General features: G+C 46.9%; 1 non-coding gene across 1 annotated transcript; it reads left to right on the forward strand.

The window, feature by feature from the left end:
- The first annotated feature begins 47,677 nt into the window (after positions 1 to 47,677).
- Positions 47,678 to 47,749, forward strand: TRNAD-GUC (transfer RNA aspartic acid (anticodon GUC)). Its single transcript has one exon. It is a non-coding gene; the product is annotated as a tRNA-Asp (tRNA).
- Positions 47,750 to 71,856: the final 24,107 nt, after the last annotated feature.

The raw sequence follows: 71,856 nt of genomic DNA on the forward strand, positions 1-71,856 counted from the left end.
ACATCAATATATATATACTGAAATACATGGGCAGAACCTTTCAAGCATTTGAAGCTCCCTGCAAATAAAAAAAAATATATGCTAATATTAAAGCAGGTATACGAGAATTACCACCATCACTACTTTCCCTTAAACTACAGCTGTTCATAACGGAGAAGTTTACTACAATGTCATATTTCTTGAATCAAGGTAAAGGAAAAACCCAATGTATGCGTGTGTGTTAAAAAATAAATAATCCGAATGAACCCAGCAGGCCTAAATAACATTACATACATCACCTTTAGAAAAGGGTGTTGGTTACCTCCGAAAATTTGATTTTTAATTAATACACATATTAGGGTCTTTCATCCGCCTTTACTATTAATAACGTTAGTGCTGAAACTTCTATCATGATGCTACTGCTGTTGCTACTGCTGTTGCTACTGCTGTTGCTACTGCTGTTGCTACTGCTGTTGCTACTGCTGTTGCTACTGAGGGTTTAGTACTACTACTACTGTTGTACTGCACGTACTACTGCTTTATTATCGACGACCACAGCGGTCGCTGTTTCAGCTGTCTTTTTTTCTGATTTTAATGTTCCTTTTTCTATCATTTTTTTTTTGCTGCTGTTACACCAGCTGTTGCTACTGTTGTTGCTGCTACTTTTACTATTCTTGCTACTGCTACTTTTAATATTGCTACTGCCTCATTCTCTTACCTTTTTCCCTCCCACCTTAATCTCTCCTTCCCACATTTCCTGTCCCTCTATTCCTCTCTCTCTCCCTCCCTCCCTCCCCTCACTCGCTCCCAATTAATCATTACCTTTGCTACCTGTATCCAGTTACTTCTTTCCCCATTTTGTCCTAATATGTCCTTTATTGCTTTTCTGGTTTTCATTCCATATTTCTCGGTGTCGGCTTCAGCTGTCGGTCCCGTTTCGTTTTTTCCATCCTTTTTGCCCCTTTCATGTTAATCTTTCCTTTTCGTGTGTGTGTGTGTGTGTGTGTGTGTGTGTGTGTGTGTGTGTGTGTGTGTGTGTGTGTGTGTGTGTGTGTGTCTTCGTTCGTCATTTAACCACTTTGAGGAGTAATGTTGGTGGTTCCTCTTCCCTCGTTTATTGCATCTCCTTCCTTTATCTTCTTTCGTTTATCACCGGTTTCTCTTCGATCATTTCTTATCTGTTGTTTACAGTTCGTTTTGTTGTCTATTATTTTCGCTTCATGCAGGTCGGCGTTCAATCCCCGACCATCCAAGAGGTTTGGCACCATTCCTTCCCCCCGATCCATCCCAAATCCTAATCTTGACTCCTTCCTAGTGCTATATAGTCGTATTGGCTTGGCGGTTTCCCCTGATAATTCCGTCCCTCCCTTTTCCATTCCATATATATATATATATTTTTCCATTTCCATATATATGTCGTACCTAGTAGCCAGAACGCACTTCTCAGCCTACTATGCAAGGCCCGATTTGCCTAATAATCCAAGTTTTCATGAATGAATTGTTTTTCGACTACCTAACCTAACTTTTTCGGCTACTTAACCTAACCTATAAAGATAGGTTAGGTTAGGTTAGGAAGGGTTGGTTAGGTTCGGTCATATATCTACGTTAATTTTAACTCCAATAAACAAAATTGACCTCATACATAATGAAATGGGTAGCTTTATCATTTAATAAGAAAAAAATTAGAGAAAATATATTAATTCAGGAAAACTTGGCTTATTAGGCAAATCGGGCCTTGCATAGCAGGCCGAGTACGACGTTCTGGCTACTAGGTACAACATATATATATATATATATATATATATATATATATATATATATATATATATATATATATATATATATATATATATATACACAAATACATATTAGACATAGCAATAATCTTTTTATATCACACGAGATTCAATAAGAGGCCTTCACAACCACCTCAGTACAAGGCAGTTTACATATGTGGTGAACCAAGCAGGTATACTAGTCTTGCTCCACACCCACCCAGCTGGGCGGCAGTTTACAGTCATGTGCATGCGCGTGATTCTCCGGTAATTGTTTGTCGTTTATTGTGGTTCCTCTTTTATCGTTTACCACCTCCTGTTCCTCTTTTCGTCGCTTCATTTCCAATTCAGTTTTGTTTGCGCTAGTCCGTCGTATATGTTGTTCCTCTCTGTCTCTCTCTCTTCCCCTGTTCCTCTCTCTCTCTCTCTCCCTTCCCCCTGTTCTCCCTGTCTCTCTCTCTTCCCCTGTTCCTCCCTCGTTCCATCTGTCCCTGTTTACTTCCTCCCCTATTTTCCTCTGCCCCCCGCTACCGTCACCTCCCGTCTCCCGAGCAGACAGAGTGGGAAGCACAGGTTGACGGGCGTAAGTGGGCAGGACAGGCGGCCGGTCACAGGGTACTAATGAATCCCTGAGGAGCTTGTCTCTGCTCCTTCTCCCCCCTTCTCTCTCCCTTTCTCCTTTCCCCCTTACTCCTTTTCTTGCTCCCCCCCCCCACCTCTAACATGTTTTTTTCCCCATTCCAGACCTATATTCTCTCACAAATATTCCTATTCCTTTCCACACTTCACTTCTCCTTCAATGCCGTGTGTGTGTTCCTTTGTATCTTTTCCATCTCACAACCCCTCTCTTTCCTATTTTATTTCCCTTTTCCACTACAAGCTCTGATCTTCCCTGTCTCTCTTCACCTCTTATTTCACCCTATTTCTCACCATTCCTGTACTCTGCGGTTTTTTCCTCTCCAACACGCCAAATATGGTTTGGCTGACCGTAATTATATATATATATATATATATATATATATATATATATATATATATATATTATATATATATATTATATATATATATATATATAATATATATATATATATATATAATATATTATATATATATATATATATATATATATTATATATATATATATATTATATATATATATATATATATATATATATATATATATATATATATATATATATATATATATATATATATATATATATATATATATTATATATATATATATATATATATATATATATATATATATATATTATATATATATATATATATATATATATATATATATATATATATATATATATATATATAATCACTAAGAAATCTGTATGACCCGGCCAGGATTCGAACCCATGATCCCTAAACGTACACAGTACCGTAACCACAGCACCATTGATCGTCAGACGATCAATGGTGCAGTGGTCACGGTACTGTGTGCGTTTAGGGGTAATCCTGGATGTCATGGGGTTCGAATCCTTTTCGGGTCATTTAGAGAGTCATGAATGCCCCGCCACATCAGTGGGAAGTGGCTGCAGTACCCTTGGACGTGATCCCGGGCAGTGGGGGTTCGAATCCTGGTCGGGTCAAAAAAACAAAAGAGTCCTAAGTGATAACTATGTGAATATATATATATATATATATATATATATATATATATATATATATATATATATATATATATATATAATGAATTTGTATATACGTCTGAATTAACACAATAATTGTGTAACTAGTTTCCCCTAAGATTGTGACTTAAACGAACTAAAAGAACAAAGTGGTTCAGTTCCTCGGAACAAGTTCCAAGTAGCACGGGTTATGGTGAGCCCGTAACTTACCTGGCACAGGAGCGGGGCAAGACGCACGGACTATGGTTAGCCTCGTGGACGGGAGATGTCTCCCGTCTGAAGAGGAGGTAGAGACAGGCAATAAATAGGCAAGAGAGAGCTGAGGAGCAAAGTAAGGTGTAGGGGATAGTAGTAATAATGAGAACTGCATCGTCCCTTCAACTTCGTGTGTGGTCTGGTCAACATACTTCAGCTACGTTATTGTGACTCATCGCCTGCAGATGTACAGGTTTCGCAGGTGGTTGCGTCAATGCTTGGTGAAGCCTGGTCTTGTTCAATTACCTCGTCACACCTGATGATGGACAGTTTAGTCTTGATAGTCCACTTGATAAGCTTTCATAGTTAACGTCATGCAGTTTAAGGGAAGATGTAGTTTAATGCTGACGAATGAAACATTCTGGCCCAATAAAATGCTAATACAGTAACCGGAAATCAGCTGAATAATGCTGGAATTGATAAATTTCGCTGCAAAAGAAAAACATCAACTCATGATTAGGGGAGAGAGAGATTAGCTACAGTACAAAACATCGAATCAAGTTAAACAAGAATCTGTGAATCACATCTAGAATCATTAGCAATACTGACCACCAATACTGTTCTTCAGTTATACCATGCCCTTTTTTTTTTTTTTTTTTTTTTTTTTTAACATATTAGGTACATCTGCATTAGTGCAGCTACCCTAGACTATATGAAGTGGAGTACAGTGTGTCAAAAAAGCTAACTAGGTGATGCTAAGAAATCCCCATCTCGCAGGATGGTTAGTCATACAGGGCCATGTGTTTAGTAGCCTGCACTGGCAAATTTTGGGTACACTGTGAGGATATCTTCAAGAATACGAGAGTGAATAAAGTAATTGCAGAGCTCCAGGTACCTTATGCCAACTGGTCTGAAAGGTCTAATAACTGGGCATTCAGTGATGTAGTGCGGGAGATCGTGTCGTAGTTCATGCTCAGAGTATGCATCTGGAGTGCTCAGGATTGGGAGACCCGTCACCTGCAGCCACCTGCCACAGGTAACGGTAACCCAACCTGATCTTTGCAACCACTGTGTCGCACAGTCTAGTGAACGTTTTGTGCTGCCCATAGATATAGGTTTCAGATCTGAACAAATCATAGCTTTTTATACTAATACTTTCAGGTCGTTGGGAGTCAGTAAGTTCTTTCCTATCAGGTCTGAGTGTTTGGACCAATACAGGTTTGACATCAGAGATGTGGATACCTAGATCTAATTCAACTTCAAACTTGTTACACGCTAATTTGGCTGCAATGTCTGTCTCATTATGATGGGTTATATTTATGTTTGAAGGTATCCATACAAAGGAGATTCGAGACCCTTTACTCTGTGCATCAACCATGCCCTTATGAAGCCACGTTCAGATTTTGCAGTTCAGTTATGGTCGCCACACTATGAAATAGGCCTGACCTCGCTTGACCAGATACACAGAAGGATGACAAAGGACCCTAGGAATTAGAAACCTTTACTTGAAAAGAGAGGCTAATGAGGAGGAACGTGATGGAAGCAGACAGATCGATGAGAGGTTATGAAACGGGGGATAATATTAGTTTGCTAAATTTGATTAACACAAAATGGAACACGAAACAATATATGTAAATTGGATCAGTTCAGATTCAAGTTCAAAAAGACCAGGGTAAATACTGGCTTGGGAAGAGAGTTAGGGATTTTTGGAACAAATGATCTGGTTGTATGATCGACGTGAACTCGTTGGAGTGTTTCAGGAATGTGTGTGTCTGAGAGAGAGAAATACACAGTTATTAAGTATGCTAATACTAAAAAATTGGTGTAAATAGGAGGTTCATCGTATGGATAATTTTTTTCCCTGTCCCAATTTCCTACCCCAATACATACACACCTATCTTGTTGTTTTTGTTGATGTTTTAGGAAGTGGTGAAGAAAAGTCAGATGCGGAAGAGGTGTAAGTAAGGGAAATTGCGTAGAAATAGGAAATAGCAGCTTGTTGTCTCTTGTGAATCCTGGTGCCTGAGCACATGAGGATGTACATAATTGGGCGCTAATGTACATAAAATCTATAACAAAAATCTATACAAATTTATCTATAAAATCTATATAGATGAATATATTATTTGCTGCCCATCATTGCTAGGTTATATTTTAGGTAGCGATATATATATACACTGTTCCTAATGGGATATGTCGAGTATTAGGTCTACACTGTCATTTCGATCATATTCCACAGCCTTGTGGCTCACTGTTGGTGTCTGATGTTCAGTGGCTGCATGCTCAGAGCTTTTGGAGTAATGGGCTCCATTGTGGTCAGTGGCTTTGTGTTTTTTTTAGTGCCATGATATTCACTGATCAGTTTTTTTCTTCTTCCCCCAAATTGACTAAGATTAAGCCAACCAGAAGTGACACTGGCATGAATAGCCCGTAATCTCTCCCTCATCCCAACCCACATCTATCTACCCGCCACTTTCCTCACACCTCGCTCCCTCCCTTTCTTTGAAACCTCTCCGTTACCCTTATACCCTCTCCGCTCCCTTCCACCCACGCACCCTCTTTCTGACCCTCGTTCCCTTCTCTATCCCTCTTCTCTCCCTCCTTCCAGGATCGATGGAGCGACAATCAAAGCTGTGGTAATCAGAGCTCGATCTGACTGGCCAGGCATCCTTTATTGTCGTGGTTATTGTGTTTTATCCATCTGCCCAACCCCGCATAATGATCCATCACCGTCCATTACTGGTGCTGCTGCTGGCCTGGTCTGGCCTGGGATGGCCTGGGGTGGCCTGGGATGGCCTGGGCTGGCCTGGGATGGCTTGGATTGGCCTGGGCTGGCCTGGGCTGGCCTGGGCTGGCCTGGGATTGGCCTGGGATGGCCTGGGATGGCCTGGGCTGGCCTGGGCTGGCCTGGGTAGGCCTGGGATTGGCCTTGGATTGGCCTGGGCTGGCCTGGGATGGCCTGGGATGGCCTGGGCTGGCCTGGATTGGCTTGGGCTGGCCTGGGATGGCCTGGGATGGCCTGGGCTGGGTTGGCCTGGGCTGGCCTGGCCTGGGTTGGCCTGGGCTGGCCTGGGCTGGTTTGGACTGGTCTGGACCTGCGTGGTTAACCTGGGCTGTTCTAGGCTTTCCTGGAATCGCAGAGATAACTGGTTGAGGTTCACATGAAATGGGATTGAATGAAATGGGCTGGGGTTATACCGGAAAGGAATGACCTGGAGAGGCTTGGTCTGGACTGGAATGGATAGGACAGGGCTGAGATAAGCAATGGTGGACTGGGCAGGTCTAGACTGGGGTGACTGAACTAAGTTGAGGCGGACTGAGTTGGGAAAAATTAGGATTGACTGAGTAGGAGCAAAACTGGCTGGGTTTCCCCAGGCTGAACTATGTAGGCCTGGGCTGAACTGAGGAGGACTAGATCACTAGACCTCAACAGACTCTAAAGACTTGCCAAACCACTTGGATTGGACGGTAGAGCGACAGTCACTCTTCATGCAGGTCGACGTTCAATCCCCGACCGTCCAAGTGGTTGGGCACCAGTACCCTCCCCCACCTCGTCTCATCCCAAATCCTTATCCTGATTCCTTCTAAGTGCTGTATAAAGGGTAATGGCTTGGCGCTTTCCCCCTGATAATTGCATCCCTTCCCTCGAGACTCTCCCCGACTCTCAAGTCTGCCTCTTGATGCTCCCTAAACATCCTCTTCTCCCTCAGTCTCGCTCTTGGTTCCCCATTTACTCTCACTGTGTTTCCTATTCCATCATCTCTCTAACTACCCTGGTCATATGCTTCTGGCAGTACTTTAAAAGGACTTGGGGCGTCGGAATGATGGTTTCTGTATCACAAGGAAGCCATCGCCCAGACTTCAGGATCCGCAGACCCTTTGAGGGCACCCCCACGAGAACGAGTCAGTACGTCGAGTATTTGGGAAGCGTCCTTCAGCGTGTGGCGTATCCTGAAAGATTTCTGTGTCGATATGAAACATGTGTTGTTTGTACAGGACGTCCTGGAGATGTTCTGGGACGTCGTCCAGCATGTGTTCTCTCTTCAGGACGTCCTGGAAAGGTTCTGGGACGTCCTCGTACGTGTGTTTGAGGCTTGGATAAAATCCTGGAAGCTGAGATGTTTTAAGAGTGTCCGTACTATTACCCAAAGCCCACTGCAAAAGGTCGGACGAGGGGGGGGGGGGGTGTCAGCTAGCTTTGTGGCCAGACGTCCATTCATCACATGTGGATGTTTATCTCTAGTCCCTTCCCCTCTATCTTATACCCCACCATCCGTCTATCCTGTCTCTACCCTCTGTCCTATCTCCGCCTTCACTCCATCCGTGCCTGTTAAGCAGTGCCTCTACTTGACCACCAACTTGTACTCAGAACTTTGACATTTTCTTGCATAACTGCTATTTGCACTCTAACGAGGAATCTCAATGTTATATGGATTTTCGTTCTTTTCCTGTTTCTCCCATAACCTGCCTTTCCTCTTCCCTATCTACGTCCTATCATCATCCCCCCCCCCCCTCTCACACCCTTTTCATCTTTGTTGTGGTGCTGTGTATATTCCTTTTATTATGATGTTTGTGGCACCTCTCTTCTTCCTTCTTCTTATTTTATTAATCTTATTAATATATTAATAATCTGTGTTTTCTCCTCTCTTATCATTTCCTCCTCCTTCCACATTATTCGTCGTTCTACTTCTCTTCTTACACTTCCTCCTATCTTTGACCTTCTCATTTACCCTTATTTTCTCCTTCAATTCCTTAGTTTTGTTCTCCCCACTGCCTCCTCTTCCTCCTTCTTCCCTTTTTTTCTTCTCATTGTTCTTCATATTTCTTCTTGTCCTTCTCATCGAACAACGTAGACTGGAACCCTCCATCCTTCACCCCTCATCCTTCCCCACCCCCCACCTCCTCATCCTTCCCCACCCCCCACCTCCTCATCCTTCTCCTTCAGTATTCCCCCACCACCTCATCCTTCCCCCTCATCCTTTTCCCTCATCCTTCCCCCTTCCACCACATCCTTCCCCCTTCCACCTCATCCTTCCCCCTTTCACCTCATCCTTCCCCCTTCCCCCTTCCACCTCATCCTTCCCCCTTCCACCTCATCCTTTCCCCTCATACTTCTCCCTCAGCTTTCCCCCACCACCTCATCCTTGCCTCTCATCCTTCTATCTCATCCTCCCCCACCCCTTCATCCTTCCTCCACCCCCATCATCCTTCCCCCACCCCCTCATCCTACCCTCTCTGGAGTACTCTCATTTTATCATTGGATTGGCAAGCACCCGGGCGTGTTGATGTGATCTCCTGAGAGGAGGGGACGACGGCCCACCTTCCTAAAACTTGTAAGTCTTAATCAAGGTCCAGCATTTTTTACCCATAATCAGGGGGAGGCGTTCGCGGTAAGCAGTGATCTGGGCCAGCACTCAGCCAGCCTTTACGCGTCCATTTACGAAACCTGTGCATCTTTCAGCAATTGTGAATGGTTTTCTGAACGTTTTTTAACATTTTAACGAAATTCGAGGGTTCACAACTCAGGGTTATGATTGTTATAAATAACCTCGTAACAAAGTCGTCGTGAGTGAGGAAAGATGCACAGGTTTCGTAAGGGGATGCGTAAATACTTAATTTGTTATAGCTCTGGACAGAGTGGAGGGAATTATTTAGGAAAAACACCAAGCTATTGCGACTATATAGCCCTTGGGAAGGGGTCAGGATAAGGATTTGGGATGGGACGGGAGGAAGGAATGGGGCCCAACCTCTTGGACGGTCGGGGATTGAACGCCGACCTGCGTGAAGCGAGACCGTCGTTCTACCGTCCAGCGCAAGTAGTTGGGCGGACCTGGACAGAATGAAAGTTATAGTGATCATCAGAATAATAGCAATAATAATATTGTTTTTTTTTTTATTTTAAAGATGAAAATATTGACATTTCCAAAAAAAAAAAATCCACGTGTAGATTTAATCCATGTGTAATAGCTTTGATGAAAGAATTAATATTAATAATGCTCGTAATAATTATCACGAATTAATAATTGATAATTATTATCATTAAATTAATAATTAAATAATGATCGGTGGTAAAATAATAATGACCAAATCACACATTAGAAGATGGAGAAACGTCGACATTTCGGTCCGTCGTGGACCATTAGCAAGTCCATTATTCACACACGACTTGATAATGGTCCAAAAAGGACCGAGACGTCGTCGTCGTCGTCTCCTCGTCTTCTGGTGTGTGAGTTTGGTCATCATATCTTCAGCCATGTTATTGTGACTCATTGTCTGGAAATAATCAATAAAAAGAATAATGAAATGATAGAAAAAAATCAACATTTTTGCTCCAGTTACGGTACTTTTGAGAACCCCAAATGAAAAAATAAAAATTAAGCAACGCGTCCAATTACTTGGCCATATAATGGAACAACCTTATAAAAAAAATAATTTTCAAGATTATCAATAACTTATCAGCTAAACTCATTCACTTTTGCCTTCAGCAACGAGAAAAAATTTCAACGTAAATATGAAAGAAGATTAGTTTCTTTCCTAGAGACACAAAAATTAAAAAAAAAAAAAAAACAAAGCTAATATTAAAATAGCTAATTTTTGTTTTTGTGCCACATAAGCTCTTCCTTCGTCTTAAAAAGCAAACCATGCCAAAAATGCCATTAAACAATGGCTCTGCCCAGATTCATGAACGCTGGACTCCATGGGGAAATCAGTGTGTGTATGGCGAGAGAGCGAGAGGACGATAACCACCTTTTCAGAAAAGATCGAAAAAAAAGTTTTATGTATAAAAAAAAAACTTCCTTGAGTCGATACACTGCTGTTCTGTTCGGTGTTCTCGCTTGATGTGGGTGTAGGGAGCTGTTGTGTGTGTGTGCGTGTGTGTTGGTACCAGTGTTTTTGGGTGTGGCTGTTGTGTGTGTGTGTCGGTACCAGTGTTATACAGATTTCTGAACGTATTTAGCCCTATCAAATTTACATAGGAAGCAGTGTGTGTGTGTGTGTGTGTGTGTGTGTGTGTGTGTGAAGTCTCAACCACCTCAAATTTGTGTGGATCCCATCCCATGTTGGAGTTGGAAAACATGACTTTGTAGATCGATTGGCCAATGAGGCTTGCAGGAAAGAAAACATTGATTATGACTTTGGACTATCTAATGCAGTTATTAGAAACATACAAATTAAAGAAATTAATTCAGATTTAGAAGAATTAAGAAATGTCCAGAGACCTGAAAGCTGCAGTATTAAAAGTTATGACAAGTTTTGTAATAATAGGTATTTGTATGGTCTGCACAGTAACCGAACCAGGCAATGTGATGTAGTCATTGCGCGAATTCGCCTTGGCTATAGACACATCTGGCAGGTTAGTGAGGCTGAGCCACTACCAGAATACTCAGATTGTAAACTCTGTGATAAACCTTTAATGCATTCACTAGAACACTATGTTGATGAATGTGAAACCGTAAAGGACTTTAGACCTCCTGGCCTCTTGTACCACCAACTGTGTAACTATTTTATTGACTCAGGTGTTCTGGACGACATCCTAACAATTTACCCAAAATTTGCTTGTCCATTTTAAAGAATGAAGAACAATTTTTATTTATATTACTTCTAAGCTGCATCACTTATGAACCCATCCCTGCCCTTGTGTGGCAGTGCACAATAGAAAGTTGTTTTCACATATTCATACATTAAAACATTGATTGTAACCATGATATATATGTGCTTCAGCCTACAGTTTAGACCTATTGTCTTGTGTATGACCCTCTGTCCTGCGTGACAGTGAATACCAACATTATCCTCACTTTAATAAGACTATCAAAATCATCAGATTAGGCAAAATTGTAATTAATTTTGTCAATAAAGATGTTAATAATAGTAACTTCTTAGCGAATTTGTTCACTAGTCTTACACTTGAAAATAACTCCAATGTGTTTTTGAAGCTCATTTGGGTACTCAGTTGCCGCCTGTGTCCTCATGTTCGAAAAATTCCCCGTGCTTAATAATCTTAACCTTGTATGCCCTAGCAATTTCCCCGAGGATTTTTTACGTAGAGCACATACCTCCCCAAACTCATTTTGTCTTTCATTCGTGTAGCTTTTCCACGTAATACATAATTATTAGCTCTAGGGGTAGCCAAATGGCGTACCTGTCGACTTTCCTCGCGTTGGTCTTGCGTCTAAAGAAATTATTATCAAAAGAAGGCTAGCTGTCACCTACTAGATGTGCACTACACGAAAACGATGCCTATTACAGGATTGGTCTCACGTATATGATTTATAAGGTCCTGAATGACTCTTCCAACAGATTAAAAAAAATGCAATGCTTATGTTGGCCTAACCTGTATATGATGGTTCCAGTATTTGTGTGCTTGTCTTCCTTCCTGTCTGTTTCCTGTCTGCTCCCTGTCTGCTCCGTCTTCTTCACTGAATACCAACTGGACGTGATATCTTTTGAATGCCTTTTCTGTATTTCTGTTTTCTCTTCACATAAACGAACTCTTCACAAATACATGCTGTAACTCTTGACAATAGATACGATGTATCGCAGGAAGAGTCGTGTATAGTGTATACTCTCACTATACAGGCTCTGAGCTGCATCTATCTAACGTACTTTATCAACTCGGTTGAAAGAGCACGTTTCTATCTTGATATGATATCGTATTTATCTTGATATGTCGTCGTATCTATTTTGATATATCATATCTATCATGATATGATGGAAGGTTTAACATTTCTCGTCTCTAGTGGTTCTGCCAGACCCATCCTCAGTAAGCGTTCTCCTATCCTCTACTTCACCAGTTCCTAGCCAATTCCCACCCCCCCCCTCCTCCCTCTTTCCCTAGAGAACCCTCTATACGGCTCTCCTCCATTACTGTCCTTTGCCCCTATCCTCCCCCTCTATCCCTCAAGGCCTCGTCCACCCCCGCTCCACGACAACCCACAAAAAGATCACCGTAGATGACTTGTGCTAATCATGTGAATAATAATTAACGCATTTTCAGAAGCTTCAGATGTTTTCAACTGTACTTTGAGCAGTAAATAATGCGAGAGAAATTAAAAAATAAAAACTCCCATTGACACAGCTGTTTGCGTGATCGATGGAGAAATTGTGCGCTTTTTTTCTGTTCCCTCTTAGGCTTTTTTTTTTCCTTCCATCTCCCCTCTCTCCTGACACGGTCCATTGTGGACAACAACATGGTACTTATTGGCCAGGGAGGATGGTGGGGGGGCATTGAGGGGGAGGGGGGATTGAGGGGCTACGGTGAACGGTTTGGGTGGGGGTTGATGGGCAGGGTGGATGGTTTGGGTGGGGGGTTGATGGGCAGGGTGGATGGTTAGGGTGGGGGCTGATGGGCAGGGTGGATGGTTTGGGTGGGGGCTGATGGGCAGGGTGGATGGTTAGGGTGGGGGCTGATGGCCAGGGTGGATGGTTAGGGTGGGGGCTGATGGCCAGGGTGGATGGTTTGGGTGGGGGGTTGGTGGCCAGGGTGGAACGGTGTGTGTGGGGGGGGGGGAGGGGGTTGATTACTAGAAGAGGACGGTAAGGGTGATGGAAGAAATTTGATGGCTACGGTGACCATTGTAGGACGGGGGGTGGCCACGGAAGAAAGTGAGGAAGTGGGAGAGTATTTACAAGGAAGGAAGGTGTGAGGGAGGATGGCCAGCGATTAAGATGGAGAGAGAGAGAATGGCCAGGTAAGGTAAGAAGGTTTCTGGAGAGAACGATGATGGGGGGTTGTATTTTGTGGAGGGTAGATGACTCGGTGAAATACGGTGATTTTGGTGGGTGAGGGTAGACTGTGGTGGTGTGGTGGGGGGTAGACTGTGGTGGACTGGGGTGGTAGGGAGGGCGGACTGGGGTGGTAGGGAGGGCGTGCTGGGGTGGAGACCGGGGGAAGCAACAGCCGCTGCTTGGCCTTGATGTTAGAGGGCCTCGTTCTGCGGCCTCGCCAGGATAACCATCATTTATCATCGTCACCACAACGAATACTGGGGGGAAGGAAGGACAGAATAGGGGAAAAAACGTAAAAATCTGTAACGAATGTGTTTGGGAAAGGTTTTGGTATCACTCGCCATGCCCCATTAACAGGGGAGAATATGCATAATGGTTGTGTGTGTGTGCGTGCGTGCTTGCGTGCGTGCATGCGTGCGTGTGTGTGTGTGTGTGTGTGTGTGTGTGTGTGTGTGTGTGTGTGTGTGTACTCACCTAATTGTGCTTGCGGGGGTTGAGCTCTGGCTCTTTGGTTCCGCCTCTCAACCGTCAATCAACTGGTGTACAGGTTCCTGAGCCTACTGGGCTCTATCATATCTACATTTAAAACTGTGTATGGAGTCAGCCTCCACCACATCACTGCCTAATGCATTCCATCCATTAACTACTGACACTGAAAAAGTTCTTTCTAACGTCTCTGTGGTTCATTTGGGTACTCAGTTTCCACCTGTCTCCCCTAGTTCGCGTACCGCCAGTGTTGAATAGTTTATCCTTATCTACCCTGTCAAATTCCCTGAGGATTTCGTAGGTAGTGATCATCTTTCCCCTCACTCTTCTGTCTTCCAGTGTCGTAAAGTGCCTTTCCCGCAGTCTTTCTTCGTAACTCATGCCTCTTAGTTCTGGGACTAGTCTAGTGGCATACCTCTGAACTTTTTCCAGCTTCGTCTTGTGCTTGACAAGGTGCGGGCTCCATGCTGGGGCCGCATACTCCAGGATTGGTCTTACGTATGTGGTGTACAAGATTCTAAACGATTCCTCACACAGGTTCCTGTAGGCTGTTCTGATGTTAGCCAGCCTTGCATATGCCGCAGACGTAATTCTTTTTATGTGGGCTTCAGGAGACAGATTTGATGTGATATCAATTCCTAGATCTTTCTCTCTCTCTGTTTCATTAAGTACTTCATCTCCTATTCCGTATCTTGTGTCTGGATTCCTGTTTCTACCGCCTAGTTTCTTTACTTTGCATTTACTCGGGTTAAACTTTAACAGCCATTTGTTGGACCATTCATTCAGTCTGTCTAGGTCATCCTGTAGCCTCCTACTATCATCCTCTATTTCAGTCCTCTGCAACCATCATCCGATCAATCAGATTGCAGCAACGATTGGACTCCATGATCCTGCAATCCTCATCTGTCACAACTCTTCTCATCAACTTTGCGTCATCCTCGAACATCGACATGTAGGACTCTAATCCTGTAAACATGTCATTAACATATACTAGAAACAGAATTGGTCCCAGCACCGATCCTTGTGGTACTCCACTTGTTACTGTTCGCCAGTCCGACTTCTCGCCTCTTACCGTAACTCTTTGGCTCCTTCCTGTTAGGTAGTTCCTTATCCATGATAGGACCTTTCCTCCCACCCCTGCCTGCCTCTCGAGCTTGAACAGCAGTCTCATGTGCGGTACTGTATCAAAGGCTTTTGGGCAGTCCAGAAATATGCAGTCTGCCCAACCATCTCTGTCCTGTCTTATCCTCGTTATTTTATCATAGAATTCCAAGAGGTTTGTTAGGCACGATTTCCCTGTCCAGAACCCTGTTGATGTTTGTTCACAAACCAGGTGTTTGTTCTCCAGGTGTGCAACCAGTCGTAGCCTAATTATTCTTTCTAGTATTTTACAGGGGATGCTTGTCAGTGATACAGGTCTACAGTTAAGTTAGGTCTATAGTCTATAGGTGTGTGTGTGTGTGTGTGTGTGTGTGTGTGTGTGTGTGTGTGAGTGTGAGTGTGAGAGTGTGTGTGTGTGTGTGTGTGTGTGTGTGTGTGTGTGTGTGAGCTTTCGTTTTCGGGTGCATCGTCCGGGAACGCAAACAACTTCTGAATGGAATCCGCGGGTTACGCTGCTTTATTTTGATTCTTTACTTGCACGTGGCGGCGTGGGCGGGGAGAGGCAGGGGAGGAGCGGGCGGCCGAGGCTGGGTTACAGGGAGGCTGAGGGTGGGGAAGAGGAGGCGACGGGAGGAACGACATCCATCATGAGTAAAAACAAGATTATTGACAACCTCGTTGAATAACCACCACCCACCCTCCTACATCCTACCTACCCTCCTACATCCCAGCTACCCTCTACTTCCCACCTCCACCCCCTCCCCCTTATACCTCCCAGCTACCCCTCCTACCTCCTTCCTTCCACCTCCACCCCCCTCCCTTCTACTTCCCAGCTCCTCCCACTTACAACCAATTTTTTTCCATCTCCATCGTTTCCCTCCACTATGAGTCCACTCCTTCAATCTTATTTCCTTACAGCCTTAAATGTGGAATCTCCTGCTGCTGTTGGTATCCCCCTGCTGCTGTTGGTATCCCATGCTACTGTTGGTATCCCATGCTACTGTTGGTATCCCCCTGCTACTGTTGGTATCCCCCTGCTACTGTTGGTATCCCCCTGCTACTGTTGGTATTCCTGTTTACTGTAGCTATCGGGAGAGTCCTTTGAGTAAACTGGCCAGGCAATGGAGTGAAAATGGATGAGTTACCAAGTGGGTTTACCCATGGATAGGCAGATGTGAGTAACATTCCTCCTATTAACCCCGTCCATGCAAATTCCAGTTTCCCCTCTGAGAGGGAGGGGATAGTTAGGCATGCATCATATTATGACGTAGTGTAGCCAGCACAATAACAGTGGTGGGAGAGGTGGGGGGGTTTAGCAGTACTAATGGCTGTATCAGTAGTGTGGGGGGGGAGTAGAAGTGGCAGGAATGGGGCTAGTTACAGTAGTGAGGTGTCAGAAATGGAGTAGTAATAGTCAAAGTTGGGGTTGTGGTAGTAGTAGTAGTTATGAGTGTTATTAATAGTAGTGATGAGTAAGTAGTAGGAGGAAAAGAAGAGAGGTTCTTGATAATAATAGTGAGGGCAGCAGGAGTTATGGGGGAAGTAGAAGTAGTGGGGGAGAGCAGCAGCAGCAGCAGCAAGAAAGATAGCGCTCCACCAGCAATTTTATTTATTTTTATTTTTTATTTAGGTAAGGTACATACATACAATAAATATTTACAAGGATTGTTTGACTTATAGGTAGAGCTAGTACATACAATGCCTAAAGCCACTATTACGCAAAGCGTTTCGGGCATAAATGTGGAATGATGGAACAATGATGGAACACTGTTGTACCAGATGTAACAATGGTACACCCAACAGAGACTTGACATGGAGAATACAAACGGTGATTTCAAATTACCTAATGTAGTTTTAATGCATTATTGTAGTAATATCTTGCTACGATGCCGTAGTGCTTGGGTGAAGGTGGAGGAGAGACCTAATGTATGGGTAAGTGTATTAAAAACAAAAACAAAAAATCGGTTGTAGCCAACAACCTTTCTAAAGGTACTGAATACAATGCTCTCTAGGATATAGGTTACTTCCGAATTTTTAGTTTTTTAATTCACTTACACATATATTTGGTTACCTAGCAGTAAAATAGGTACCTGGGTGTTAGTCAGCTGTCACGGGCTGCTTCCTGATGGTGAAGGGCTGGTCGAGGACCGGGCCGCGGGAACACTAAAGCCCCGAAATCATCTCAAGATAACCTCAAGATAACCGCCTTCGTTATTCATAAATATCATAGAAATATAATTACTTTAGATTTCAAAGGACTGTTGACCAGACCACACACTAGAAAGTGAAGGGACGACGACGTTTCGGTCCGTCCAGGACCATTCTCAAGTCGATTGTGAGACAATCGACTTGAGAATGGTCCAGGACGGACCGAAACGTCGTCGTCCCTTCACTTTCTAGTGTGTGGTCTGGTCCACATACTTCATACTTTATTGTGACTCATCGTCTGCAATTGAAGGACTGTCAAAATTATAACAAGCCTTGGAGTTAGCCTTGGTATTAGCAATTATGACCAATAAACTTGCTAGTCCACTTTAGTTTTTTTGTACTATATAATCCAGATTGCATCTCTTAATCCAAAACGTGTTTTTCCCTAGGAAGCAACAACAGCATCAACGCTGCAACACCAATTGTGTTGCTCATGATTAGGCAAAGATTCATTTAAATAATTTAAAATTAAAAAAGAAGTATATGTCAGGTCTTGTGCAACAAATTGTTACTTCATGTGAAAGACATATTTTTGGTAAAAAATCTATAATTTAGATAAGTAGCGTTATCTATGACCTTCAGTCTTGCGTGGCAGTGAATGCGAGCGTTATTATTATTATTATTCTGCGTGGCAGTGATTACTTAGCAGCATCTTCACTGTCTAGCGTAACAATGAATATGAGAGGCATTCTCGCTGTCCTGTGTCACAGTGAATATGCAGCATTTTCATTGTCCTGTGTGACAGTGAATATGCAGCATTTTCACCGTTCTGTGTGATGGTGAATATGAACAGCATTCTCACTGTCCTGTGAGACAGTGAATATGAACAGCATGCTCGTTGCAATGCATATACAGTGAGTGGCTCAAAACCTGACTGAATGGCTCAAAATTAGCCAAACAAAAATATTAATTTTGCAAGTAAACAGGTTATTATTTATTGTTTACATGCTCCAGCGACATTACTATGAATTTTATTTATCATTTTATAAATATATTCTTTTGTGTTCTTCAAACTTTACATTATTCATGGTAGCGCATTGACCACAGAGCTCTCTAAGAACGAGTTTTAGCACGTGAAGATCGACTAAACAGAAAATACTGTAAAGCAGTGAGGCGAGATGGTCTACACAAGTCATCAATTCGCCTTAGAATCTGTGGGCGTTCTCCTGACCGCCCGCCCGCCCCACGCCCGTTATCAGGCCTATCGCCGCCCACGCCCGCCAGCTGAGAGGGAGTGGGGGGGAAAGAGGGAGTGAGAGAAGGAGGGAGTGGGGCTCTGATTGGCGAGTGATTGTGGCCACCGACCTGTGATGGTGACCCCCAAGTTGTGACCTTTACACGTGTTCAGGTGGACGGAATGGAGTGTGTTCGTTGGTCGTTTAGTCGTGGTTAACTGGTTGACGGTTAATTATGGCTGTTGGCAGGCGAGTTCCAGCTATCAGAATGAGGATCGAGTTATTGAGAAAGAGAGAGAGAGAGAGAGAGAGAGAGAGAGAGAGAGAGAGAGAGAGAGAGAGAGAGAGAGAGAGAGAGAGAGAGAAAGAGAGAAGGGGGAGGTTGAGGGACGAGGAGGGAAGAATTGTGAATAGGGAATGAGAGAAGAGAGGGGGGATAGATGGAATTAGGTGAGGGAGAGGAGAGGGGAGATTGAAAGAGAGGGAGAGAGGGTAAGATAGAGGGAGAGAGACCCGGGGACAACATCCAGTATTCCATAAACCACGTACAGGAATTCCAACAGAATCGGTTGACGATGATGCTGCACACACTCAAACCAATTGTCTTGCTTTAATGAACAAACCTGCGCTCGTTGGTGCAGAGTACGTGTGTATAGGCTTGTGTGTGTACAGGCTTGTGTGTGTGTACAGGCTTGTGTGTGTATAGGCCTGTGTGTGTGTACAGGCTTGTGTGTGTGTATAGGCTTGTGTGTGTGTACAGGCTTGTGTGTGTGTACAGGCTTGTGTGTGTGTATAGGCTTGTGCGTGTGTACAGGCTTGTGTGTGTGTGTACAGGCTTGTGTGCGCCCAGGCTTGTGGGTACATAAGCAGCGACGGAGGCGCGAGCACAAGCCACCAGCTGTGATATGCCATTTGCGGGGGGCTTGTTTGTGAGCTGCTCTGATGAAGAGATGGGGGGCTATCCCCCCCGACTCTACTTTTCAGGAAGGGAGAAGGGGGAGCTGCCGGCAGTGAGTGTGTGTGTGTGTGTGTGTGTGTGTGTGTGTGTGTGTGTGTGTGTGTGTGTGTGTGTGTGTGTGTGTGTGTGTGTGTGTGTGTATGTGTGTGTGGAGAGAGGGGGGGGGGCGATGGGAGTGGCTCCTCCCATCCTGCTCTTCTCCAAGCTGTTGTTGATCTTTCATCAAGAGAGGACCTGCCCGCCGGAGGCCCAACACGAGATGTTACTGAACACATCGGTAGATTATACCCCACTCGCAATTATCTACGCGTCTTCCGACCTGCCGCAACGAAACACACACACACACACACACACTCTCGATGGGGGAAGGGGCTGGTGGCAGAATGGACAGCGCTCTAGACTCATGGTCCTAGGGACAAGGGGTTTGATCCCCGGCGCCAGCGGAAAACAAATGGGCAGAGTTTCCTTCACCCTGATGCTATCTGTTACCTAGCAGTAAATAGGTACCTGGGAGTTAGACAGCTGTTATGGGCTGCTTCCTCTGTGTGTGTGTGTGTGTGTGTGTGTGTAAGTGTGTGAAAAAATTAGTAGTAACAGTTGATTGATTGACAGTTGAGAGGCGGGCCGAAAGAGATGAGCTCAACTCCCGCAAGGCAAGCACAATTGGGTGAATACAACTAGGTGAATACACACACTCATCAAAACAAGAGAGAATTTTGAGTCTATCCTTTCAAAGTCAAATAAATAGAGGAATGAAAATCGTAAATGAGAAATCTACCCCATACCGAAAATTGGGACAAGAGAAATCAGTGTATTGAACCAAGCACAGAAAGAACATTCTTCAGAGATGTTCCCATTTGTAGAGATTATACAAAGGGGACCCCAGAATGCATGGCAGGAATACAGACAACCACTTTGCAGGAAGCACCAAGGAGTACCACCCATCTGCTTGAAAAGAAAGTGAGAGAGGAGAGAAATGTTGTGGAAGAGATCCAGAGTTGCATTATGTAAGGAGAAGATAGCAAATAGAAAGTATTTTCAGGTCACGCCAGGAGCAGGAAGAGGAGAAAACTAATGGCAAAAATAGTATTCTCATGAGACAATTGAAGAACAAATCCCTCAGAACAGATTTTTACATTGAGCAACGAAAAATCCTTTATCCAGAGTGCCGAAGAGAGATCGAGACGCAAGGAAGGGAAAAAGGTGTGTGCAACCTGCATTCTCTATCCCGATAACCTCGGGGTTAACCACAGCAGAAGCATCAATCCTTTCCATCCCCTCCCCCCCCCGTACCAACCTTTCCTACCTCCGTTCCGAATGTGCGTATCCACTGAAATTTGTTGTCACTCAGAAGTTCAAAGAGAGACGTTGTATCTATCTCTGGATGAGAATGAGAACCAAAGAATCTATCAGTGTTGGTCATATTACAAATAGATAAGAAAACCTTCCCTTGGACACGCCAAACCTTAGTTTGTATCAATAAAAGCAGTGCATATAAACTGTTTCCACGGAAATACAAAAACGGGATTCCAATGCATGCATAGAAGTCAAAGACCTTCACTAAGGCAAGCCAGAAGTAACTAACAAAGGGAAGACCGGCGTAACAAAGCAAAGTCCTTTGTTAAGTTACAAAAGGAGAGTCCGGGAGGTTACAAGCAGAACATCCATAATGGGTTGTATTCTTATCAATCAGGGATGCAATTCCACGAGAAGACTGCTAAACTAGGCAGCCCGCTCGGGTTTCTTTATGACATGCAGTTAATCAATGACAAGTTCTCCAGAGCTTCGGACAGCATTAGGACTGAAATGTTAACACGTTCCTTTCAGCTGGTCCAGCTCCGGCGCCTTGTTTCATACGCAGCAGACGCAGTTACCAGGGCTGTGAGGTCGGTCCTGTTCTATGGTTTTTGGGGGTCACCATCTATGGTTTTTTGGGGTCACAACAACACAAACACACTCTCACACACACACACTAGTGGACGGTACTGGTGGAAGGTCCACCAGAACCTTCCAGGGTTACTGTACCTTCCACCAGTACCTTCCTTTGGGTCCACCAGTGCCTTCCTTTGGGTCCACCAGTACCTTCCTTTGGGTCCACCAGTACCCTCCGGAGGGTCCACCAGTACCTTCCGGGGTCCACCACAGGGTGTTGTTCCTCTCCAGAGATAGCTCAGTCCGTTGTGGCCATGACTCCTCCTGTGGCAGTACGGCTTGCAGTATACGCAGAGTCAAAGGCAAAGACAGCTGGGGAACTTTGTTGAGACATGGACATAGCTGAATGCGTCTGGCGGGTGCTTGCAGCCACTTGATGTCGTCTCTGAAAAATTGCAGATATACGTCCACTTAGAAAGCTCGAATTAAACTGATTTTATCTTTTAGAATGTTCCAAAAAAAATTTTTGTTAAAGTTTACTTGGCACTGAATCAATGTGAAATGTTCTGGAGGTAAATATAAACAAAAAGTCACTGTGAAGGTTAGGAAAGCAAAGTTTATTTGGTGAATAATTCCCATTTTCTCTACTTTGGCGTTAAAAGCAATAAGGAGATAACTCTTGTTACCCAGAAACGAAAAATAGTTAATGCACAGTACAGTTGCCGGCATGGAATCCATACCTTGTAAAGCATAAAACTTTAAGTTGAAAAAGTGTAGAGGTTTGCAGCAGGATTAGTGGGTGAGCTAAGAGGGTTAAGCTGTGATGATAGGTTGAAGGATCTGGATCTTACAACCCTGGAGGATATCAGGAAACAGAAGAGAGATGATCACAACGTACAAGATACTGTTGGGGGGTAAGGATCAAAGTAGACAAGAACTGCCTCACTAAACTGATAAGACAGTAGGACAAGAGGAAGCAAGAAACGCAAATGAGTTGAAGAAACCTGAGGAAATACTCATTCCATGGACGGGTGGGCAAGTGGGGTGCATTAAGAAATGATGACGTAGAGGCCACCTCCATCCACAACTTTATGGCCAGATTCAACCAAAGAATTCGAACGTCAGAAGAGTTTAAGCCCTAACCACAACAGGTACAACGAGTCGAGCAGATGGGGGCTTAAAAAAGAGTTCGATCTCACGTGCCCGTAATCACCGAGTGGCAAGCACTGACTCACAGGTTAACACTTCATACAGCAGACACTCCACTCTCAGAACTGAAAGATGCGACACGAAGCTTAAACGGCAGGAGACTACGAAACAAGCCAAAGAGTTCGAAGGAGTTGAATCTCGCTTCTCTGTGAGCCCAGATAAGAAAGCATGTATAGGCCAGCACTCTTTTTTCCCCTCTTCACCGCTCCACTCTCTCTCTCTCAACCTCTTCCTCCCGACCTCCAACCGGTTAACCCGCCCGCTGGTCCTTCTACACGACTCGTTAATATCGGTTTATGGCCACAAATTTGATGAGTCTGTCTTCCAGTTTTTATTATATACCCCAGGACTGTCCTTTCCTCTCACCCCCCCCCCCTCTCTCTCTCTCTCTCTCTCTCTCTCTCTCTCTCTCTCTCTCTCTCTCTCTCTCTCTCTCTCTCTCTCTCTCTCCTTCTCTCCTTCTCTCCCTCTCCTTCTCTCCCCTCCTTCTCTCCCCTCCTTCTCTCCCCTCCTTCTCTCCCCTCCTTCTCTCCCTCCACCTCTCTCCCTCTTCCTTCTTAATACCCGTTTTATCTTTAAGTTCTTCCTTATCCTCTGTCCACAGTTCCCCCTCCCACAGTGCTTCCTTCGTTTTTTCCCATTTCCTTCACTTATTTTCTCTTCGTTCCCTCCCTGCCTCATTCTTCCATTTTTTTCTCTCTTCGTCTCCTCACCCAGGCCATGATGGCAGCCAATTCCTACCCCTCCTATCGTCTCCCTCTCCTGCTTTGCTACCCCCCTCCCTTCACCTCCCCGCTCCCATCACCTTTCCCAACATTTTCCCCCTTCCCTCTCCCCTCTATACTCTTCCACTGGTGATGGTGGACGAGCCAAAGCCATTTCTCCTTTTTATTATGTCGATGTAAGTTTTTTTTTTTTAAGATTTTCAGTTGAACTTTGAATTATCATTATATATTTGACATACAGTGATGCTATTCGAAGTGGTACGGTAGTGGGACATTCGGTAGTTGTAATGGTACTATTAGTAGTATATTAGTAAACAGTAGTCATTATAGTAGGTTGCACACATTTCCAGGGAGAGACACAGGCTATATTGAGAAGCACACGAACCATAGAACCTTAGTCTTTATTAGTGCCCACGAAGAGCCTCAGATGTAACCCTAGCTAGCAAGGCAGCCGTGAAACACACACAACATTAAAGTACAGTTCGTACCATTTCTCGGCAGCAGCGATTGCAAAATTGCATACATGATGTATTATCTCTGGCTCCCGAATAAGGAAAATAACTGTGTAAGACGGCTCCTCTCAAGTCTAAACCCGCCCCACTGGACCTCTCAGAGAGGTAATTATCAGGGGAAACCGCCAAGCATTATGCCTATATGGCACTTGGAAAGGGTCAGGATAAGGGTTTAGGATGGGATGGCGGGAAAAGGATGGTGTCCAACCACTTGGACGATCGGGAATTGTAACGCCGACCTGCATGAAGCGAAACCGTCGCTCTACCGTCCAGTCCAAGTGGTTAGACAGAAAGGGAGAGAAACAGACGGACGGATATTACAGACAGACCACGGTAGACGCAGTGAGGAGGGGCTCCATAGACCACACTAAAACAACAAAACAGCCCCCTCTCTCTCTCTCCCCCAACGCGCTGTTAAGGACTGGAACACACACAAACACACAAATTATAATAATAATCATAAGACAGTGGAGAGAGGAAACAGATCATCTCGGCATCGTGGGCGGCCATTCCCGATTCCATTCTTGGTGCCATAAAAACAGCGACGCCAAGCCAAGCGCATCGGCCGGTTTCCTCTTGCCTGCAGACTCTCCTCCTCCTCCTCCTCCTTTACGTGAAGAGGCGAGGAAAAATAGAGAAGGGGAAGAGAGGGCAGAGGAAAACGTAATATGAAAAATATGTACGTAAAAAAAAAAGATGCAGCTGATGCAGGAGATTGACTGGGATGGAAGAGAGGAGATGATAAAAAATAAAGATAAAAGGAAGTAATGAAGATAAAGCGAAAGAAACGGGGGGAAAAATGTAGTAGTGGTGCCAGTTGTAGACTAATCAGTAGCAGTTGAAGAAGGGTAAACACACCCTTAAAAAAAAAAGGGCATGGTTGATAAGGAATTGAAGCTTTTCTTCTCTTGCTTAAGATAGCAAATAAGGAATTGAAGCTTCTCTTCTCTTGCTTAAGATAGCAAATAAGGAATTGGAGCTTTTGTTCTCTTACTTAAGATAGCAAATAAGGAATTGAAGCTCTTCTTCTCTTGCTTAAGATAGCAAATAAGGAATTGGAGCTTTTGTTCTCCTACTTTAGATAGCAAATAAGGAATTGAAGCTTTTCTTCTCTTGCTTAAGATAGCAAATAAGGAATTGAAGCTTTTCTTCTCTTGCTTAAGATAGCAAATAAGGAATTGAAGCTTTTCTTCTCTTGCTTAAGATAGCAAATAAGGAATTGAAGCTTTTCTTCTCTTGCTTAAGATAGCAAAGAGAGACCACCATACACGAAGTAATAGTAGTGAGCGGAAATCTTGTTTCTTTTAAGCATTGGAGATCATTTAGTGGCAGCGAGGTGTTCCCTTGCACGTAATCTCGGGGAACACAATGCAAAAACCATAACAATAGCTAACTTAAACAGTGTAGATAGGCAGTATGTCGGCCTGTAGATGATGATTGATGATAATGGTGATTATTGCAATGATAAGGCAAACAATGACTCCATTAGCCACAGCAACAATAATGATAATGTCTGGATATAGACTCATCACTTTAAAGCCATTGAAGGATTACTTGTGCACCCTGTACTCATCCTGTGAAAGGTAGTCTATTGTACTTCTTTCTCTTGAGGTTATCTTGAGATGATTTCAGGGCTTAGCGTCCCAGCGGCTCGGTCCTCGACCAGGCCTCCTTTTTGTTACACACCCCCAGGAAGCAGAGGCTAACTCCCAGGTACCTATTTACTGCTAGGTAACAGGGGCATCAGGGTGACATAAACATTTTTGCCTATTTGTCTCTGCCCCCACCAAGGATCGAACCCGGAACTTAAGGACTACGAATCCGAAGCGCTGTCCACTCAGCTGTAACGCTTCCCATACTCATCGTGTGAGCGCGAGCTTGTTGTGCACCCCATACTCATCGTGTGAGCGGGAGTTTATTGTGCAACCCCATACTCATCGTGTGAGCGCGAGTTTATTGTGCACCCCATACTCATCGTGTGAGTGCGAGTTTATTGTGCACCCCATACTCATCGTGTGAGTGCGAGTTTATTGTGCACCCCATACTCATCGTGTGAGCACGAGTTTATTGTGCACCCCATACTCATCGTGTGAGGGAAAGCACAAAAAGATAACCTAGGACACATTGGTCTGAATCACACGAAGACTTGGTTTAACTTGTTCTGTGAAGAGGAGCATCCCACGTTTCTTATCTCAGTAACTCTCCACACTGTGAAGACAAAAATAATGAATGTAAAGTTTACATTCATTCCCGCCCCTATCCCCCCTCCCCCCCCCCCCCTGCTAAATATTATCCTGCCTATTGTACTGATTTCTTCTGTTCACTGCCCCTTCTCACTTTTCCCCCTCCCTCCCTTATTCACATCCCCCTTGCATATCCTCCCCCCCCATTTATCTCTCTCCCCCCCCCATCTCCACATCCTTCACCATTCATACGACACTGAATAAAATTGTGTAAAATAATATACATATGTGTATGGGTATTCTTAAGCTTCTCAAAACTTTAAGAGTCGAGAATATTTTAAAAAACAAAAATAAAAATCCATCTTTTAAAAAAATTATGTAAGCCTTTAAAACTGAACAAAAAAACACAAATCCCCAACAAGGTGGCAGGATACAGGATTACTTAAAGGATACAGGATTACTTAAGTGAACATTACAACTACAGAACCTTACTAATGCATAAGTGAAACTTAAATCGCGCAATTCTCTGTGTTCCTGAAACTACCACACACAACACCTGCCTCCACACCTGCTTCTTGCATGTCTATGTTGCAACCGGTAGTCTTCCTCCCACCAGCTGTCAGTCACTTCAACTGTCTTAAGGAACGTGACTGCCGCATTTCTACTATAGCTCCTATTGCTACTATACTGTTTCCAATACAACTGCTTTTACTATTGCTACTACTACTACTACTACGACTACTACTACTTCTACTACTATTCTACTCGTACCCATGCTACACCTACTCCTACTAAAACTATGCACCCTGCGAGGCCAATCATGATGGCCTTATCCGTCATCATTCTTCATAATACACAACTTTTGTCCTCGTTCACTTACGTGGCGGGTTTAATTTGAGGATTCTGGCTCGTCTCAAGGCTTGGCCGTACACCAGGGAGGGGGAGCCACAGCCCCACTGACCACCTCCCGCCCCCCCCCCCTCTCTCTCTCTCTCTCTCTCTCTCTCTCTCTCTCTCTCTCTCTCTCTCTCTCTCTCTCTCTCTCTCTCTCCCTCCCTCCCTCCCCGCTTCTCTCTCTCCCCGCTTCTCTCTCTCCTCGCTTCTCTCTCTCCCCGCTTCTCTCTCTCTCTTTCTCTCTCTCTCTCTCTCTCTCTCTCTCTCTCTCTCTCTCTCTCTCTCTCTCTCTCTCTCTCTCTCTCCCTCTCCCTCTCCCTCTCCCCCTCCCCCTCCCCCTCCCCCCCCCTTTGTTTTACCGAGTAGCAAATGGGGAGGAACATTTTGCCTAGCCGGAATTGTACAAACCCAGGCAGCCCACCTAACCTATCGAGGCCGGTGTATAGCGAACGTCAATATTTCGAGTGCTTCTGTGTTTTACCAATAAGTTGTTTTTTTAATAACGGTTGATTCCGTAAATAATGCTGGGTATTAGGAGTGAACGGGATGCTCACTCGCCCTCAAGATGACCATCGCGCCATCTCCGTGACCGCAGCCTCCCTCACCATCCTCACCACAGTCACTATCCACACAAGTTACTGTTTCATCCACTGTTACACTCTTCCCTCCGCTCTCATCACTATCACCACTCCCTAATCACCACCACAACCTGCTGTCTTGGGGGTCCTGGACCGTCTTCTGGGGGTCCTGAACCGTCTTCTGGGGTCCTGGACCGTCTTCGGTCGTCCTGGACCGTCTTCGGTCGTCCTGGACCGTCTTCGGTCGTCCTGGACCGTCTTCGGTCGTCCTGGACCGTCTTCGGTCGTCCTGGACCGTCTTCGGTCGTCCTGGACCGTCTTCGGTCGTCCTGGACCGTCTTCGGTCGTCCTGGACCGTCTTCGACCGTCCTGGACCGAGGTATTTGGCAAACATCTCCGCCTTTGTGGTCTTGCCTCATTGACCGAACGACATACATTTTACAATGAATTTGCTGTGTGTTAAAGAGAAGCTGCCGTGCACGTTGCCATGGTCGTGAAGCTGTCGTGCTTGTTGCCATGGTCGTGAAGCTGTCGTGCTTGTTGTCATGGTCGTGACGCTGTCGTGTTTGTTGCCATGGTCGTGAAGCTGTCGTGCTTGTTGCCATGGTCGTGACGCTGTCGTGCTTGTTGCCATGGTCGTGACGCTGTCGTGCTTGTTGCCATGGTCGTGAAGCTGTCGTGCTTGTTGCCATGGTCGTGAAGCTGTCGTGCTTGTTGCCATGGTCGTGACGCTGTCGTGCTTGTTGCCATGGTCGTGACGCTGTCGTGCTTGTTGCCATGGTCGTAATGCTGTCGTGCTTGTTGCCATGGTCGTGAAGCTGTCGTGCTTGTTGCCATGGTCGTGACGCTGTCGTGCTTGTTGCCATGGTCGTGACGCTGTCGTGCTTGTTGCCATGGTCGTGATGCTGTCGTGCTTGTTGCCATGGTCGTGAAGCTGTCGTGCTTGTTGTCATGGTCGTGAAGCTGTCGTGCTTGTTGCCATGGTCGTGAAGCTGCCGTGCACGTTGCCATGGTCGTGACGCTGTCGTGCTTGTTGCCATGGTCGTGAAGCTGGCGTGCTTGTTGCCATGGTCGTGAAGCTGTCGTGCTTGTTGCCATGGTCGTGAAGCTGTCGTGCTTGTTGCCATGGTCGTGAAGCTGTCGTGCTTGTTGTCATGGTCGTGAAGCTGTCGTGCTTGTTGCCATGGTCGTGAAGCTGCCGTGCACGTTGCCATGGTCGTGACGCTGTCGTGCTTGTTGCCATGGTCGTGAAGCTGGCGTGCTTGTTGCCATGGTCGTGAAGCTGCCGTGCACGTGGCCATGGTCGTGAAGCTGGCGTGCTTGTTGCCATAATCACAAGCGATTTAAGGCGCTGGAATTCCCCGTTGTATGAGGTTCGAACTCCGTATCTTCGCGAGCCACTCGAGTGTTCGAAAAAGAAAAACATACGACTACAAAATGGAACATTAATTTTCCTCTCGTTCCTCGTATCCGTTACGTGCGAACAGCGCACCGTAACAACGTAAAAATAGCGGTGGTTACGAAGCCTGTTGGCTGGGCGTTCCATTTAGTGTGAGGCATCAAATGATGGCCAGAAAGGGGGGGGGGGAGGATATGCCCCCAGGTGGCGGGCATAGCGTGACGGAACAGATGTGGGGGGTTGGGGGTGTTGGAGAGAGAGAGGTGGGGGAGGGAGAAGAGGGGAAAGGGGGTGTGAATAGGCGGCGCCAGTAATGCTATTCTTCCCCTCCCCCCAAGACCTAGGAGGATCAAGTCACCTCCCTCTACTCCCCCCCCCCCACAGGCATCTCCTGCAGAGCCGGAGCCACCCAGGTGGCCAGAGAGACGGGCACGTGGCTCCCCTCACGTGGCGCCTTAGTGAGGGGAAGGTACGTGACAGCCTCCTCCTCCTCCTCCTGCCACTCAGGGATGGGTGATAGTGGAGGATGGGGGAGACGAGCACCCCCTTGTACGTATGTGATGGGTGGGGAAGTGGGGGGAAAGGAGACTTGATCCTCCTTCGTTTCTCTAGAGATTCCGGAGCCTTATCAGGAGCATACAGCTACACATATTAAAGACTCCAGTCCGGCCGCATCTAGAATATCCTCCAGTACCACTGAGTGTCTTAAAAACTAACATGCTAAACCCGCAAGACATGCAACATATGGTGCTCCGAAGATCAGCAAAACACCGTCCACCATATGATCAGACAATCCAGGAGCTCCAGGAACTCCTGAACACCATGGTAATGTTAGAAGACCCAATGTTAGTAAGATTACTCCCACAGCTGGTGGCCCAAGATGAGACGCCCCACTCCCACAGCTGGTGGCCCAAGATGAGACGCCCCATTCCCACAGCTGGTGGCCCAAGATGAGACGCCCCATTCCCACAGCTGGTGGCCCAAGATGAGACGCCCCATTCCCACAGCTGGTGGCCCAAGATGAGATGCCCCATTCCCACAGCTGGTGGCCCAAGATGAGACGCCCCATTCCCACAGCTGGTGGCCCAAGATGAGATGCCCCACTCCCACAGCTGGTGGCCCAAGATGAGACGCCCCATTCCCACAGCTGGTGGCCCAAGATGAGATGCCCCACTCCCACAGCTGGTGGCCCAAGATGAGACGCCCCATTCCCACAGCTGGTGGCCCAAGATGAGACGCCCCATTCCCACAGCTGGTGGCCCAAGATGAGACGCCCCATTCCCACAGCTGGTGGCCCAAGATGAGATGCCCCACTCCCACAGTTGGTGGCCCAAGATGAGACGCCCCATTCCCACAGCTGGTGACCCAAGATGAGATGCCCTACTCCCACAGCTGGTGGCCCAAGATGAGACGCCCCACTCCCACAGCTGGTGGCCCAAGATGAGACGTCCCACTCCCACAGTTGGTGGCCCAAGACGAGACGCCCCACTCCCACAGCTGGTGGCCCAAGATGAGACGCCCCATTCCCACAGCTGGTGGCCCAAGATGAGACGCCCCATTCCCACAGCTGGTGGCCCAAGATGAGATGCCCCACTCACACAGTTGGTGGCCCAAGATGAGATGCCCCACTCCCACAGCTGGTGACCCAAGATGAGATGCCCTACTCCCACAGCTGGTGGCCCAAGATGAGACGCCCCACTCCCACAGCTGGTGGCCCAAGATGAGACGTCCCACTCCCACAGTTGGTGGCCCAAGACGAGACGCCCCACTCCCACAGCTGGTGGCCCAAGATGAGACGCCCCACTCCCACAGCTGGTGGCCGAAATTTGTATCGATCTACTCGATGAAAACCAAGCCCTAGACTACATAATTCCTAAATGAAATATCGAAAAAAACTGACTCCATTCACAGTTTAAATGTAGATATGATAGAATCCAGTAGGCTCAGGAATCTGTACATCAGTTGATTGACTGTTGAGAGGCGGGGCCAAAGAGCCAGAGCTCAGCCCCCGCAAGCACAACTAGGTGAGTACAACTAGGTGAGTACACACAAGCGGTGGTGATGAATGGAACAGCTCGGTGTGTCCAGGGCAGGTGTGTCCAGGGCAGGTGTGTCCAGGGCAGGTGTGTCCAGGGCAGATATTTAGATGGCAATAAACGCACGCTACAGTGACGGTGAATAGAACAGGTGTGTCCAGGACAGGTGTGTCCAGGACAGGTGTGTCCAGGACAGGTGCACACAGCTACGGTGATTGGTGTGAGAGATTAATGGGTCCCTTTACCCTCTATATCTGACCCCTCTCTTCCTCTCTCCCCCTCCCCCCCCCTCTCTCTCTCTCTCTCTCTCTCTCTCTCTCTCTCTCTCTCTCTCTCTCTCTCTCTCTCTCTCTCTCTCTCTCTCTCTCTCTCTCTCTCTCTCTCTCGCCCTCCTTCCCCTCGTCTGTTATCGGTCTCCCTCCCACCCACCTCGATCTGTCGCTCTCTAACACCCACACTCTCTCCCTCCACTCGCTCCCACATGTAGAAAAGAGTAAACTCCTAAGAAGATTGTGTTTAGCCTGAAAGAGGTTAATAACATTTAAGATATACTGAGGGAAGCTGCTTGTTGCAAATATACACAAGACAACTGCTTGTAACGGATACTCCGGGCAGCTGCTTGTAACAGATAAACAGGGCAGCTGCTTGTAACAGATAAACAGGGCAACTGCTTCTAACAGATAAACAGGGCAGCTGCTTCTAACAGATAAACAGGGCAGCTGCTTGTAACAGATAAACAGGGCAGCTGCTTGTAACAGATAAACAGGGCAGCTGCTTGTAACAGATAAACAGGGCAGCTGCTTGTAACAGATAAACAGGGCAGCTGCTTCTAACAGATAAACAGGGCAACTGCTTCTAACAGATAAACAGGGCAGCTGCTTCTAACAGATAAACAGGGCAACTGCTTCTAACAGATAAACAGGGCAACTGCTTCTAACAGATAAACAGGGCAGCTGCTTGCTTGTAACAGACACAAACACGTAAGATGACAGAGGTGTGTCTAGGCGAGGCCAGGAAGGTCATTTAGACAAATAATTATCACGCTAAACGGTGTTTTTTGTTCATAGTTAATATAGTTTTCTGGTATAATATTTCTTGTTGATACTAATCCTGATATTTCATCGAATCTGTTTTCACTAATAAAACGCTTAATGGTTGAAGATATTATTTACTTCTAATGTCGTAACCGACCGAAGCAGTGACTTTAGTACTGTCAACTGTCTTTTTGGTGTTGCAGTCGTCACTGTCCCTAGTCACTGTCCCGTAGGCACTGTTAGGTAAGCAGTACCATCTACCACCACTTCCATGTGGCTAACAGATGCTTGGACCACAACGGTTTTTTTTTTTTTAGCTTACCCTATACGCCCACACCACGCGCCACGCCCTGGCCAGGAGGTACGAGGGAGAGAGAGAAAATGGGAGAGGAAGAGGAAGAGAGAGAGAGAGAAAGATTGGTCCAATGAAGGAAGAATGGGGAAAGAAACCAAGGAGGGTGGTGGTGAGGAGGGGGCATGACTAGGCCCCGGCACTGTGACCCACGCGCGTGCAACACACACACACACACACACACACACACACACACACACACACACACACACACACACACACACACACATACTATACACAGCTGCCGAAAGAACACAGAAAAGTCAACTTTTTCGGATAGAGTGGTAGACGGTTGGAACAAGTAAAGTGGTGGAGGCCAAAACCGTCATTAGTTTCAAAGTGTTATTTGACCAAGAGTGCTGGGAAGACGGGACACCACGAGCATCCTGTAACCTCCCCGTTACAGGCTGTCCTCCACCCCCTTACTGTCTGTCCTGCGTTCTGCATAACTACTCATTACAGGACATTACCTCGGCTGCTCCATCTACCCTTTTCCACCCGTCTCCTCCTCTGGAGAGTGCCAGCTACCCTATACCACAACTTCCCACTACTTTAACAGTGAAAATCACTACATTTCCCCCATTGTGCTGCGTCCCCCCATGTTTCGTCTAATTTTCCTTGGAGAGTGCCATCTAAGTCATTTACCCTCTTTTCCACCCTTCCCTCGCCCCCGGCAATGATATATTTCCATTTCTTAGTCCCCAAAGGCGGGGCCACCCACCCCCCTTTCCCACTCCATATAGTCCCCACAGACAAGGCCATCCACCCTCTGTTTCTCTCAGCCGACTGACATGTCTATGAAAAACCCAGCCGGGGCCACCCTTGTATAGGAGCAACAATATCGTCACCTCCAACATGTCACTTGCCAGGGTCATTAGCAGCTTATGTCATGACGGATGGGAGGGGGGAAGGGGGAGATGGAGAGAGAGATGAGGAAGAGGAGGGAAGTGAAAAGGAAGAAGGTAACTGTAGGACTAGCCAAGGGAGAGGACATGATTTAGTGTCACACCTTTCTCTTGCACTATGACTGTGAAAGAGAGAGAGAGAGAGAGAGAGAGAGAGAGAGAGAGAGAGAGAGAGAGAGAGAGAGAGAGAGAGAGAGAGAGAGAGAGAGAGAACTCATTAAGGTTGAATTATTAAGTGGCAAGGCACATGTGGTCGATCGTACGTCAGCAAGCTTGGCACACACATGGCATCCTCTTCCCAGCCCGCCCACTTCCACCCTTCCCCCGGTCATCCCCCTCCCAAATCATCCCCCTCCTCCAATCACCCCCCCCCCCTCCTCCAATCATCCCCCTCCTCCAATCACCCCCCCCCTCCTCCAATCATCCTCCTCCAATCCTCCCCCTCCCTAACTCTCTCCTTTCTGGGCGTCTACACAGGCCTAGCTACGAGGATGCCTAGATCTCTCAACTTGAAGAAGAGGGTACATGATCACTGTATACAAGATACTAAGGGGGAATAGACAGCGTAGAAAGGACAACTTCTTAAAAATTTCGAGATAGTACAAGAGCACACAAGTGAAAGCTGAAACAAAATGCTAATGAGTCTTAGAAATGCAAAGAAATACTCATTTCTTTGATATTTCGAACCTCATGATAGGTTAATTATAACGGAACAGGTAAATAAGGGTTAGACACAGAGTTTACCTCCACTACCACGTATTCACTTATAGGTAAGCACAACCTCCTTCCCCCTTCCCCTTGCTATCCCCCCCCCCCTCAACCTCTCCATCTGAACTTTAGTCTGTGTGTCTCTCTCTCTCTCTCTCTCTAGATAGATAGATAGATAGATAGATAGATAGATAGATAGATAGATAGATAGATAGATAGATTTCTAGTTGATTATCATGCCTTGCACTTAATTAATTTCTCCTCCTCTGTGTTGGACAAACTTGAAGTAGTACAGAATGAAGCCATGAGGATAATTCTTGGTGCCCCAAGATGCACAAGAATCATCAACATGAGGGAAGAACTGAAGCTTCCAACCCATACTAGAGAGGATTTAAATTTAAATCTGTGTTCTTCTCCTAGTTATCCTTTTTTAAAGAAGTTCGAGGGGGAAATTAAATTTCAGAAAATCTCGAAGATGCTTTGCTTCTAAGGGCATGCGTCTTCAACATTCAGAAATGAGCAGTGACTAACAATGGTTGAAGGCATGGCATTAGTGTTTAATAAGTGTGATAATACTGACGAGTTCATTTTAACAGTAGCATCGATGATTCGTTCATTCAGGTGTGTGAGAAGGGGAGTCTAACCCCTCCCTTCCCTCAAGAATATTCGAAGAAGGAATCCATTCCTTCCCTAAAAACAAATGAGCAGCGTTTCTTTCATTTTGAGTTTGCTTCATTTTCTGCCGCACGGGTTCCTGTGGTGACTGTGCTTTTCCAAGTTTTGACGGTCCTGAGCAAGCGACTCCCAAGTACTGGCGTTGATGTCCAGGTCTTTGAGGGTCACCTTGAGGTAGTCCTTGAATCGTTTTTTCTGCCTCCTAACAGATCGCGGGCCCTGGTATAATTCTCTATTCAGCAGCTGTTTAGGCAATTAGCTCTCGGGTATTCTGAAAACGAGAGGAGAAATAGATTAGTTAGAAAGGCGGGGTCCAGGAGCTAATAGCTCGCTTATGAAGGCACAAATAGTAAATATTCTCACACACACACGCACACATAGAGGGTGTCAGCCACAGCTGCTGAGTGGACAGCGCTCTGGACTCGTAATCCAAGGGTCCGGGTTCGATCCCAGTCGATGGCGGAAACCAATGGGCAGAGTTTCTTTCACCCCTTGATGGCCCTGTTACCTAGCAGTAAATAGATTCCTGGGAGTTAGACAGTTGCTGCGGGCTGCTTCTTGAATGTGTATGTGTATGTATGGGAAAAAAAGAAAAATCAGTCGAATGATTGACAGTTGAGAGGCGGGCCGAAAGAGCCAGAGCTCAACTCCAGCAAGCACAACTCGGTGAATACAACTAGGTTAATACACACACATCAATACACCCTTGTAAAGGTGGACGTTTTTATTGTCCTGGCCACCTACAAAGAAAGGCAAATCAATTATAATAACGAAAAAGTATATGTACACTCCGTGGTGTAACCAGCGCGCGAGAGAAATAGATATACATAGATAGATAATAGATATTATGTGTGTACAAATCAACAATACACAACTTTAGCCTGATCACAATACCTGACAACCCCCTGAGAGACTCACAATACAAGTTACACAATAGGACCACTCTACATGATTGTGTGTATATATATATATATGTATTCCATATTTAATTTGTCTCAAATTGTAACATTTTTATTTTGTATTCTAATTTTTCGTGAATTTAATTATTGTTATTATTAATGGTTTCTGTTTCGTTTTGTTTGTTCCTTGTCGACCAAAAACAATGACAAGAGGAAGAGCTGAATTAGAGAAAATAACTCGCGAATAGAGATGAGTGAGTAATAAGGATGAGTCGCACTGGGGTGATAGTTACTCATCACCCGTGATGAGTAACAGGGCACTTGTTGTCCTGAGTAATGAGGAAATGCTGACTCCTTGTGGGTTTAGTGATTATTTAGTTTAATGGTTGGTGGGTTTAATTTTATGGAGGGTTGATTGATTGATCGGTTTTATTTGTTGAGGGGTAAATGGGGGTGGGGCGGATTCAGTGGTCAATGATTGGGGTTGGTTTTAATCGTTGGGTTACCTTAAATATGGGTGATTGGGGAGAGATAAGAAGTACTTTGGGTGGTCTACACTCACACTCACTCACACACTCTCACTTTCACGCAATATTACTTCTCATCGTGGCACTTGAGTTGCCACTAGAAACAGTGGCACTCATTCCGCCATCTCGGTGGCACCCAGATTTTGGCAGGGATGCTTAGAGCATTTAGAGCTGATGGAGAGTGGTGGTACTCAGGTTGTGGTGGTGACTCAGATTGTGGTAGTGGTACTCTGAATGTGGTGGTGGCACTCCAGGCTCGATAGTTATGGTGATGGAGATTCTAACAGTAGGCACAGATTGACGGGAGTGGTTGATGGTCGTACTATAGTGCTTAACAAGTTGTGGTGGTGGTTGATCCTTCGCCTCATTCTCCTAACCAGCTTCCCCCCTTCACCCACCTCCCCCAACTTTCCCCCCACTTCCCCTTCCCCCTCCCGGTAAGCAAGGGGTGGAGGGGGCGTGTAGTAATGGTAGTAGGAAGTGGCGTTTGTACACCGCGCCACGCCCGGAAGTTGTAGCAGCTAAGGGTATAAGCCCTTAATGGCAATGAAAGAAAGTATGCAACATGGACTGAGAGAGAGAAAGAGAGAGAGAGAGAGAGAGAGAGAGAGAGAGAGAGAGAGAGAGAGAGAGAGGAGACAAGGTAGGGAGAAGGTTCGTGGGAGGGAAATACGAGACGGGAGGAGGGAGAGGCAGGGAAGGAGTAGAGGGGGACAGATTTCGGTATGAAGCGGTGAAGTAATTTGTTGTTTCTTGTTAATTACTGGAACAGGTGGTTGAGTTGAGGCTCCTGCTGCCTCATGGGTGATGTGTTGATCCACACAGCCGTCAGTGTGGCGTGTTGATCCGCACAGCCGTCAGTGTGGTGTGTTGATCCACACAGCCGTCAGTGTGGTGTGTTGATCCACACAGCCGTCAGTGTGGTGTGTTGATCCACACAGTCGTCAGTGTGGTGTGTTGATCCACACAGCCGTCAGTGTGGTGTGTTGATCCACACAGCCGTCAGTGTGGTGTGTTGATCCACACAGTCGTCAGTGTGGTGTGTTGATCCACACAGCCGTCAGTGTGGTGTGTTGATCCACACAGCCGTCAGTGTGGTGTGTTGATCCACACAGCCGTCAGTGTGGTGTGTTGATCCATACAGCCGTCAGTGTGGTGTGTTGATCCACACATCCGTCAGTGTGGTGTGTTGATCCATACACTACACACATCGGTGTAGTGTATGTGTGTGTGTGTGTTCAGGGACGCACTGTCAGTCCCTGCGTTGAGGGCTCCACCTTGGAGGTGTTGTGGGAGTACGTTTCCTTCCTTGATTTTCGTAGGTCGAGTCGCAGCTGCCACGGCTCGTAGGTCGAGTCGCAGCTGCCACGGCTTGTAGGTCGAGTCGCAGCTGCCCACGGCTCGTAGGTCGAGTCGCAGCTGCCCACGGCTCGTAGGTCGAGTCGCAGCTGCCCACGGCTCGTAGGTCGAGTCGCAGCTGCCACGGCTCGTAGGTCGAGTCGCAGCTGCCACGGCTCGTAGGTCGAGTCGCAGCTGCCACGGCTCGTAGGTCGAGTCGCAGCTGCCACGGCTCGTAGGTCGAGTCGCAGCTGCCACGGCTCGTAGGTCGAGTCGCAGCGCCCGCGGCGGTGGTGGTGGCGGCTTGTAGTCCGGAATAATTAAATTAGATCGATCTTCTGGTATAATATTGTACAGGACTTGAATAATGTGTGCTTAAGATTATTGAGTATTAAGTCCTCTACATCTCATCGGGATTAAGACAGTTTGGTTTTCTATTGACACCCCCCCCCCCACCTTCGATTCCTTTCTGGAAGCTGCTTTCTAATTTATTTCTGATCATTCTGACTGTTGCTGTTACAAGTGTCTGGACAAAGCTGCAGGTGGATCGAGGTTTATTTCTGACCAAACATTCTTAGTTTTCGCCCATTTTTGCGTAGGAGTAATGGTTTTATAGCTCTGTCTTGAATAGTTTCAATTGCGGGATTCAAATCTTCGATTAGAGATGCTGACCAAGACAGTACTGGCAACAGCGCCAGGATTGTTTTAGACACTTTAGAGTCTAAAACTAGGACTTTTTGTCCTAGTTTTAGGACAAAATATATTAGGGGGACTCCCCCTAAAATATATTACAAATATATTAGGGGGACTCCCGGTTTGCCTCCTGCCTTCTCAGTCTAAAAGTCTAAAACTAGTCTAAAAAAAGTCTAAAGAGTCTAAAACTAGGACTTTTTGTCCTAGTGTTAGACTCTAGTGTCCTATACTTGCTGGGCTTCTGGCCTGTCATGATCATTGTCCGGTGCTGACGAGGTCATCGCTGAAGCTTATCAGAAGTGTGGTGGTGGCGGAGGATGTTTGACCTTGTTGTTTTGACCTTTGACCTTACGTTTCCATCAAGGTATTGACCAGTTTGGGGTTGTGCACTCTACTGTGCACCGCGCTGTTGGTGAAAAGTCTTTGTTCTGACTTATTTTTTGTGTGTACTCACCTATATGTGCTTGCAGGATCGAGCATTGACTCTTGGATCCCGCCTAAAGTAATCCCGCCTGTGTGTGTGTGTGTATGTGTGTGTGTGTGTGTGTGTGTGTGTGTGTGTGTGTGTGTGTGTGTGTGTGTGTGTGTGTGCGTGTGTGTGTGTGTGTGCGTGTGTGTGTGTGGTTAAATTGGTAAACACGGACGCGGGTAAATGCGATGCTTCCGCTTCTTCTCAGACGAGTGTGGGATTACAAATAGCCTTGTCAAAAAAAAACTTCGCAGAATCTTAGGAAGTTACTAATTGTCTGTAGTCCTGAGCAAGGCTGTTCCTGCCCTAGAACCCAAGTATGTTTGGAAAAAAAAAGGCTAAACTTTTTATATGAGTCTGTTCTGAATATTTTTATAAGCTGTCTTTGCTGTAGATATCAGGAGTGATATATGACGGTTTTTGGGTCATCATTGGTTTGATATCAGTCGCCTACAAGCAACGTGGAATTGGAGTAGGCGAGTGAGAGGGGGGGAGAAAGAACAGGTAGAAGAGGGGAACCGTCCTCTCACTCTACCCTCAGTCACCATCCCTTCCCCTGACCCCTCATCAGACATCATCACCTTCTCCCCTCTCACCTCCACACCCCCTCCCGGCCAGTGGCACTACTCCTGGCAGCTATAATATCCTGTAGACCACCTGAGACAATTATTGCTTTCTCCAGCTGCTTCCTTATACCTGGCCAGGGAGGAGGGTCGAGGGAGAGAGGGGAGGGGGGTCGAAGGAGAGAGGGGAGGGGGGTCGAGGGAGAGAGGGGATGAGGAGGGTCTAGGGAGGGAGGGGGGAGATAATAAAGCTTCTCACGTAGAAGGAAAACATACAAAAAGGATGACTAGATAAGATGTTAAAAAGGAAAAAATATGAAACACGAACAGATGAAGAAAGAATGTATCATGGCCATCTCTCTCTCTCTTTCTCTCTCTCTCTCTCTCTTTCTCTCTCTCTCTCTCTCTCTCTCTCTCTCTCTCTCTCTCTCTCTCTCTCTCTCTCTCTCTCTCTCTCTCTCTCTCTCTCTCTCTCTCTCTCTCTCACTCTCTCTCTCTCACTCTCTCTCTCTCACTCTCTCTCTCTCACTCTCTCTCTCTCTCTCTCTCTCTCTCTCTCTCTCTCTCTCTCTCTCTCTCTCTCTCTCTCTCTCTCTCTCTCTCTCTCACTCTCTCTCTCTCTCTCTCTGATCACTTCCTCACCTCAACCTTCGCTGGCCCTCGGCTCCCCATCTCCTGCCTTCTCCCATCTCCTCCCATTATCTTCCCCCCTCTTCCCTGCCCAGCCCCCCCCCCCTTAGCGATCATATCGGGGCAGCCATCCCGAGGTAAATCTGCGACGGAGGGAGTTTGGGGGAATAATCCCGCGACTGTGGCTGAATATCACGGGGACATAAAACAGGGAGGCAACTCCACCTGGTGATCGACGGAGACACTAAGTGTTGGTGTGGGGGGGGGGAGGGGCGGAGAGTGCCTCCCGTATGTAGATAAGGTCCCCCCTTTCTTCCCCCCCCCCCCACTCTCTTTCTCTCTCATATATATATATATATATATATATATATATATATATATATATATATATATATATATATATATATATATATATATATATATATATACACACACACGAATTCACTCACTCACACACACGTACACCGTAGGGATAGTGGAGATAGATAGAAGGAAGGAAGGTTTCAGGGAAGAAAAGATGTTACTTGGGTTTGGGGTTCAGACCAGGGATTAAGATAAAGAAGAGGGAGAGATGCCACGCTTTCTAAGCTGAGGGAAGACTAAGGAAAGAAGTAAGGATAGAGAGGGATAACGGGAAGGGTAGGGAAGGAAGGAGGGGGAGGAAGGGAGGAAGAAAAGAAGGAATGAAGGAAAAGCAGACCATCATCTGAGGGAGAGAGATCTAATAATGGTAAGGAGTAAGGAAGTGAAAAGGGGAAAGGATAGAAATAGGAAAGACGTAAAAGGAATGAAGGACTAGAGAGAGATGGGGAGAGGTGGTAAGGAATATGATAAGCAGCCATCGCTCTGAAAGAAAGGTCTTGCAAGGGAGAAACGACACGAGATTGATATCCGCAGGAATAGAAATTTAACCCTTTTCTGGAAAAGAAAAGTGGCCTACCTTCTCGGGTAGAAGGAAAGAGGAAGGCTGCAAGCTTTCACTGCTTCAGGAACAGGAGAAGGGGAAGGGGAAATGGAGAGAGGGGCAGAGAAAGAGAAATGGTGGGAGATACAGATGTGAGAAGGGATGGTACCTTTCGAACGGATGTGGGAATGGGTGCAATCCCTTGGTCGAATGTGGGAGGAATGCCACGTCTGATATGAATGTGTGAGGAGTGCCTCTTCTGGAACGGATGTGGGAGGGATATTACCTCTCAAACGGCCATAGGAGTGGTTCCACCTCTGAAAGATTGTGGATGGGGGTGCCACCTCTGGAACAGATGGAGGCATGGGTGCCACTTCAGGAACGGAGGAGAAGGAAGCGCCACCCATAATCCGGGTAAGAACAGCCTGCTGTATCACGAAAGACATACTAAACAAACAAAAAATTGACGTCTCTATAAAGGTACAGTGAACAAAAATATCGAAACCTGAAAAGCAAGAGGATTGGAATCTTCAGAGGGGATTATAACCTTTTAAATGAGACTTGAACTTGTAAGATACACGGAGAGAAGTGAGTGGAAGAATGGGAAGAGTTAAAAAGAAGGGAGATGGTGGATAAGGGAGAGAGAGAGAGGTGGAAACCGGACGTCATGGGCGATTGAGATGCGATGTAAAGGAGGTCAGCAAAATTCGGTATGGCTTCGGGGAAGTAAAGTAGAGGAAATGGCACGAGAACGGGAAAGAAAATGTACGAGAGGAAAAAAAGTAGGAGAGAGAGAGAGAGAGAGAGAGAGAAAGAGAGAGCGAGAGAGAGAGAGAGAGAAAGAGAGAGAGGAAGAGAGAGGAAGAGAGAGAGAGAGAGAGAAAGAGAGAGAAAGAGAGAGAAAGAGAAAGAAAGAGAGAGAGAGAGAGAAAAAGAGAGAGAGAGAGAGAGAGAGAAACACAGGCCTCCAATCAACAACCATTCCATCTAATAGACAAAACTCATCCATACACCACACAGCCTCCTGCATTAGGCCTAAGTAGCCCCAGCTACGCTCTCTAAGAAAGCACTTACCAACACTATATACAGAGTTAAAAGCTTTGCTTCAACTCTAGTCTACAAGTCATAAAGATATTAAATCATTGTCTTTTGTGGAACTTGAGCTGTAGAGTAGAGAAGACTTCTTCGAGACCTGGTCTTAAAAGACTTGAGCTATGAGGAAGGACTTAGGGAACAAGTTCTCATCTCGCTGCAAGACTGAAAGCCTTAAGTGGCGATATAAACAACACTTAAGATTCTTAGTCATTGCCAAAGGGGATTAAGACATGTACTTGGGGGGTAAAAATAGAACCTCAGATGAGTGTGGGAAGTCCAGGAAAGCACTTCTTCACTTGAATAGTGAGTAAGTGGAATGATGCTGCAATGGAAGGCAGTTGATGCTAATTCCGCACTCAGTTTCAGCAGCTTGCATAATTAGAAACAAGAGGGGTCAGGAACCATTGCAATAGATGATCGGCGATCGAGAGACAAGCCCCTTGAGAACCATCTCGACTGCAAGCACATAAGGGTGAGGAAGGGTGAGTGCATATAAGTGAATACAAACCGTACCGTCCGTCAGTTCCCCACACACACACACACACACACACACACACACACACACACACACACACACACACACACACACACACACACACACACACACACACAGGCTACGAGGGGGGCCTCGTAGCCTGGTGGATAGCGCGCAGGACTCGTAATTCTGTGGCGCGGGTTCGATTCCCGCACGAAGCAGAAACAAATGGGCAAAGTTTCTTTCACCCTAAGTGCCCCTGTTACCTAGCAGTAAATAGGTACCTGGGAGTTAGTCAGCTGTCACGGGCTGCTTCCTGGGGTGTGTGTGTGTGTGGTGTGGGAAAAAAAAAGTAGTTAGTAAACAGTTGATTGACAGTTGAGAGGCGGGCCGAAAGAGCAAAGCTCAACCCCCGCAAAAAAAAAAACTAGTAAAAACAACTAGTAAACACACACACCACACACACACACCACACACACACACCACACACACACACACCACACACACACACACCACACACATACACCACACACACACACACGCACGCACTTCCAACAATTCTAATTGAGAAGTCAAACGCGGCCTTTCCGGGGAAGAAAAGTATTAAAAAGAAATTAGATTTGTATAATAAGGCAAGTTATCCATCGCTGGGTGCTCCTCCCAGGCGCTCTCCTAGCTAATCCCAGCCCGAGGGGGGAAAAATATAAGAGTGAAGTTGTGTGTGGGTCTGGTCGTAGATTACCTCGCCAGAGAAATAACAAGGTGATCGCTGGCGACAATAAGTAAGCTGGGGGCGCCGCTCCCTGGCCTCGTATGGAAATGATATGACCTCCTCTCCCACTCTCCCCTCCCAATCTCCTCCCCGTAACCCCCTCCCCCTTTTTCTCTCCCCCTCCCCCTCCTTCACCCTTGCCTTAACCTCCTGTCCTCCAGCCTCCCCTCCTCTGCCTCGAAGGGAAGGAAAGGTCAGAATTTAGGAAGAACCAGAGATGGAGGATGATGGAATGTGTTAGTTTGGGAAGGAGGAAGTGGAGTGTAAGGTGGAAGTAGGAGGAAGTAGGAGGAAGAGGAGCTTAGCTGAGGGAAGAATAATCCTACAGAAAGAGGTGTTGGAGTTGGGGGGGGGGGAGGGGGTTGTAAGCGATGGTAGGAGATAGGGTGTAACATTGGGGAGGAGAAATTAAGAATGGACTGTGTAATCGTGGAAAATTGGAGCAAGATCACCCCTACTTCCTCACGAAGAATTCCCAGACGTGTAACATATGACATATCCAACCAGTTCTCCATTTGTTGACCAAACCACACACTAGAAATTGAAGAGACGACGACGTTTCGGTCCGTCCCGAACCATTATCAAGTCGATTGTGTATGTATGGTCACAATCGACTTGATAATGGTCCAGTACGGACCAAAACGTCGTCGTCTCTTCAGTTTCTAGTGTGTGGTTTGGTCAACATTTTTCAGCCACGTTATTGTGACTTTTCACCTGCGGTTCTTCATTTACTGAGGCACATTTACTGGGTCTGATCTGGCACAGGATGCTGTTGAGACCTTGATGGGTATAATATTCACTTATGAGGACGAGATCACCGGCGAAGGTGTTGGAGTTTGTGTGAGGGCTTTATCTCTAGATAATTATCTTTTCTTGCCCTTATCTCAAGATAAGGGCAGCTTGACCTTGGTAATCTTTATCCATCAAGACATTGGAGATCTCCATCTTGCGGTACGTCATTTTAAGCTCTTGTGTGAGGCAGGGCGTCCTTGGAATCGTTTGTCTTGTATTAGTGTCTATCTGCGACTCTCTGCTAGTGGCGGAGGCTGTTTATCACCAGGAAAAAAATGAACATAATTTCGCGGCCCGTCGGGGGGAGTATAGCCCACCTTCCCGAAGCCTTTGGAAAAGATGACAAGCGATATTCCCAGTAACATAAAACTCCTGGTGGGGGTGTGGTGGTGGGAAGAGAATAACCATGGCGTTTGAGTGTGTGATTGTGGGCGCGCGTGTGTGTGTGTGTGGGTGTGGACCTGTGCGGGTGTGAACGCGTTCGCGTGTGCGTGGGCGTTCGCATGTGTGTGCGCGTGGGCGTGTGTGTGTGTGTGGGCGTGAGTGAGTGTGTGTGTGTGTGTGTGTGTGTGTGTGTGTGTGTGTGTGTGTGTGTGTGTGTGTGTGTGTGTGTGTGTGTGTGTGTGTATGTGTGTGTGTATTCACCTAGTTGTACTCACCTAGTTGTGCTTGCGGGGGTTGAGCTCTGGCTCTTTGGTCCCGCCTCTCAACTGTCAATCAACAGGTGTACAGGTTCCTGAGCCTATTGGGCTCTATCATATCTACACTTGAAACTGTGTATGTGTGTGTGTGTGTGGGCGGGCGTGTGTGTGTTTGTGTGTGTGTGTGTGTGTAGGCGCGCGCATGTTTGTGAGAGAGAGTGAGTGAGTGAGTTGGTACGCCTCCTGGCTGACACAGTCCTGAAGTCTGTGAGACAGGTCGCGGGAGAGCAATTGTTAGCCACACCATGGCTGGGAACCCGTGTGACAGGACAGACGACCACAGGGGCGACGGCCTGGGTAGGGGGCACTTCGCTACATGTCTTTATTGTCTGATTTTTTGTCGCATGGGGAAAATGGGGGATAGATCCGGGTGTTGCTCCCTGCTGTGATTTGACCCAGCGAGGTGTCGTCTCAACTGTGTGGGGTTGATTGAGTGTCTTTCTTATGATACCTGGTTGATACCTGGTTGATGGGGTTCTGGGAGTTCTTCTACTCCCCAAGCCCGGCCCGAGGCCAGGCTCGACTTGTGAGAGTTTGGTCCACCAGGCTGTTGCTTGGAGCGGCCCGCAGGCCCACATACCCACCACAGCCCGGTTGGTCCGGCACTCCTTGGAGGAATAAATCTAGTTTCCTCTTGAAAATGTCCACGGTTGTTCCGGCAATATTTCTTATGCTTGCTGGGAGGACGTTGAACAACCGCGGACTGACCTCAGATGCCTTCACGAGGACATGCCATTCCGCAGCTCAAGTTCAAGTATGTTTATTGAGACATGAAAGAAATACATCTCAAAAATAGCAAATTAACACTTTCCATTGAATAAGAAAAATCACATCAATTTCCTTTCTTATTTAATGTAATTTTTCACCTTGAACACCACATGACAATAATTGTTTATCATACATCTATAAAAAAAATACAATGTCTCATTCTGCCCGTCGGTCTGTTTAAGACTGGACTATGAATATGTGCCCAACACGAGCATGTTAATAACTGATCACGTTAAAATTAAAAAAATATATACAATCGTCTTTTTTAATCATTAAAGGCCTAACAAATTTTGATGACATTATGTTTTTTCAATTGACATTACTCTGATGCACCTGTTATTAATTATGCATTTCTCAGAATGTGAGAGAGAGAGAGAGAGAGAGAGAGAGAGGGGGAGAGAGAGAGAGTGGGGGAGAGAGAGAGAGAGAGAGAGAGAGAGAGAGAGAGAGAGAGAGAGAGAGAGAGAGAGAGAGGGAGAGAGGGAGAGAGAGGGGGGAGAGAGAGAGAGAGAGAGAGAGAGAGAGAGAGAGAGAGAGAGAGGGGGAGAGAGAGAGAGAGAGAGAGAGAGAGAGAGAGAGAGAGAGAGAGAGAGAGAGAGAGGGGTGGGGGAGACTGACAGATGGGTAAAGACAGACCCAGGCATCATGGGTACCCAACATGATGTTTGTTGTACATTTCATAAAAATTTGCCTTCGACATGTGATACATACTGACACATGTTACACATACTGACACATGTGTCACATATTAACATGTGATCAAAACTGACATGATATATGTACTGACAGGTGACACATACTGGCACTTATGATATATACAATGATTCATGATACTTAGTAACACACGTGATAGAGACACTTGCTTGGGTAGCCGTAAACACTTTGACTGTTAAGATGGACAACGAATAAGTCATGTCTTCCCCGTTTAAGTGCATCATCATATCTACACATTGACTGTTAGAAAAGTTCAGAAGGACTTGTCTCTGTCTCTCAGATAATTGCGCGTGAAAAGTATAGTATCTTGGTTTAATAAACTATTTTTCCAGACTGCGTTTAAACATCAAAAGCGTCGACAAGGTCGTCAACCCGACCCTCTCACACAAGAGGAAATCAGAGACCCGATTCGCGCTGGAGCACTGATCCTCTCATCCCACCTCAAGGTAACCTCAATATAATCTCAAGGTAACCTCAAGGTAACCTCACTGTGTGTACTCCAGCAACCCCGTCCCTTCGAGAAGACCTGGAGTTGAGAGTTTGTGGAAGAGGCAAAGAGGGAGTACGAGGTTTGACCTGAAAATTTTAGGTTATGCTTAGTAATCTTCTGGTATTTCAGATTGAGGAGTGTACATCTGAGAATGTAATGTAATGTCAGGTGTGTTTAAGCAGAGGGTATCGAGCAATAGTTTAGTACAGAGTGGTCCCTCCTGCTACTGCTCTTGAGACACGTTACTCTTGTTATGTTCTTGAGGTTAGAAGTAAGAGCGGAGGAGAACAGGCAGTGGTAGGATAGAATAAGGGGAGACGGGGAGACATGATTAAAATAGTGTTAAGTATTTCAATTTGTGTCTTGTTTTGTAGAGTATTGTGCAAAGTGTTGGATGTGGTTTTGCCTGTAAAATCGTACAATGAAGCTTTGAGCTCCTTTGCCATTCAATAACTACACCGAAGAAAGTGTGTGTGTCTGTGTGTGTGTGTGTGTGTGTGTGTGTGTGTGTGTGTGTGTGTGTGTGTGTGTGTGTGTGTGTGTGTGTGTGTGTGTGTGTATTGTTCCTTTCCCTCCCACCTCTGTGCGCACACTCCCACTCACTCACTCACACAAAGCACAACTAGGTGAGTACAACTGGGTGAGCACACACACACACACACACACACACACACACACACACACACACACACACACACACACACACACACATAGGGGGCCTCGTAGCCTGGTGGATAGCGCGCAGGACTCGTAATTCTGTGGCGCGGGTTCGATTCCCGCACGAGGCAGAAACAAATGGGCAAAGTTTCTTTCACCCTAAGTGCCCCTGTTACCTAGCAGTAAATAGGTACCTGGGAGTTAGTCAGCTGTCACGGGCTGCTTCCTGGGGTGTGTGTGTGCTGTGGGAAAAAAATAGTAGTTAGTAACAGTTGATTGACAGTTGAGAGGCTGGCCGAAAGAGCAGAGCTCAACCCCCGCAAGTACAACTAGGTGATTAATCACCCCCTCCCCCCTTTTCTTTTACCAGCGTCTGGGTGTGTGAGTTGGATTAGACGGGGGAGCGGGTGTACAGTGTAGGCGAGGAGGAGTAATGTTATGACGACCAGAGACCTGCAGACCTAAAGGTGACCGCACCGCACGCATAGAGGGACCAGAGCCTCCATCTGGGACGTTTGAGTGCGTGCACGAGCGCGGGTATCGGTTTGTGCACGCACCTAAATACACTCGTGGGAGATAAGGCGCCGTTACTGGGCCTTTTTTTTCTCTCGCCTCTCTCCATGGATCGTATAGTGTGATGATGGTTGAGTTTGGTTATGGTGTGTGTCTTTGTATTCACCTAGTTGGGCTTGCGGGGGTTGAGCTTTACTCTTTCGGCCCGCCACTCAACTGTCAATCAACTGTTACTAACTCTTTTTGTCACACACACACTCACTCACTCACTCACTCACTCACTCACTCACTCACTCACTCACTCACTCACTCACTCACTCACTCACTCACTCATTCACCACTATACTCCTCGGTAGTATAGTGGTGAGAATCCCCGCCTGTCATGCGAGAGACCGGGGTTCGATTCCCCGCCGGGGAGGAATATTTTACCGAGGCGGGACCAAAGAGCCAAAGCTCAACCCCCGTAAGCACAAATAGGTGAGTACACACACACACACACACACACACACACACACACACACACACACACACACACACACACACACACACACGGAGAGAAGGGACTTCGTGGCAAATCGACAACATGGGTTCAGGGAGGGTAAATCTTACCCGACCGGCTTACTAGAATTCTACGACCAGGTAACAAAAATTAAGCAAGAAAGATAAAGCTGGACGGACTGCATTTCCTTGGATTGTCGGAAAGCCTTTGACACAGTACCCCATAAGTGGCTGGTACATAAGTTGGAGAGATAGGCAGGAGTAACTGATAAGGTGCTCCAGTAGATAAAGGAGTACCTAAGCAATAGGAAGCAGAGAGTTAGTGAGAGGTGAGACCTCAGATTGGCGTGAAGTCACCAGTGGAGTCCCGTAGGGCTCTGTACTCGTTCCTATCCTGTTTCTGATATACGTAAATGATCTCCCGGAGGGAATGAACTCATTTCTCTCAGTGTTTGTTGACGAAGTCATAATTATGAGGAGAATTAAGACAGAGGAGGACTGCTTGAGGCTTCAAGAAGACCTAGACAAACTGAAGAAATGGTCGTACAAATGGTTGTTAGAGTTTAACCCAAGCAAATGTAATGTATATTTATATATAAGATGTTGCCCTTATCTACTGGAACGCCCTACCAGTTACTCCTGCCCGTGTGTGTGCACGTGTGTGTGTGTGTGTGTGTGCACGTGTGTGTGTGTGTGTGTGTGTGTGTGTGTGTGTGTGTGTGTGTGTGTGTGTGTGTGTGTGTGTGTGCACGTGTGTGTGTGTGTGTGTGTGTGTGTGTGTGTGTGTGTGTGTGTGTGTGTGCGTGCGTGTGTGTGTGTGTGTGTGTGTGTGTGTGTGTGTGTGTGTGAACGTATGTGTACACTCATGTCGTTGAACTTAAAGGATGGAGCTAGGCTCCAACTTAGTCTTCTAAATGTGTGTGTGTGTTGTGTGTGTGTGTGTGTGTGTGTGTGTGTGTGTGTGTGTGTGTGTGTGTGTGGAGTGTGGGGGTGGTAATGCACTTATCTAGATAGGCTTGCAGGGTAGAGCACTATCTCCCAAGCCCCAGCTCTCTATCGGTTAATACATTGCTTATCGAGTTAGGTTCGACGCTCTCTCTCTCTCTCTCTCTTGTCGCCCATATCGCTTGGTAACGACACGTTGATGGATTGTTTCCGCCGTAGTTCAACAGGGATTACAGAGGGGCACAAAAGGTCGTAATCAGACATCAGCTAATATATTAATACCTGATCGTACTGATAACAATCAGTGCACGGAGTCAGCCTCCACCATTCTTAAATCATTGAAATTAATTTGTCCTCCAGCATTAAATACATTCTTCTTAACATTCTGTTGTTGATTCGGGGACTTAATTAGTTCCTTCTGTGGGAAACTGTGTTTTTTTCCACTAATGTGAGATTTTGTTCCTCTAGTATTTCCTATTAATTCCCGCCTCAATGCTGTGGGATTAAACTGTTGATATAACTCTGAAATTTGTCCAGATCTTGTTTGTGTTCTCGCTAGTCAGGGGTATTTTTCCCCTCCGCATATCTAAAAGTGGTCCGACATACGTGGAATATGTTGACCTTTAATGACTCTTTGTTCTGCTGTGTGATGGACAGTCCTTTTGTTGACCAATGTGACCACGTGTATGTGTCTTGTTTATGTTTCCAAAACGTCCATGAAATTCATCTAAAAAAAACAACTGACAAATAGAATCAGACGAGTTAAATCCATTGTCGCCTGTAATAAGTAAATAATGTATGGTACCAGATTATTCAACTAATCTTATCGCTTTGAATAACATGGCATGACAAGCTCTTGATACAAAGCTTCCCATTTTCATTGCATGGAAAATGGGAGGATATTGAATGTAGAGTTCGAATGCGAGTCGCCAGTGTGTGTGTGTGTGTGTGTGTGTGTGTGTGTGTGTGTGTGTGTGTGTGTGTGTGTGTGTGTGTGTGTGTGTGTGTGTGTACTCACCTAATTGTACTCACCTAATTGTGCTTGCGGGGGTTGAGCTCTGGCTCTTTGGTCCCGCCTCTCAACCGTCAACCAACTGGTGTACAGATTCCTGAGCCTACTGGGCTCTATCATATCTACATTTGACATATCATATCTATCATATCTGTGTGTGTGTGTGTGTGTGTGTGTGTAATAGAGACCCCTTCCACCTGCCCCCTCCCACCTCCCCCCTCTCACCCTCCCCCCTCTCCCCCCCCTCTACCCTCTTCCACCTAGTCTACATCTCCTATTTTGTGAAAAGGACAATTACGAGAAGGTTGACGTTGTCTATGTGGCATATCTCATTCAGGAGGGAAAATGTGAGGAATGTGCGGGTGTGAGGGGCACCAGATGTGCTGTTACAGCAGCTGGGGGGCCAGGATGTGTCATGTGACACCCCAGTACTCTTTATGCTGCCTTATGCTGTTGCTGCGTGGCCAGGATGTGTCATGTGACACCCCAGTACTCTTTATGCTGCCTTATGCTGTTGCTGCGTGGCCAGGATGTGTCATGTGACACCCCAGTACTCTTTATGCTGCCTTATGCTGTTGCTGCTGCTGCGTCTCCTGCTGCGGTTACTCTTACCTTTTGCTGCTGCCTCTGCTGATACGCTTGATCATAATAAAGAATTAAAAGTTTTTATTAAACGTAGTTAAATAAACGTAGTTGTATAAACGTAGTTAAAAATACAACTTTTAACTACGTTTATACAACCTTGCATCAAAGAAACAATTGTAAGAATTGTATTTTTGTTATGTTATTTAGTGCGATTGTATGTTGAGAGAGAGAGAGAGATTAGGCCTTGTGTAGTGGCCCTGGTGGCCAAGGTTGTGTAATGGTCCTGGTGGCCAAGGTTGTGTAGTGGTCCTGGTGGCCAAGCTTGTGTAGTGGTCCTGGTGGCCAAGCTTGTGTAGTGGTCCTGGTGGCCAAGCTTGTGTAGTGGTCCTGGTGGCCAAGCTTGTGTAGTGGTCCTGGTGGCCAAGGTTGTGTAGTGGTCCTGGTAGCCAAGCTTGTGTAGTGGTCCTGGTGGCCAAGCTTGTGTAGTGGTCCTGGTGGCCAAGCTTGTGTAGTGGTCCTGGTGGCCAAGGTTGTGTAGTGGTCCTGGTGGCCAAGGTTGTGTAGTGGTCCTGGTGGCCAAGGTTGTGTAGTGGTCCTGGTGGCCAAGGTTGTGTAGTGGTCCTGGTGGCCAAGGTTGTGTAGTGGTCCTGGTGGCCAAGGTTGTGTAGTGGTCCTGGTGGCCAAGGTTGTGTGGTGGCCCTGGTGGCCAAGCTTGTGTGGTGGCCCTGGTGGCCAAGCTTGTGTGGTGGCCCTGGTGGCCAAGCTTGTGTGGTGGTCCAGGTGGCCAAGCTTGTGTGGTGGTCCAGGTGGCCAAGCTTGTGTAGTGGTCCTGGTGGCCAAGGTTGTGTAGTGGCCCTGGTGGCCAAGCTTGTGTAGTGGCCCTGGTGGCCAAGGTTGTGTGGTGGCCCTGGTGGCCAAGGTTGTGTGGTGGCCCTGGTGGCCAAGGTTGTGTGGTGGCCCTGGTGGCCAAGGTTGTGTAGTGGTCCTGGTGGCCAAGGTTGTGTAGTGGCCCTGGTGGCCAAGCTTGTGTAGTGGCCCTGGTGGCCAAGCTTGTGTGGTGGCCTTGGTGGCCAAGGTTGTGTAGTGGCCCTGGTGGCCAAGCTTGTGTAGTGGCCCTGGTGGCCAAGCTTGTGTAGTGGCCCTGGTGGCCAAGCTTGTGTGGTGGCCCTGGTGGCCAAGCTTGTGTAGTGGTCCTGGTGGCCAAGGTTGTGTAGTGGCCCTGGTGGCCAAGCTTGTGTAGTGGCCCTGGTGGCCAAGCTTGTGTGGTGGCCCTGGTGGCCAAGGTTGTGTGGTGGCCCTGGTGGCCAAGGTTGTGTAGTGGTCCTGGTGGCCAAGCTTGTGTAGTGGCCCTGGTGGCCAAGCTTGTGTGGTGGCCCTGGTGGCCAAGCTTGTGTGGTGGTCCTGGTGGCCAAGCTTGTGTGGTGGTCCTGGTGGCCAAGCTTGTGTGGTGGCCCTGGTGGCCAAGCTTGTGTGGTGGCCCTGGTGGCCAAGCTTGTGTGGTGGCCCTGGTGGCCAAGCTTGTGTGGTGGTCCTGGTGGCCAAGCTTGTGTGGTGGCCCTGGTGGCCAAGCTTGTGTGGTGGTCCTGGTGGCCAAGGTTGTGTAGTGGCCCTGGTGGCCAAGCTTGTGTGGTGGCCCTGGTGGCCAAGCTTGAGTTGTGGCCAAGAGGATCGATAATCATCACGTGGGTATGGAGTCCGTAACCTGAGCGGCCAAGGGAACGTGGGAGGTGGTGGATGCTGGACCCCCTCAACCCTCCCCCATCACACACCCCACTAACTCCCCCCTCACTTATCCCCCCCTCAGTCATCCCCCCCCTCAGTCATCCCCCCCTCAGTCATTCCCCCCTCAGTCATTCCCCCCCCCCACTCATTCCCCCCCCCCCACTCATTCCCCCCCCCCACTCATTCCCCCCCCCACTCATTCCCCCCCCCCCCCCCCCCACTCATTCCCCAATTCGGTATGTTCCAGCGCCGTCGCAGGAACTGTTAGCTCCGGAGTTGACCTCGAAGTGGGTGAAAGAAGGCACAGGGACTCCAAACCCGGAGACCGTCGTGGTCGGGGCCGGAGAAGAAGCAGCCCGTCAAGGGCAAGAACAACCCCAGCCTCCCGGAGCAGAGCCTGGGCCGCACGAGCCCCAAAACGTGGACGTCCTGTTCCCGCACCTACGGGTTCCAGACAGAGATCGTCACAGGCCTCTTTCACCCGAGGCCCGCTTCCTTCATGAGCAAGCAGAAGGAAGAGTGATAATTATTAAATACAACAATTATTTTTTATAATAATCATATAATTATTTAAGTGCAACTGTGAAAATATAATTAGCTGTATTCCTTACAGTAATCTATGACACATTAATTGATTGATGAAGATTAAGCCACCACAAGAGGTGGCACGGGCATGAGTGGCCCGTATAGATGGTAGATGTTTGGAGTGAATGTGGTCGTTGGTAGTGTAACATCTTGAAGTGTGTGTCTTGATGGGGCGCTTGAGGCGTCTAAGACAAGCAAACGAGTGTACAGCGAGCGGTAGCAGTAACAATCCGTGGCCAGTGTCAAGTTAACAACGGTACAGATCAATGGGGTCGTAAGTTTCTCCTCTCACCCAACCATCAACTCCTTTAATGGGTAGGAGGATGGTATAGTTATTAGAGAAATAAGCAGTGTACTTGGCCTCAGTTCTACCGAGAGGTTCTTCGGTTGATTATAAAAAGTGTCTGATCACCCACGGTACCTCTTCTTTAACTTTATAAACAGTGGGCAATTAACTGCTTTCCTAGCAATTCTACGTCGTTCGTAGCACGTCACTACGTGAGCCTCGTTTGCCAGCCGCGGTAGTGTCGCTCCTCACGATCGTCGGCCAAGTCGAGGTGCCTCGACGAATCACAGTCGTTCCCGCCAAGGAATGATGCTCGGCTCTCATTGGTTAAGGCACCAAGCGTTGTTGATCTTAAAACTCAGAAATTTCTGCTTTCATCTCTGGAAGTTGAAGCTCGACCGGCCCCAAACATCCTCTCAGTCAATCTCTCAATCTCCTCCTCCATCTTTTCCATGACCACGTTCGTCTCAGGGGACAGGATAAGATTATTATGATAATAAAACTGAATGGAAATGATCAGTATAGCGTTAATCCCACCTTCAGCTCTCAACGCTACTAGTTTTTTTTTTTTGAGAGTGAAGAGTATGGAGAGGCATAGGTCAAGGAAAGTGAAGAAGTGGGAAATACAGTGAGAGTTATGAAAGCAGGCGGGCTGTCCGCCTTACTGACACGATGTGTGGGTGTTGGCAGCTAAGCTAAGCTTACTCTTTCTCTTGTCAGGGAGCTGTGAGTGTGAGAGATGTTCATCATGTTGACCAGATCACACACTAGAAGGTGAAGGGAAAACGACGTTTCGGTCCGTCCTGGACCATTTTAAAGTCGATGACTTGAGAATGGTCCAGGACGGACCGAAACGTCGTCGTCCCTTCAGATTCTAGTGTGTGATCTGGTCAACATACTTTAGCCACGTTATTGTGATTCAACGCCTACATATTTCGGCATATATAGATGTTTATAGAGGAATACTGTGTAGCAGTCATATATATACACACCCTGATGGTTCCACACATGTTGTTCTGTTTAAGGCTCTTTATTTTTATTATTATTATTTATCGATTATTTATATACACATACACACACACACACACACACACACACACACACACACACACACACACACACACACACACACACACACACACACAATATATATATATATATATATATATATATATATATATATATATATATATATATATATATATTACTAAATTTTTTCCAATTATTGGGGGATTTCTGGTCACTATTTCACCTGGGAATTATGTACTGTTGGGCTGGGTTTTCATTTAGTGAATCTTGGGCCACCAGCTGTGGGAGCGGGGCGTCTCATCTTGGAGTAATTTTTCTAACATTGGGTCTTCTAACATTTGGATGGTGTTCCATACCCTGATGGTTTCGTGCTGCAGTCTGATGTTTAGTGGCTGTGTGTTCAGGAGTTCATGGAGCTCCTGGATTGTCTGGTCATATGGTGGACGGTGTTTTGCTGCTCTCCTTAGCGCCTTATTTTGCACTGTTTGCAGTTTTTGCATGTTTGTTTTCTTTTAGGTGTATAGTGGTACTGGGGGATACTCTAGATGCGGGAGAACTAGAGCCTTATATAGATGTATCTGAAAGTTCGTACTGAGGCTTCGGAATCTCTTCGGTTTCCCTAAGGCTGCTTTTTTTTTGGGGGGGGGAGTAAAGAGGAAGGAGAGGCATAGGTGAAGGGAAGTGTAGAAGTGGGAAATACAGTGAGAGGTATGAAAGGCTGGTTTGGATTGGTTTGGCTGGTTTGATTGTCAATCAACTGTATGGAAAGGCTAAGGCTGCTTTGGCTTTGTTTAGTCGGTCCCTTAGGTGAATTTTTATCCCTGTTCTATTGATCATGAGTCCCAGTATTACTTATAAGGACAGTGTTTTGTTCCGTCATTCATTACGGACCCCCATACCCATCCCGTGGGCGGTGGTGGACCCCCATACCCATCCCGTGGGCGGTGGTGGACCCCCATACCCATCCCGTGGGCGGTGGTGGACCCCCATACCCATCCCGTGGGCGGTGGTGGACCCCCATACTCATCCCGTGGGCGGTAGTGGGAATGAGGGGTGGTGGCTGGCCGGTGTGAGCTTAGGGAGGGGGGAGGGGGGGGGGAGGGGGGAGGAAGAGGAATGGGTGAGAGCAGATTTGGGAGAGCAAGGTCCGGTGACATAGTACCGTGACACTATAAATGTCTCTCCTCCACCCCCTCACTCTGACTTATTAGTCCCACACAAAAAACACTCTGCAACACAAACGCACATACGCTCATGTACGCTTACACGCGCGCGATCGAGCACGCACGCAGGCTGAAAATCACAGTGAAAATACTAAAAATAAAAAAGGGTAAGAGTACCTAACAGTCATGAAACAGTAAGCCATCCCGAGAGAATGTAAGGGAAGAGGAAACTGACAACCGAGGTCCCACAGAACTCGGTTTCATGTGTGCGTGCATGCGTACTCACCTAGTACGTTCTAACTAGTATGTACGCACCTAGTATGCACACCTAGTTGTACTCACCAAGTTGTGCATGCTGGGGTTGAGTTCTGGCTCTTTCGTCCCGCTACTCAACTGTCAATCAACAGGTGAAAAGTTGTGTACTCACCTAATTGTGCTTACGGGGGTTGAGCCGTGCACTTTCGGTCCGCCTCTCAATTCTCAATCAACTGTTTCTACTACTACTACTTTTTTATCTCCACACCACACACCAGGAAGCAGCCTGTGACAGCTGACTAACTCCCAGGTACCTATTTACTGCTAGGTAACAGGGGCAGAGGGTGAAAGAAACTCTGCCCATCGTTTCTCGCCGGCGCCCGGGATCGAACCCGGGACGACAGAATCACGTGTCCAGCGGGACAAACAATGGACAGACAATATACCTGCCCGAGGAGACAAAGTCTTACGTCTCAGTGATTGCAGATACACAGCTAATGAGGTAAAAACTGAAGAAGACTGCAGTAAGAGAGCTCCCTGAACAAGCCGGAAATGTTCCGATATATGTAGCCACTGACGTTCAATTAATTCCCCCCCCCCCCCCATGTTCCAAATATTCCCCCCCTAAAAAACATATGAAAATATATATTCCCCCCACATGTTAAACAGTATTTCCCCACCATACATCCGGAAATGTATCGACAAACCTGATTATTTCCCCACAGGTCGAAATATTTCCCCACCAGAGCTCACCCCGTATACGCACCTCTCAGCCGTCAAATAGAAGGCGTTAATACAGAAATCCTTCCCCCAAAAAAAGGACTTAAAAGAAGGAAAAAAAATTATTTCCTCCTGGCGGCGGCCCTCTAGAGGCATAGAAGCGTCCTCTAGAGGCATAGAGGCGTCCTCTAGAGGCATAGAGACGTCCTCTAGAGGCATAGAGGCGTCCTCTAGAGGCATAGAGACGTCCTCTAGAGGCATAGAGGCGGCCTCTAGAGGCATAGAGACGGCCCTCTAGAGGCATAGAAGCGTCCTCTAGAGGCATAGAAGCGTCTTCTAGAGGCATAGAAGCGGCCTCTATAGAGGCATAATACACGAACACAAACCCGGTAAAACCAGCTTCGCGTGGGGGGGGGGGGGGAAGAAACAAATAATCAGGGTCATGTTTTCACGGCCACCTCCTTTATCGATTATGACCCTCAAGTCCATTGTCCATACGGGCGTCTTTGATCCTCAGAAACGCGTCGCATCGCATTTATGCCGTTTCCCGGAGACGAGAGGAGAGGCCGGGGCCGTTATGTGGCGATCAGGGTGGACAGTAAAGAGGCTGATAAAAGGAGGAGGAGGAAGAAGAGGGGTGAGGAAGGGGAGGGGAGGGGGGGGGGGCGATAGGGCAATGATGAAAGAAGGAGCGCATCGGAGCGTGGGTGATGCGAGACACGGTCATTCGACGGCCCATCCTGTATTGCTGTAATTTGTAGCGCCGACGACCTGGACTGTAGAGGGGATTGGGGTGGTGTATGGAGGGGGGAGGCTGGGATTGGGGTGGTGTATGGAGGGGGGGGGGGAGGATGGGATTGGGGTGGTGGAGAGGGGTGGCTGGAATTGGGGTGGTGGAGAGGGGTGGCTGGGATTGGGGTGGTGGAGGGGGTTGGCTGGGATTGGGGTGGTGGAGGGGGGGGTGGCTGGGATTGGGGGGGCGTGGGGGCTGGGAAGGGAGAGGCGATGATTGGGGGAGGGGGTGGAGTGGGGGGTTGATATGGTGGGTGTGGGTGCTAATGTGTATGAGAGGAGGTGCTGATGTGGGTGTGTAGGGGTGGGATGGGGGGGGGAGCGGACGCGTAAAGGGCCGGGTGGGAGGGGGGGAGAGAGGCGGGGGTTACTATTGTAGTGCGTAGGGGTTGTGGAGGTAATGTAGCACTTACCTATCAGTGACAACTGGGAAGATGAGGTCTCTATGTCCCCGCCTACTACCTGATGTGTTGTACTTTCTGTGTTATAATTGAATTATTCTGGCGTTCGAATTCTTTGTCGAATCTGGTACTAAAGTTGCAGATGAAGGGGGGCTTCCACAACTACTTCTTCCAGTGCAGTCGTCGCTTGTTCACTACCCGTACAGTGCAGGGTACGAGTATTTCCTTATATTTCTTCGACTCATTTGCGTTCTCAGCTTCCTGTAATGTTCTCAGCTTCCTGTAATGTTCTCAGCTTCCTGTAATGTTCTCAGCTTCTGGTAATGTTCTCAGCTTCCTGTAATGTTCTCAGCTTCCTGTAATGTTCTCAGCTTCCTGTAATGTTCTCAGCTTCCTGTAATGTTCTCAGCTTCCTGTAATGTTCTCAGCTTCCTGTAATGTTCTCAGCTTCCTGTAATGTTCTCAGCTTCTGGTAATGTTCTCAGCTTCCAGTAATGTTCTCAGCTTCCTGTAATGTTCTCAGCTTCCTGTAATGTTCTCAGCTTCCTGTAATGTTCTCAGCTTCTGGTAATGTTCTCAGCTTCCTGTAATGTTCTCAGCTTCCTGTAATGTTCTCAGCTTCCTGTAATGTTCTCAGCTTCCTGTAATGTTCTCAGCTTCCAGTAATGTCCTCAGCTTCCAGTAATGTCCTCAGCTTCCAGTAATGTCCTCAGCTTCCAGTAATGTCCTCAGCTTCCAGTAATGTTCTCAGCTTCCAGTAATGTCCTCAGCTTCCAGTAATGGTATCAGCTTCCAGTAATGTCCTCAGCTTCCAGTAATGTCCTCAGCTTCCAGTAATGGTATCAGCTTCCAGTAATGTCCTCAGCTTCCAGTAATGTTCTCAGCTTCTGGTAATGTCCTCAGCTTCCAGTAATGTCCTCAGCTTCCAGTAATGTCCTCAGCTTCCAGTAATGTCCTCAGCTTCCAGTAATGTCCTCAGCTTCCAGTAATGTCCTCAGCTTCCAGTAATGTTCTCAGCTTCCAGTAATGTCCTCAGCTTCCAGTAATGTCCTCAGCTTCCAGTAATGTCCTCAGCTTCCAGTAATGTCCTCAGCTTCCAGTAATGGTATCAGCTTCCAGTAATGTCCTCAGCTTCCAGTAATGGTATCAGCTTCCAGTAATGTCCTCAGCTTCCAGTAATGTCCTCAGCTTCCAGTAATGGTATCAGCTTCCAGTAATGTCCTCAGCTTCCAGTAATGGTCTCAGCTTCCAGTAATGTCCTCAGCTTCAGGAAATGTCCTCAGCTTCCAGTAATGTCCCCAGCTTCCAGTAATGTCCCCAGCTTCCAGTAATGTCCTCAGCTTCCAGTAATGGTATCAGCTTCCAGTAATGTCCTCAGCTTCCAGTAATGGTCTCAGCTTCCAGTAATGTCCTCAGCTTCAGGAAATGTCCTCAGCTTCCAGTAATGTCCCCAGCTTCCAGTAATGTCCTCAGCTTTCAGTAATGTTCTCAGCTTTCAGTAATGTCCTCAGCTTCCAGTAATGGTCTCAGCTTCCAGTAATGTCCTCAGCTTCCAGTAATGGTCTCAGCTTCCAGTAATGGTCTCAGTTTCCAGTAATGGTCTCAGCTTCCAGTAATGGTCTCAGCTTCCAGTAATGGTCTCAGCTTCCAGTAATGTCCTCAGCTTCCAGTAATGTCCTCAGCTTCCAGTAATGTCCTCAGCTTCCAGTAATGTCCTCAGCTTCCAGTAATGTCCTCAGCCTCCAGTAATGGTATCAGCTTCCAGTAATGTCCTCAGCTTCCAGTAATGGTCTCAGCTTTCAGTAATGTTCTCAGCTTCCGGTAAGGTCCTCAGCTTCTAGTAATATCCTCAGCTTCCAGTATTGTCCTCTCGTCCTACTTTCTATCACTTTAAAGAGGCTGTCCTCCAGCCTCTTTACTCCAGATTCCAAGCCGGTGCTGCATATATGTTCCGTACTGACCTAAAAAAAAAAAAAGACTGTGTATTAAATTGAGAGAGTTCTGATTTAGTTCCTTAAACGATGTTCTAATGTTTCACAGGTCCAATATTCTGCAGATGTTACTCTGTGAGTGCCTCTGGAAATAGGAAACACACAACTAGAATGGCTCACTGGAGGCTCTGTTCCTGGAAGACAGCAAAAATCATACCTGTGATAGAATGTATACCTTCTAATGAACTAGAATGAATAATGTAGATATTTGAAGAGATTTCATAACCAAATGACAGTATGGGGGTACTGTCGGGGACCCCGTACTATCACACCTTCCTGAGCGGCATGATCAGATATCGATGATCAAGCAGGACAAGGCAGGAAGGGTTGATTCCATTTTCCTGAACTGCAAGAAAGTTTGCGACACTATACCACGCAAGAGGATTCCTATACTGATTTGAGAAGCTTAGGACATGTCGAAAAGGGTACAAGAATAGCTATCACACCAAGAGAGTGAGTCTGAAGGAGTATGGAGGCCCGAAACAAATGGAAGGAACTATACTCGTACCTCATGTAAGTGTGGCCAAAAAGCACAATTCACTGAAAAGCTGTGGAAGCCACCTCCATCCACAACTTTAAGGCCAGTCAGTATAGATTTCGAGCGTCAGAGTAGTTAAAATTACAGCAGAACGTGGCAAGTAGGCGAGGCATAAACAGCTGAACTTCACTCACCATAGTAACTGATAGACAAGTAGCAGAAGGTAAATCCAGGGGCCCGCACTGGGATCCCCTCGGCTTTTAATATAAGTTAATAACAAAACTATGGAAAGACCCAACGCGTCCATACTTACGTAAAATCCCAAAGTGACACCGTAGTGACACAAGGAGTTTAAACAGAACGCATGCAGACTGTTCTCCGAGGGCCGGGACAAACCTGAGAGCAGCTCTGATGATGGCGGTCCAATGACTTGGGCTGGACGGTAGAGCGTCAGTCTAGCTTCATGCAGGTTGGCGTTCAATTCCTGACCGCCCAAGTGGTTGGGCACCATTCCTTCCTACCCCTCATCCCAAATCCTTATCCTGGCCCCTTTCCAAGCGTCATATAGTCGGAATGGCTTGGCGCTTTTCCCTTGATAATTCCCTCCCTCTGATGATGGCGACTTCAGCCTAAGCTGGAATAGTGAGAGGAGAGAATGAACAATGCTTGAATCGGAGAAGGAAATGAATTAACAATATAACATCAACTGCGTGCACGAGGTTTGCAATGATTCAAATAATTTTTAGAAATTTGAAAGAAAAGATCTAAAGGGACCTAAGCAAAGAAGCGTTCAGGAACATTGTTCAGTTTCCTGTAGGATTCCATGTCTAAAAACCTTTCAGGAAGCTGGTCATGGAAAACTTCAAGAGCTGGAACAAGAAAACCTTCAGGAACCTGGACAAGGAATCTTTCACGAACTTGGACACAATCCTCAAGAAAAAGGAAGCCTTCAAGAACGAGGACAATAAAGCCTTTGAAATTGTAAATAAAGAAGCCTTCAGAATACGCAGTACATAACCTATGTGAGACCAGTCCTAGAATATGCAGATCTGGTGTGTGACCCAGTTGTGCCATTATGTTGTGAGCTGACTCCTATTGGCAGTGGCGAGAGCTGCATGGGTGGGAACAATGGTCACAGGTGATATACTGAAGGGCCGAGTCCAGAAACCTATGCTTACCAACTTCCTCCCCCCCCCCCCCCCCCCGTCCCATTTCTCTGTCTGTCTGTCTGTCTGTCTGTCTGTCTGTCTGTCTGTCTGTCTGTCTGTCTGTCTGTCTGTCTGTCTGTCTGTCTGTCTCTCTCTCTCTCTCTCTCTCTCTCTCTCTCTCTCTCTCTCTCTCTCTCTCTCTCTCTCTCTCTCTCTCTCTCTCTCTCTCTCTCTCTCTCTCTCTCTCTCAAAATGTTTCTTTCGCACGCACGCGCACGCATACACACTCACACAATCACAGGACTCCGTGCGTGGCCACTTTTGTCCCGGCGTCAACACGAGAACTAATACAATTGGACCTTACCTATTTACACGTCACACCAAATGCAACACGATATAGACCTACTAATTGCAATAGTAATCCGATGAACCGCGAGCGCCAAGCCACTCTCGCTCCTCGGTACCCCCAGCATGAAGTCGTTTGTCCCCTGGTGATGGGTCTTGGGGATACGCCCCTCAGCCTCACGGTGAAGGAGCTGGAGGGGCAACTCATGTAAAATTAGTTTCAGATTCTTGTTGTAGCTCGTTAGTAAAGAAATTATTTTGTCATTTGGATTGTATTCGAGATGGTGATGGGGGAGGGGGGAGGAGGAGGGAAGGGTGGGGGGGGGGGTAGAGGAGGGTTATTTGTTCTCGTGGATGAGAAATGGGTTGAGGGTTTGCATCTCTGGGCGAAGGCGCGCGCGCGCGAGCTCTCAAGAGTAAGTTCCATTACCTGAGAAATATTTTTGCTATTCAGCGTCGTCGTTTCTTTTCAAGTAAACCTAACCCGAATGAATCCAATTCCACCCAGCCTATCCTGACCAAGTCTATTCTCTCCTATCCATCCCATCCTAACCAAAATCTATATAAAAAAAAACGGAATGTGTTAGGCTGTCCAGTGTTGGAGGCTAGGCGCCTGGCTAGGAGGCTAGGCGCCTGGCTAGGAGGCTAGGCGCAGATACTCTAGTTAGGATTACGGGTTCAATTCTTACAATTGGCTCGACGTTACAAGATATGTATACAAGGAGATATATGACGCTCATGTTCCGTTTAAATAGTTATTACAAAGACACATCAAGAAACAAAGAAAGGAGATAAATATATCAACTAAATGAACATAGTTGTACGTGGTTGTATAGGGAGAACACCCTCATGTGCACGGGTTATTGTTACCTGTGGCAGGTGGCTACAGGTGCAACCCGTCCTCTTAAAAATAACGTCACTTTTGGCTCGTATGCGCGCTATGGACGTAATTTGAAATGAAATCGACTCACAAAAGTGACGTACTGTTCCGTTTTCTGTTTGAGTCGTCCGGCCCTCCTCGGACAGCTTAGAAGAGGAACTTTCCATTAACGTTTTTCATAACGTTTTGAAACTTTATGAAAATTTCCTGCCCACCTAACCTATCAGAGGACCCTTAACTTACTGTTGTTGGAAAAAAATATCCAAAATTTATTTTAATTTTTTTTAATTTTCAAATTACGTCCATATTCGGCCATACGGGCAAACGGCCAAAAGCGACGTTCTCTTTAAGAGGACAGGTTGACAGGTGACGGATCTCCCAAATCCTGAGCACTCCAGGTACAAACTCTGTGAGCAAGAACTGGGGCATGATCTCCCACACTATATGACTGAATGTCCAGTTATTAGACCAGAACCCATTGGCATGAGGTACATGGAGCTTTGCAATTCCTTTATTAACTCTCGTGTTCTTGAATATATCCTCATAATGCACAGAGTCTGCCAAGTGCAGACTACTGATCACATGCTACTGTATGACTAACCATCCTGTGTGATGAGGATTTTTAGCATCACGTAGCTAGTTCTTGACACACACTGTTCTCCCCTTCATATAGTCTAAGGTAACTGTGAAAGTGCAGATGTTCCTAAATGTGTTAACAAAATTGTTTTCATAACATCCCAACTTAAACACTATTCAACCCACAAGGTTTTGTAACTGCGTTACTTTGCATCAGAGTAACCATTGAAAAAATATTATGTTGTGTGTTTGCTGCGATTTCATGTTCTGAGAGAGGGAGGGATGGATCTATGAGGAGAAAGCACCAAGCCATTATGACTGTGGCACTTGGAAGGGGGACAGGATAAGGATTTGGGATGGGACGGAGGGAAGGAATGGTGCCCAATCACTTGGACGGTCGGGGATTGAACGCCGACCTGTATGAAGCGAGACCGTTGCTCTACCGTCCAGGTAGAGCAACGTACCTGTAGAGCAGGTAGAGCTTCTTTTTCTTGTCGTTCTGAGAGAGTGAGAGGGGATAAACAGGGGGAAAAAACAGTACAAGAAAATGAAGACGACAACTAAAAGTATGAGAGAGTAGAGATATGCGGGATCGAACACAAGGTCAGCACTAACCGTAGAAGTGTACATAAACAGGTCAGCATGAGCGTCGGTAAGGAAGGAAGCGACCATAAGATGTTCTGTACTGACCCAACATTGGTACCTCGTGGATCACAAACTTAAGACACAATTGGTTTATTGATCTGCACTAAAACTAGCGCCCCAAACGTCAGCATTAAGCTGAGAGAGCTAAAACAAATAACTCAAGAGGAGTGAAGGAGCAGAGGAGACATGATAACAGCATACAAAATATCGAATAGAAAAGTAAATAGGACAAGGCTAGACTTTTGTCATTGAGAGCAAATGGATTAACACAAGAAGATTGCGGTGGAAGTTTACGATATAAAGAAGGTGCATAGATACATAGGGAAGATGATGTCATGGAACCCACAGCATAAAGAGCAAATAAGACGCTGAAACAGAAATGTCAAGTAAATTAAAAAATATATATAAATAAATGTGCAATTAGCTATGAGGCAAGTGCCAGAGCTCGTTCTCCGTAGACACTAAGAGAAAAGCACTTACACACACACACACACACACACACACACACACACACACACACACACACACACACACACACACACACATACACACACACACACACACACACGCACACGCACGCACGCACGCACACACTTCCTCCTTTCCGTCTGTCCCCCTTTCTTCTCTTTCCCTTTCCCCCTTAACCCTGTCGATCCCCACTCTCTCTCCCCTTCTCTTCCCCCGTCTCCAATCCCTCAATCTCTTTCCCCCTCTTTTCTATATTCCTTCTCCTGCAGCATTCCTGTTTCAAATGTAGATATGATAGAGCCCAATAGGCTCAGGAATCTGTACACCAGGTGATTGACACTTGAGAGGCGGAACCATACAGCCAGAGCTCAACCCCCGCAAGCACAACTAGGTAAGTACACACCCACACACACCCACACACACACACACACACACACACACACACACACACACACACACACACACACACACACACACAGTCACAGTCAGTTAACAAATGGAATGCATTACGACGTAATGTGGCGGAGTCAAATTCAACACACAGTTACAAATGTAGATATGATAGAGCTCATTAGGCCCAGGAACCAGTTGATTGACAGCTGAGAGGCGGGACCAAAGAACCGAAGCTCAACGCCCCCCCCCCCAACACAAGCACAACTAAGCGAGTGTACACACTGCAAAAATCTTGACACACCACAGGTTTTCTGCGGTGTGGCTGCTAGATTGTAAGCCGTACAAATGTAAAGTTGCGGGCAAAGGAAGAGGAGTGAGAAGACCCCAAGGGCAGTAAAGACTAGCGAGTAGATGACTTCCTGCGTGGACAAAGAAGAAAGACCTGGCAGTAGACATGACCCCAGAATCAGATACCAGAGGCACTCACTATTAGAATACTGTCTGTAACATACGGCACATTTGCCATCATCTGCGTTGCCTTTAGGAGCATAGAGGAAGGTGATTTTACGGCAGCAATGTACACGCACCCACATCCAACCACACGCACGTGCACGCACGCACAACGACGTACACGCACGCACACCGACGTACACGCACGCACACCGACGTACATGCACGAACACGCCTCGGCAGCATGGGGCCCCGCGTCGATTCCCCGTCGCCAAACACGAACCATTACCAACAGAAATCCATTGAATGCGTAATCAAAAATTCCTCAGAACGCAGAGGCAAAACTCCGTCCTCCATAAGCTCTCAAATCACCTCCTTCTACCTTTACCTAATCTTCCCTCCCCCTCTCATTTTTTTTCTTCTTTCTGGAAATGAGGGTATTCACCATCGGGATTTTTGCCCCAAAATGGTTCTTTCAATGACAAAAAAAAGGAAGGAGAAGGAGCTCTCAGGTAGCGAGGGAGACCTGCTGGTCACTTCCTATTTAGCAACCTCAACAGCCTCTAGAGACTTTCTTCGACGGACAAGACTTACCTTACCCTCCTCCCCATCACCTCCCTCCCTACCCATCTCCCCTCCTTACCTACCTACCTACCTACCCCTCCTCCAAGACTCTCTCCAACCACTGATCCTTACAAGCTGACCGCCAAAAATTCGTTAAAACTCGGTAAAAGACGGCCAGATATTTGACATGATAACTGCATTGTGTGTTTTTGAGTGGTTGTCCCTCGGAGCCAATTATGCACTTGTGACCAGAGGTCTGACCTTTCAGTCACCCTCTCTTTCTCCTCCTCCACATGGTCTTCGTCTTGTGTACCCTCGGAATGTCTTTCGTACGTATGGAAGAGGTCTTTGGAGGTATTTAAAGGTCTGCCAGGATTTGCCAGAATTGGAAATTCGGTATTCTCATGAGAGAGGGCGGTTTTTTGTCTGTTTTTTGTCATTGGGTGCATTTTTTCCTCTGTCTATGGGTGTGTGATTTATTTGTCAGTGGGAGTTCGTTTTAGCAGTGGGTGTTTATTTTGTCCTATAAAAAATAAATGTGTTTATTTCGTTTATTTGGTCACGGGGGGAGTTTTGTGTTTTGTTAGTTGAAGTGTATTTCATATGCCAAAGAGTTTATTTTTTCGGTGGATGTGTGTGTATGTTTTGGTGGGTTCAGCGGGGTTCGGATTGATTGTGTCAGAGGGTGTGTGTGCTTCTGTCAGTGGAAGTGTATTCTATTGTCAGTGGAAGTGTGTGTTTCTGTCAGTGGAAGTGTATTCTATTGTCAGTGGAAGTGTGTGTTTCTGTCAGTGGAAGTGTTTTCTATTGTCAGTGGGTGTGTGTGCTTCTGTCAGAGGAAGTGTATTCTATTGTCAGTGTGTGTGTGTGTTTCTGTCAGAGGAAGTGTATTCTGTTGTCAGTGGGTGTGTGTGTTTCTGTCAGTGGAAGTGTATTCTATTGTCAGTGGGTGTGTGTGTTTGTCAGTGGAAGTGTATTCTATTGTCAGTGGGTGTGAAGTGTTTCTGTCAGAGGAAGTGTATTCTATTGTCAGTGGGTGTGAAGTGTTTCTGTCAGTGGAAGTGTATTCTATTGTCAGTGGGTGTGTGTGCTTGTCAGTGGAAGTGTATTCTATTGTCAGTAGGTGTGAAGTTTGTATTATTGAGTCTGTATTCCCTATATTGACTTTCCCCTCCTTCCCTCCACTCCCCTTAACTCTGTCCCTTGATTACCTGATGTAAAGTACCGGTGGTAGGATATTTTCAGCAGTAAAATACAACTTAAATATTTGTTTACAATTAAGCAATGGTCAAGTATAAAAACAAAACTGGGCTGCCCCGTTTGAGCGATTGTTGTCATTGTTGCATTACCTAGAATCAATCACCTTCTGCTTCCCCTCCCGTCTCCCCCTCCCGTCTCCCCCTCCCGTCTCCCCCTCCCGTCTCCCCCTCCCGTCTCCCCTGCAGCATCCTTGGAGCCCCTGCAACATACCCTGAGTCCCTGCAGCATCCCTTGAGTCCCTGCAGCATCATTTAAGTCCCTGCAACATACCTTGAGCCCCCTGCTGCATCCTTTGAGCCTCAGCAACATCCCTTGAGCCCCCGGCAGCACATTTTGACTCTCAACAGCGTCCATTGAGCCCCTGATGTAGTATTCCTTGAACCACAGCAGTAGCATCCCCTCGTTACCTCCCACATCCCCCTCGTTACCTCCCACATCCCCCTCGTTACCTCCCACATCCCCCTCGTTACCTCCCACATCCCCCTCGTTACCTCCCACATCCCCCTCGTTACCTCCCACATCCCCCCTAGTTACCTCCCACATCCCCCTCGTTACCTCCCACATCCCCCTCGTTACCTCCCACATCCCCCTAGTTACCTCCCACATCCCCCTCGTTACCTCCCACATCCCCCTCGTTACCTCCCACATCCCCCCTAGTTACCTCCCACATCCCCCTCGTTACCTCCCACATCCCCCTAGTTACCTCCCACATCCCCCCTAGTTACCTCCCACATCCCCCCTAGTTACCTCCCACATCCCCCTCGTTACCTCCCACATCCCCCTCGTTACCTCCCACATCCCCCTCGTTACCTCCCACATCCCCCTAGTTACAACTGTTTACCTTAACCCTTAAATTACTTTACACCCACTTTGTTCTTCTAGTCCTTTACCGCCTATTGTCATCTCTTTGTTTTTCATCTTCCTCCTCTCCGTCTGTCGCTTTCTTCTCTTTTCCTCTTATTTTCCTTTCCTCTTAACCCTGCCCAGTCCCACACACTCTCTCTCTCTCTTTCTCTTCCCAGTCTCCAATCCCTCATTCCCTTTCCCCCTCTTCTCTATTACCTCTCCTCCTTTCCCCTCCCTCTCTCCTTTTTCATCTCTCTCCCCTTCCAATACCCCCCCCCACCCTGCTCCCATTTTATGATAATGTAGAGAATAATTCAATCGGTCTGGGTGGAGGAGGATGATTGATGTCAAGCGATATCAATCGCTCGACATCAATCATTAATCATCAATCATAGATCGACATTATGGCGATCTATGCCTTGTGAGAATTACTACTTAAGAGGAGCTACAGGCCATAAATAAGTTTTTTCCTAACGCTCCCACACCCACCCCGGTCGGCCGAGCGGACAGCACGCTGGACTTGTGATCCTGTGGTCCTGGGTTCGATCCCAGGCGCCGGCGAGAAAGAATGGGGCAGAGTTTCTTTCACCCTATGCCCCTGTTACTTAGCAGTAAAATAGGTACCTGGGTGTTAGTCAGCTGTCACGGGCTGCTTCTTGGGGGTGGAGACCTGGTCGAGGACCGGGCCGCGGGGACACTAAAAAAAAAAAAAGCCCCGAAATCATCTCAAGATAACCTCAAGATAACCCCCAGCCACTGAGGCACTCACAACACTGGAAACCAGATTTAACAATCTTCTACAACTTATAACGCTCAATGGGTGGATGGAGAGGCGCAAAAGACCGCAAAAGGAGCTAGAAGATGAGTCGCAAGATCTGTGCAAGATAGAGTACACCGAAGATGAGTCGCAAGATCTGTGCAAGATAGAGTACACCGAAGATGAGTCGCAAGATCTGTGCAAGACAGAGTACACCGAAGATGAGTCGCAAGATCTGTGCAAGATAGAATACACCGAAGATGAGTCGCAAGATCTGTGCAAGACAGAGTACACACCAAAAAATGGGATGACCTAATAAGCGTAATTCAAGTCCACTACAGGAACCCAGGAAAGTTTGGGGGAAAAAAAGTAAAAATCCTGATGGGAACCTCATGTTAGGTAACACCCTGGATCAAAGACGCCTCAGGAAATAAACTCTACGAGGAGAAGAAAAGAAACAGGAATTCTGGACGTTTTGGGAAGAAAAGTTCAGGATAAACCCGGAAGAAAATGTAATTTTTTTGCCACATTAATGAAAGGGAAATTACATGTGTAGTTGATAACAGAGCTGCAACACTACTCCCGACGCCAACAATAGACCTTAACAATATCCCCAATTAATGCCACCTTATCTAACACTACCATTGCAGACGTCCATAAAACAATTAGAAATTTGAAGAACAAGGCGCCGGGCAGTAGCATAATAAATTAAATTATATTATCCAACCTACCATTGAATGCACTCCATCAATACACAAGTATAATAAATGCAGCTTTTGTATCTTGACTATACCCCACATACTTCAAAAATGTCACAATCAGATTAATCCCCAAGCCAGGAAAATCCTCAAACCCAAGCCGAAAATTATAGACCAATTTTCCTCCTCGAAGTACACACCTTAAAGAAAACTAACATGCAAAAACTACAAGCAGTGCAAAATAAGGCACTAAGGAGAGCAGCAAAACACCGTCCACAATTCATGGTTGCAATTCTTTTAACCATGTCGTGGCGCAATCGACTAAGGCGCATCTGGGGTCATCCCGGACGTAGGTTCAAACCCTCATAACAGCCCATATGGATTTGTTCATTTGATGTAACACGCTACTGTGATTTCTGTGTGTATTTCCCTTCACCTGTGTCTCCGTCCTCTTGCTAACGTTTAAAGTCTGATGTTTCTCTCTATTCTGGTATTCTCTATCTCCACAGTCTTCACCTCTCGCCCCACCATCTTACATCGTGCAGCCTGTCTTTTCTTTCTATATTTCTGTCTTTATTAGCATGAGGTAGCGTACAGGGAGACACTAATGAAGGGAGGTGGAGCAAGGAGAGGGAGGGAGGTGGAGCAAGGAGAGGGGGGGGGAGGTGGAGCAAGAAGAGGGGGGGAAGGTGGAGAAAGGAGAGGGGGGGAGGTGCAAGGAGAGGGGGAGGTGGAGCAAGATGTGAAGAGAGGTGAAGTGCAATATTGTACAGCAATGAAAAGATAAGACAAGGCAAGAGTGACAGGAGGAGTTAGGAATGTCTTGAAGGTAAAGGTGGGGAGGGGATGGGAATGGAGTGGGGTAGGGGAGATAAGAAGAGGGGGAGGCTGAGGAATGAGTTGTGGGAATGGGGGGTTATGAAGAGAAGGAGAAGGCAGGTGTGAGAAGAAGTGAAAAGGAGGGTAAGAAAGGGGGGGAGGGGGTTGATGGACAGAAAATGAGTAGTTGGAGTTGTATATGAAGATGGGGGGTGGGGTGGGGGAGGCCGGAGGGGGAAAAGAGGAGTGGGTTAGGGGAGGGGTGGGTGGGAATGGTGGGGGATTGGGGAGGGAGGGGTGGGGGATTAGGGAGGGAGGGGGTGGGGAAATGAGTGGGGTGATAAGAGGAGGGGGAGGGGGAGTAGGGGTGACGGAAGGTCACCTACGGTTTGCCACAATCTGACCGTAATTCGGGAACTTTGAGGGAAGGGAAAAAAATATATAAATTCGTCCCTAAACTGGGACAGAAAAAGGACAGGCCGGGACAGAAAAGGACAGGCCGGGACAAAAAGAAAGGACAAAAGATTTTAGCATCTTAAAAAGCGTTGCTGGGCCGAGGACAGAGAGACCTCTTCAGTGGGGTCCTTCGCCACCCTCTATGGCCGCCCCCGGGAGCTGCCGGCCGCTGCCACCTGGCTCACTCCCACGCCGCCCACACGCCGCCCACACGCACACGCGCACACATGCGGACCACACGTACTCGCACATGCGAAACGCACAGAGGAGGATTCATCGACGCTTCCGCGCACACATAGACGCAAATACGTTCATACACGAGCACACGCGCACACCAACATACACAAAGGAACTCGTAGGAAAATCCACACAGGACATGACGGACTACGTAACGAACAAACTCGAAGAAGCTGAAGCAAGATTAGACCACCAATAAGGGCTCAGGGAAGCAAGACGAAGCACTAGTCCATAGTACAACAACCAGTGTCTTTGGAGGCAAAGAGAAGCAGCACAAGAGCATATGGCAGAAATATAGAGAACACAGAACAGAAGGCAATCACCATGAACACAAAGAGGCCAGAAATCAGTACACAGAAACTAGGAGAGTGGCAGAAACCCCGTTAACGAGAATGACATAGTGCATTCAAGGCCAAGCCAGAACTGTTCCACAGTTATATCAGGAGGAAGATGACTGCGAGTGATCAGGTTATCAGACTTGACCAGAGGGAGGGAGGACACACGGGGAAATGATAATGAGGTATGCGAGGAACTTAAGAAAAACCTTCAGGAAGTATTCAAGCTGGAACCTGATTTGCCACAATAGAGCTTAGAGCCCAACCCGAACGGGCCGTTCCACAGGAAAGCTTCGCTGAAATAACAGTAACGCCATAAACAGTAGAATCGCAGCAACAGGAACTGGACGTGAGAAAAGCCGCGGGACCAGACAAAATAGCATCTTGAAATACAATAAGAGGTATCCGAAGCATTGTGCAGCACACTTATCGTAATATTTAATTCCTCAGTAGAAACGGAAGAGAACTTCCTAACTGCTGGAAAATGGCTCGAGAAGAAAGCGGGAAGGGGGGGGGGGGCAGAAACTGTTATACCACAGACCCGGGCCACTATAACAAGTATTCCCTGCAAGTTACTAGACAAGCTGAACCGAAGCAGCTTGGATAGTAGAACATATCTCTCAGGAAGGACGCAAAGGATTACAGCGAGGGCAGAGACATCAGAGTGGAGAGTGGATATGTACAAATATCCACTCATACTAATCCTGTACAACCTCCTTGATCCTATAGACATGGTCAGGCCAAAGAAGATCAACTCTTTTCACCCTGTCGTAGCTCAGTCGATTAAAGCCTAGTCTGGGATGCTCCCGGACGCAGGTTCGAATCCTCGTCACGGCTCTTGTGGATTTGTTCATTTAAAAGAAGTAAACATTGATTGATGGTATCTATATGTGCCCGGCGTGGGGGGGGGGGGAGGGTCAAGGCAAAACACAGCTTGCGAAGTAAATAAGTTGGGATTAGGCCATAGTTGTGGATAACATCTTTCTGGTGAAGTTCGGTTAAGTTAGATTTGGTTGCACCCCTAACGACCACCCCCCAACACCCCCACCTACACCCCCACCACCCTCGCCTACACCCCCACCACCCTCGCCTACACCCCCACCACCCTCGCCTACACCCCCACCACCCTCGCCTACACCCCCACCACCCTCGCCTACACCCCCACCACCCTCACCTACACCCCCAC

The sequence above is a fragment of the Procambarus clarkii genome, chromosome 28 (assembly GCF_040958095.1).
Source record: "Procambarus clarkii isolate CNS0578487 chromosome 28, FALCON_Pclarkii_2.0, whole genome shotgun sequence".
NCBI lineage: Eukaryota > Metazoa > Arthropoda > Malacostraca > Decapoda > Cambaridae > Procambarus > Procambarus clarkii.